Below are 72,089 nucleotides of genomic sequence, written 5' to 3'. Positions count from 1 at the left end.
ATGGTAGTAATAAGTTGTGATGTTTTACCATGAAAGAACATTGTCAGCAAGTTCCATGTTGACTCTCTCATATGTGACCTAGAAGAGAGTCGAATATTGAGATGACAACTTTTGCAAACTATATAAAATAACTTACATTTTATCACAGCAACTGCTAGCAGCCAGTCTTCTTCTAAAATTTGCATGGTATGGAGTGACAGAGTGCTAAAATGGCATTCAATAGTGACAAATGAAACATAGTGTGAAGAATATGTGAATGAACATAATGGGAATTTACATGTGAAGAAACTGTCCTACCCATGTTTTCTACATTAGGTGTAATTACTCAGGCCATAGAGCCATTAATTCCATATGCAGAAGCATCCAAAAAAAAAAAAAAGTAAATAAAATACTGCAACACATGAAGAATGCAATATTTATGAATGTCTTTCAACAGAACGTGTGGTTTTAATCCAAAACTTTTCTTGCATGTTGTGACTGCAATGTTTTTTCCTACAGTTACATGATTTGGAAAAGAGCTGAAAACAAACAAAAATGATTCTGCAATTGTGTAGATTCACATTATTTCATTATGAAAAATAAGTCCAGTTCTGGTTCTCTCATATGACAAAAAAAAGACTGTTTGGAAAAGGAAAAAAGATGGAGTCTCTGTGACAGGAGACTTAGTAGCTCTTTTGTCAGCAAGACATAACTGAGGATGGGGATTTGTAAAATTTCCAATGGACAGGAAAAGGAGTGACTAGGGAATGAATAGTGCTTCTTAGGGCAAAAGGCATGTGAAACTCTTAGACATCAGATTAAACCAGACAATGGAAGCATTTTCCTACAGAACTCATCATCAAGCTGTGGCATAGATCACCATGGGAGCCATGGAAACAAAATATTTTAATGAAATCAGGCAGGGCTTATACCAGGTCCACTGAGGCCCACTGAATGTCACTGATGGAAAGCTGCCTCCAGCTGAGGAAATCCTTGAACCACTGACATCAGAGACTGTTAATAAGCCCAGGCAGCATCCATTTTCTACATGCTTCTAGTACTCTTTTCCAAAGTATTAATTACTTGAGACAGCACAATAGAGAAATTGCAGAATTATGGTCCCCGATGTTGCTTTTCTGTTCTCCTAAGTCTGTTTCTATGCTGGGAAAAAGCAGAGATTAAGTTTAGTCTTGGCCTCCTTGCTGCAGCTCATCAAATGTGGGATGCTGGTAGTGAGTCTTCTGACAAGTTCAGCTCATGATGGATGTAGTGGGTTTATTTCTGGGGGTCTCACTGCTGTCCTTTCACCACTGTGACTTCTGAAACTCTTCTCATTGCTGGAATTTGTCCTCCCCAGCCTCCTCAGTCTGGCACATACATGGTTCTGCTGAGTCAGGACCAGACCAGCCACTCTCTCCAAATGTCCAGGAATCCCAGGACTTTTCTTCCAGGAAGCACAAAACCTTGCAGGCCCTGCTCTCAGAAGGGTGTACAACCCAAGAAACTCCTTCATGAAATAGGAGATTTCCCTGCTATACCAAATGAACTCCTAAAGCAGCAACAGGCACAAGGACACACAAAGGGGTCAATCCAAGTAAGAAGCAAGACACCCTTGGGAGTAAGAAATTCAGAAATTAATATAAATTCAATCCATTCCCTAAGCATGTTATAGACGATAATTTTAAAGTGTATAATCATAACTTAGAAAAGTTATAGAACATCATCTTGAACAGAATTTCTCTTGAATATTCTACTTCACTCACTCCTGCTGTTTGGGTCGTGCTATACTAAGCATCTTTCTGCTCAGATTGTTTGAGGACATTTATAAACATGTCTTGTCAATTCTTCTTAAACTTCCATCTTAATGAAGGAATTGTTTTAAGTTTGAAGATGAAAATACTAAATCAAACACCTGTTTTGAAAATCAAAATAATTTAGTTTGGGAAAGACCACTAAGATCACTGAGTCCAACCATCAACCAAGCAATGTCAAGTCCACTACTAAACTGCATCCCTGAGTACCACATCTGCAAGCTTTTTGAGCAATTCCATGGATGGTGATTCCAGCACTTCCTTTGGCAGCCTGTCCCAGTGCTTGACAACCCTTTGAGGAAAGAAATTTTTCCTAATATCCAATCTAAACCTCCCCTGAAACAACTCGAGGCCATTTACTCTTGTCCTGTTTCTTGTTCCCTGGGAGAACAGGCCAATCCCCACCTGGCTACAACTCCTCTCAGGGAGCTGTTGAGGGAAATAAGGTCCCCTGTGAGCCTCCTTTTCTCCAGGCTGAGCACCCATAGCTCCCTCAGCTGCTCCTTATGAGATGTGCTCCAGCCCCTTTTCAAGCTCTGTTGCCCTTCTCTGGACATTCTTCAGAGCAAAACAAAATAAAACAGAAAACAAACCAAGACTCAGATAGGTAAGATGTGGATAATTTCTAAAGCAAAGAGAAAAATGTTTATGAAATTTGTGAAAACCCCAGAATTTTTTTCTTTTTACTAAGGAATCATAGCAGCTCTCTTCTAGCATCCTTGGCACTGGGGGGAAAGGAAGTGATTAGTACTCCCATTTTTAAAACCCGGTAAATTAAACATCTAGCCACAGTTTAACTTTCTGTTACTAGGATTAAAGCAAAAAATGCTATTAAAACTGGGCATGATTCCCAAGTTTAAGAAAAGAAAAAAGACAAACCTCATACTGAGATTTGTAACTTACAATGTAATTTCAACAAGACTCATAATCTCTCAGTTGCAAAGTTGACTCTAGTTTCCCTTGAAAAAGAAATGTTGACTAGGAATTATGAGAAGTCTGACATTTAAAAGTAGTTTGAACAAATTTTGGTTGTTCAGTTCAAATACAAGTACTCTGAAGGAAGAAAACCTCTCTCAAGAGTGAAGAAAACAAGTGCAAAGAGCAAAATAGTGCATTCTCTTTCCACCAGTTAGGAAAGATATTGATCAACGAACTTAAGCTATGGTACAGCAAAGATACGAGAAAATATTGCTTGAACAGAAGCACTTCAGAAACTTGCCTAGAACAGTCATGTTATTTTCATAGCTTGGTGTGATCAAGCACATGCTGACAGGCCCTTTGTCAGAAAAAGTGTAGATACATATGATTATGTCTTGAGGAAGGGTGTTACTTATCATCTCTTAACAGCTATTCTAGCTCTATATATTTTTGTGAACAAAAAAGTATTGCCATTGTTTATATTGCCTTCTGAAGTGTCAGCTGTTTCCTTCCGTCATTCACTGACTGCTAATATATTTTAAAAATAGCTCCATTTGCTTGTCATAATCCTTGCCAATTGTAATTTAATTGGAACTTAACCCACTACGACTTAATTTTTTAAAATACTCTTATTTCTTTATACTTGTCCTTGGTTATGATAATCCCTGCCTTCAGAGAGACCAAGGCAGAGTTCTGTCTCTAAGTATCATCATAAAAGACGGAAGGCAACCACAGTATTGTCTTTACTTACCATTGGCTTTTCCAAACCAAACAGCTTCTATCTCAGATACTACATTAAAATCTTTCTTGACAAAAGTCTTTTTTTCTGGGTAAATCTTTTATTTCCTACCAGGGCTCAGTAATGAATAAAAGTCTTTCTCAGAATGGGATAGTAGTCCCCAGCAATCTCAAGGAATTTTCCTGAAAATCACTCTTCTAATAGGATAAATATTTAGAGGGAGAATGTCATAAGCCAACTATCTAATACCTTTTTGGGGTTGAGTATTTTTTTTTCTGGATGATGATCGCGGTGGTTTAATCAGAGACTTACAAATAGCTCATGTTGATGCTGTGTTAAATATGGCTTTGGCTCTTGGCCTCTTCATGGATTTCCTCTGTTCCTCACAGACATGGTCACCCCCCACAAGAAAACAGGATTCTACACTGTTGAGCTGGCATTACTTTGGGGAGGTACATAAGATGATGTTTATTGGAAGATCTGTGCTATTAAGTTTGTGATTTTCATTTTTTTGCTCATCTTTTCTTAACATGTCAGCAGTAATGCCCTCAGAGTCTTGTGGGGGTAGACGGTCTTCTCTCCTCTTTGTCCTCATCCAGTACCACATAAAATATTGGGAGGACGGGACGGGACAGGACAGGACAGGACAGGACAGGACAGGATAGGATAGGATAGGATAGGATATCTGACACTGTGTGTCTCAAGCTTGTATGATATTTCTATTTCTGGCTAAAATTGTGGTACAGAAGTTTGCCTATGGTTAAAAAACAGAGAACCATCTCTTCTGGAACAATGATCTGAAGTGTTGCACATGTATAATGCAAGAATCTTCCAGAAGATGCTATGACCGTTCAAGTCTCCCATGAGGACCAGGACCTGAAAATTTGAAGCTTCTTCCAGCTGCTTATGAAATATTTCATCCAACACTATCTCTAGGTAGGGTAGTCTATCCAGGACACCCATCATGGTGTCCCTCCCTCTAGTTCTACCTTCCAAGCACCCCTGCAGTAAAGCTGCATCTATTTGAGCCATTCTCTCTTCACAGGGCACATTTCCTTCAATATATGTGGCATATAATAATGTAGTGGTCAGATAATTAGTCAAACGTGGCTAAAAATTAACAAGTTTAGTCCAGAAAACAAGAAATCAGTTATGAGGCAGTGGGAACAGCTCGCATAGACTTCCTTATGCTACTACTTCTGTTGAATTCAACTGGATAAGAAATTAGTTTTATTGTGAAATTTTCTAAAATATAATACATATTATAAGGATTGGAACAGGGCATTTTCCAGCCATGTCATTCTTTCAATCCTTAGTTAGGAAAGACTGTACTAAATATCCATAGCTTTAGCACATGTATAGGATGTGGTCTTTCAAAATTGGAAAGGTATGGCAAATATGCATAGAATTAAAGATAAAAAGGAAAATAATAAAATTAAGAACCTTTTCATTTGATTGTATATGTTTGTTATTTTGAAAGCAACTTTTTGAAAAAATTAGTGGGTACCTTCCACTTTAGGAAAGGTAATGTGAGCTATTTTGTAATCTCCATTATTTTAGAAGCCAATTAGTTCTCACACCCAAAAATAATGTTCAAACATCTAGCTTTGTAATGGTTCTCTCCAATTTCTCCACAATTAATTTTGGAATATCTATAATCTGAGTAGCAAAACCTGAACTCATTAGGGGCTGTTTTTGTTTGTGCTTCTAACAAATGACACCTTGGAAATTGTATTATTTCTTTTGCAGTGCCTTATCTGGATGACTTGTCTGTTGTGTGGTGTTAGCAAGTGGAGTTGAATAGATTTGTTGAGTGATTCAGTGGCTGAGCTGTAAAATACCATGAGATTTCGTTATGTATGGCACTGTGAATGTTTTCTTTCTCTTTCTGTGCAACAACAAAGTAAAAATGTCCTGAAAACCTTATCTGGAGTTATCTGTAAAAATGTAATTAAGTCCTGTTCACTGAAGTAGATTAATTCTCCATTAGATTTGATCCTTAAAAGAAAGAAAATACAGGCCTTCTTCAGAAACTGTTAACCCAACACACAGGATGTAGAATATGATATGCAGAATTAGACGCAGGAGTTTCCAACTTCTCATTTCAATTACTTTTAAGAACTGCTTGAAGCAGCATTGTGCCATGGACTTCCCAATCTCACACATGAGCTGTCTTCTTCAGATACAAGAGTTGTAATACCCACAATATCATTTCTCATAAAAGCAACCAGGTCTGGAAAGTGGTTAAAGACAATATCAAGACTTTTTAAACTTCTTGTTTATTTCTAGTGACTGGTATGATGTACTCGTATGTCTGTCCCAATGTAAGAATGAGAGAATGGAAGTTTTCTCTGTGTGCTTTCTGCCCCAGACAGCTGCATTCAGGTCAGCAGTTTCTCAGGCAAACAATTTATTTCTTCAAAGTTAAAAGCAATAGGAAGGTTGAAAAATTTTACTTTCTGTTAAATGCATTCACTTCTATATTCTAAGTAAAGAAAAATATAATGGAAAATATTTTTTCATCCTATCGAGTTTATCTTAAGCATGTTTGTGCTGTTATACACAAAAAATAGTGTACTTACCTACTTTTTCATATACTGTAATTAGTGTTTCAGTGTCTAAACATAATCGGCATACATTTAATGTGGTTTTGCCAAGTTCTATCAGATTTAATAAAGCATTTACTAAAACCAAAACAAATACTCGCTCTATCAGAAAGGTATAACCTCTTAGGGAGTCATTTCAAGAGACCAGTGGGGATTTTAAATCATTGCAAAGAGGCACAGCCCCTGGATTATTGCCCACTATTGATTTTCTGTGTAGGCAGTGACAAAGTTACAAAAAGAAGTCCAAGGGCAATCAAGAGAGTTTTCAGAGCTTTGGCATGACTGGGTAAAGGACCAAGAGTGCAAGCACTATTCCCCTGTATCTTTCCAGTTAGAGGAAATGATGAGGAAAGAAGCACAAAGACCCAGTAGATCACTATCTGGATCCATGACTGGTGCCACAAACACAGTCTCAGGGGTTTTGACCATGGGTTGGGCGACATGGCATGCTGACAGTAGATGAGGTACACCTGTCTGAAAGTGGAAAAAGGACTGTTGCAGTGAGACAGGTTCACTGCCAACAGCTTTAAATGAGATTTGAAGAGGGAAAGGGAGGAAAAACAGCCTTAATAGAGATGAACCTGTAGGTGACAAACCTGTATCTAGATAGGTAACACGTGACAGGATGAGAGGAAATTATCTCAAGTTACATTAGGAGAGGTTTAAATCGGAGATGAGGAAAAACTTCTTCCTGGAAAGGGTCGTCAGGCATTGGAACAGTCTGCCCAGGGAGGTGGGACAATCACCATCCCTGGAGGCATTTAAAAGACAGGTAGATGTGGCACTTAGAGAAATGGTGTAATGGTGTACTAGACATTGTTATGGTTGGATTCAATGTTCTTAAGGATCTTTTTCAACCAAAATGATTCTGTAATTCTATGAAGTTGCAAATAATATACAGTAATTTCTACCACAGGGCTTGTTTATAGTGCAAAACCAGTAAAACCTCCTTGGGCATCTTTCTCTGAGATTCAAGAGAGAAAAAGGAAGTTCTGAAACAGATGAAAACTAGGCTTATATTCTGACCCCTATCATGAGATAAGAGCACTGGCACAAGCATTTCTTCCCTTCATTCCACACCACCTTTTCATAGCCCCTGGAACAAGACATTGCACATACATTCCTTGGAACTAACTAGAACTGCACAATAGGAGTAATTCATTTGTGACACCTGTGTTTCTTCTCCAAAGAGAAACAATTCTTACCATTCAGGTAATTGTTATTATATAAATGACAAGCATTGAATTTCACTATGCAAAAAATCTGATATTAATATTTCTTGGCAATGAACATCTAAATATTTTCATCTAAAGAGGAATTAGATGGACCTGTGAGGAACCTGGTCCAGCGAAATGTACTCCTGCTCACAGCAGCAGGGTAGCTAAATTGCCTGTAAGATCCCTTCTAACCAGGCCATTCTGTGATTCTATGATGATTCTATATACTGTTCAGCTCCAGTACAAAGATAAAACTGTAAACTGAGAAATTAGAAAATACTCACAGATAATGATGGTTTGTCTTTCAAAGAAATTTTAACCTTTTAAAAAATGTATTTATCTGAAAAGGTTGCTACATCTAAACTCTATTATATCTCCTAGTGGTTTGGGTTTTTCCTCAAAAGTATATATATAATTGCATACTCATATTTTTACTCTGCAGCCTATTCTTCCCAACAAAATATGTTATTTTCTGGACAATATTTGTTAACATTTCTAGTTTCTCTTACTCTTCAGTACTTTTATTAAATTTATGTGCTGTACTTCTATTTATGAATTTCAGCTTCTTCACCCTATACAACATGATGCTAAACTTTGCATTAATCTTTCCAAAGACCATTGTCACAAATATTTCTGCCAGTTTTTCAGTAGCTCTCTATTTTGAACAATATGTGTGCATATAGAATATAACAGAATATATATATTTAAAAAAAAAAAGGTAAATGGTGTTTTGAACTGAAAAATCAAATACCTGCTCTCAGTCAATCTCTGATCAAGCTATTTTTATGTGAATGCTTGTGTGGCATACACTGAAAACTGGCATCCTGTATGTGAAGAACTTGCTTAATGTGGAGTCTCAGGCAGCAGGGTCTCTGTTTCACAGATCATGGCTCTGCTGCTTTTCTATCTTCTTGCCACAATTAGAAAATCAGAGTGTGGTCATCTTAAAACAATACTGAAAGCAACAGCTTTTATTTCTTTCACACTCAATGAATCAAGACCCAAAAAAACAGGAAACACATTAGCAATTTCTCAATTCATAAGCCACTGAAATGTCTGGTTTTACATAAACATCAGTGCCAGAGGGCTTTTAAATACTTTATGCAACATGCGTAAAAACATGGTTAAGACATTAGTTTCCAACATACAAACAGTCATAATGCCAAAATGCCGAAGTGCATTACCTCAAGCTGCTCAGAATATTCATCGAGGGATATTAAAGGGAGATACATTTGTGTGAGTAAGAAGGAATTTCCCAGTCACAGCTTGGTCATCTAGGCTGTGAGAACAGTGTCTCCCAGTTTAGTTTAACCTACTGGACCCCACTTCCATTTGCAGCAAGGGCTGGCACTCAGTTTCCTCTAAGTCCCCACTGCCGTTGAGTCGACACAGAACAGCTGCAGCTGAAGAAATATTTGGCTTTTAATCTCCTGAAGATCATAACCTTACTATCCAAGAACAATTACCAATAAGGCATACAACATCTCCTGTGCCAGAGGGAAGAACACATTAAAAATCCCCATTATTTTAATTTCCTCTCCCTATGACCTCCCCACTCTTCTGCTAAATTTTTTTGTGTCTTGGTGTGTCATCAGAGGATGTAGGTTTACTTACTGGTATGTTTTTGTTACGTGGCCACGTGTCAGGCTGTGTCCGGCCAGTCAGCACCATGCTGGCATGTGGCTCCTTCCGTGTGCTTCATGTGAGTCCGCAGGGATAAGATTTCTGCCTCTCTGTAATGGAGGATGTCCTCCCTAGTACTGCTTAAGCACAGATCTAAATCCAAAGTCTAATTTTCCTCTCCACCCCATTTACTTCACTTTAACTATCAGACATGTCCACCTTACAGATGTCAAGGCTGTGCAAAGTCCTGAGTTCTTCATTCCCTGAGCTCAACTGTCTGCTATATTAAATTTGTCTTGAGTTCACACTCTGTGTTGATGCCTCTACCTTGCAGTGTGTTTCCTCATCACACAAAACTTCTGGAACATTTTTTTGCTCCAGTCAAGCTATGACTGTAACCAACCAACACCAGAAGAACGTGTGGAGTGGTACTTCGTGCTGGGAATGGGTGCAAAAGTCAGAGCATTCCCTATCTTCTGCCCTTCACTTTGACTGGCTGCTGATAGTGGATATACCAGGTGTGAGCAAGAAAGAGGAAAGTTAAAGACGGAGAACTGGGCAGCATTTGGGTTATCTGGAAGCAGACTTCTGGAGAGAGCAAGCAGGAGTGGCAGCAGGGCTGACAAAGCAGGGCTGAAGCACAAGATATAGCTCAGGGCCTGCAGGCAGGGACTATACAGGGATGTGGTGTGTGCCCAGGGCTTGGAAAGGACATGAAACTCAGAACAGTCATAGCATGATATGCGAATAAGGTGAAATGGATATGCACATTTTTCCTGAAATCCAATTTTGTTAGCCTTATTCATTCTACAGGTTAGCTTATCCAGTGGGATACCCCAGTGGCTTTTGGGATAGTTTTATCTTGAAGCACACATCACATCAGCTACTGAAAAAATTACCAGGAGGATGGAGGGCAGCTCTAGTAGGATGCAAAAAGCTCCACCCCCAGGCTTCAGTCCCACCAGGAATGATGCCAAAGGAGCTTTTGGAGGGGAGGCAACAGGTCCTTGTTTTGCTGATCTGGGCTTTAGAGTGGCATGGACAGGCTGCTTCCCTTTCCATGTGCAGGACAGGCAGCCTGCCTATTTCTGTTGTTGGGCTGGCAAGCAAGGAAGCCATGAATGCAGTAACAGAGAGTGAACCGCAGCGCTTTCAGCACAGATACTCCCACAACTCTCTCAGGCTTACAACTAGGATTGATCAAAGCAGTGATGTGTGCGGTGCTGCCATGTGCTGTAGCTTCCCTGACCTGTCGCCCTTCCCTGGTCTTGAGACCATGGATCATTTGTAATGATGTAAATCCAAGACCATGAGATGGGTCCGTTAGGGGCCTCTTATGGGACTGGTGTTATTTAATATCTTTACTAATAACACAGATTAAAGTATTGAGTGCATACAGCAAATCTGCAGATGACACCAAGCTGAGATAGCAACTGACAGGACAGGATGTCACCCAGAAGAAACCCAAGAAGTGGTCTCTGGACCACTTGAGAAACACGAGAAATGGTCACCGGTCCTGAGGTTTAATAAGGCCAAATGCTGGTGCTGCACCTGGGTCAGGACAATCCCTGGTGCCAGCCCAGGCAGGGGATGAACAGATTGAGAACAGCCCTGCTCAGAACAATTTGGGGATGCTGGGAGTAAGAGCTGGACATGAGCCAGCCATAGGCACTCCATCATTCAGATGCAGCCCAGACAGAGAAGTGTGTCCTGGACTGCATCCAGCGCCTCTTGGGCAGCACGGGAGGGAGGGGATTCTGCCCCTCTGCTCTGCTCTGATGAGACCTCACCTGCAGAGCCACCTCCAGCCCTGGGGTCCCAGCACAGGAAGGACATGGCGCTGCTGGAGAGAGTCCAGAGAGGGACAGCAAGGTGATCAGGGGGATGGAACACCTCTGCTATGAGGAAAAGCTAGGAATTGTTCAGCCTGGAGAAGAGAAAGCTTTGAGGTGACTGAATTGCGGCCTTCCACTTCCTGAAGGGACTCCATAAGAAGGATGGAGAGGGACTTTTTGCAAGAGTGACAGGACAAGGGCAAATGGATTCAAACTGAAAGAAAGTAGATCTGGATTAGATATTAGGAAGAAATTCTTTACTGTGAGGGTGATGAGGCCCTTGGCACAGGTTGCCCAGAGAAACTGTGGATACCCCATGCCTGGAAGTATTCAAGATCAGATTGGATGGGCTTGCAACATCCTGGTCTGGTGGATGGTGTTCCTGTCCATAGCAGGGAGTTTGAAACTAGATGATCTTTAAGGTCTCTTCCAAGCCAAGCCATTATTTGATACTATAATTGTTTAGTATGCTATTAAAAAAAATATCTGGGTAGAGAGATTCTTGTAGGGAGTGAGTATTGCTGGGATATGGAACAGCTGAGCAGCAGCATTGAGAATTGCAGTTCTGAGTGAATATACTTTAAATAAGAAGTACAGTGGGAGCTGGACATCCTCTTTGTTCCAGTTACCAGGAATTTCCATTTGTTTTCCCTGGGACTGTACTACATCTATGTCTTACTCTACTTGGCAGACTTTCTTGGCAAAATATAATTCAGCATTATTTACATGCAGAAGATTGCTGGCATGCTACACTTTTTGAGAGCAGAGAGAGAGAAAAAACACAGCTAGCTGAAATATTCCTTTAAAAAATTATAAAGCATATTGTAGCTGGATGAGGTGAAATGGATCTGGTGATTTTGAAGCAGCTTAATTCTGATTGTTTCTGCAGCTTAATCCCATTTTTATCTAAACCTTCCAATATTCTAGACTCATTTCAATTTTTTACTGAAGCAGCCCAAATGCATGAGTTTGTCAACACTGTGCTTCAATTGGAAATGCCAAGATAAGAAATTGGTAACAAGTTTTTTGTGATATCAACGTTAGGTTGTTCTCCTCAGTGAATGTGATATCTCAGTACTGGTAACATTTCATTTACCTTTCATTCATTCACATAAAAAATGTACTTACTTTACTAGCACCCATGAGGAAAAAAAAAGTACAAATCAATCTTTTGCTTTTTACTACCCTTTCATTACACTGATAATGTCAAAATCATAGCAGCATTAGTCTAATTATATTCCTATCAAACAGTGTGCAACTAAAATATTCAGAAGCATTTTATAAAGTCATCATTGCTTCAAGTCAAAGTAAGCAACAAAATGCGTAGAAGAGCAAACAGAGGAGAAGGGACAGGCTATTTGTTGATGTTTGAAAATTAACCAGTTATATATATATATATATGTGTATGTATATATGTATATCATTCTTCCACTTCTCCAGAATTTGTGGAATCCATGGTTGATCAAGGTAAGGATGTCCTTTCAGTTTCACTCCTTTCAATAATATGGAGATTGACTTTCTCAAGAATTCAGAATTTTTAAATCACCTTGTTGAGTAAGTGCCTCAGGGTATCTCCCTTGACAAAACACATCAATAGTTCAACTGGGTATCTACTGAAATAATTCTTGGATGAGACAAATCCCTCATGCTTGGTGAAATATTTAAAATGTAGGAAACAGTTTTTTCCTCATCTTTTCTAGCTGGAAAAGTTTTGACCTCCATTGCTAAATGTGGCAGATTCAAAGCAAGAATCTGAAGGAAAAATTGTGTTGAGCTTCCTCACCCTGCTTTAGTGGTTTAAAAAGTCAGGCATATCCACTTGCAATGGCAGTCATTGGATACCCAATTCTAATACAAATTCCATTATACTTCAGCAGTGTGTTGAGAGTTGTTTAAATTTTGAAGTGATGGCTTCCTTTTACACAGGTTTTACACAGTGGACATGATCAAAGTACTTCCATATGCTCCTTTCAATTTATTCTTTAAAACTACATTTCAAATCATAGAACAGCAAGTTTCAGTGTTAAGTATATTAAATTTGAGAGAGATTAATGCTGGAGCTATATTGGGGTATTACTGAAAAAAAAAGAAAAATAGCAACAGCACTATTGTAATGCCTATTCATTGACTCAGGAAATGCAAATTACAATTCAAAGAAAGTTAAACATGTTAATAAGTTAGGATCACACAAGACTAACATATCTGAACAGCCTTAACTCAGAAGAGACAAGAATACCTGGAATCATGACATGGTTACAATTCTGATACTTTAGGATTTATGACTTCTCATGGGATTTCAAAAGATGAGGAGTGGGAAAAAGCAAGGGAAGAGTTTGAAGGCAGGTAAACTCTTCTGAACCTTAGAAAGATAAAAGTTTAAAAATAAGTATTTAATAATGGACTTGGAAAATTATTGGGGCTGGTTAAGAATAGAAGGGTAAAAGACTCACAGGCTGATATTGGAGATGTTGTGACAGAAGATGCTTGGACAGATGACAAGCAAACAGGGAGCAGCAATGGGTAGGACAGTAGAGACAAGTCTCTTGAACTCACAGACTGCAATCCATTAAGGGCCCTAATATTAACCACAAGACTGATGAGTCTTTGAAGGCTTCTTCTGGCAATAAATCACTGTGACACTTGTTGGTAATGTGCATTTTATGCCTTCTAGCAGCTGATCTGCATGTAGAATAACAGCTCCCCACTATCATCATTGGTCAGCCTGGTTGGAAAGGTAAGAGCATGGCCCCCAAAAAGCATGGCCAGAGCAAGGTGGCTGTCAGTCTAACACTTGGTGCTGAAAATTTCTCTTCTGAATGGGTTTTCAGTTTCCTAAAGAGACAGGAAATTAATGCTAGAAACAAATAGTGCTGAGAAAAAATGTGGTTATGAAGCTTTTACAAAGAGAGTGTGTGTCAGCAGTTGATGTTGTGGGACTCAGACAACTTGGATGTTCAGACTTAGGGGGTTTGATGTGCCCATGTAGAAGCCACCACAGTGGGGAGGATTGTGAGAAAGGTATTCTGTGTTCACCTCAGGACAAACATGCCCAAGTCCAGCAGATGCGCTGATGGTCTAGATAGCCACTACCCATACAAATGCCATCATGTACCATGACCATATTAGATAAAAATGGTTAGGTTTTAATCCAGTAATGTGCACATACTCCTGTGTTTTGCCAACATGTCTTTTGATGTCTGGTGGAAGCTGAGGGGTACCAAAAGCAACAGCTGCTAGACCCTCTTAGTGCTGTTTTGTTCATTGCCAGCCACTGGCTGCAATCAGGTGCTCCTGATGGGGATATGCACACCTTTTCCAACTGGCATATGGAGGTCATCACCAGCATTCACCTGCTGCTTGTTTTCAAGAAGGTAAGCTCCTAAGGAACAGCCAGCCAGTCTTGCATGTCCGTGATCAGGAGGAGCATGTTCCAAGCATAATATAGGAATGTGGGAAAAAGCTGTGGGCATGCCTTTGAATTTCCATAGTGTTGGAAATTATTATGCTTCAAACAAAAAAGGTTTGAGTCATTTTCTGAAAAAAAATTCTTTTAACAAAAACATATGAATAAATGTGAGGCCATTGAGCTTTTGTCCCTATGATCTGTGCATGAAAGTTATATCTAACATAATTTTCATGTTGGCTGAAGTTTCTCGATGGTGGCATTCACAGCCCTAAGATGCAAAAGGCAAAGCATTTTTTGATGTCTGCTTGGGTGCTGAATTTTTTGAATTTCCTAATCCTATATATCCAAAGTATAAATATGTTAAGTATCCTGGATATAATGGCATTTCTGTAGTTGTGAGAGAAAGAATATATTACTCATAAGAAAGAATATATTAAGAAAGAATATATTACTCGTATTTACAAAAAAGAAAAGAAGCAAAAGGTTTGCCTTCTAGCTACATGTACCAAGGTGTAAGAGTAAAATTTGGCTCAGCAAATACAAAATAATAAATTATAATACTATAAATATAATAATATTGATTAGAAATGTCTACCAAAGTCAATGACTTCATGTTGTCTTTCTTCTCCTGATGAATGCTGGCAGCAGTCCCACCCACAGATATCCTCTCAACCTGCAGCAAAATAGCAACAGCTATTTCTCAATCCCATCTTCCTGTTGCTCAAGCACCACCACAATTGTGAGGTCTTCAATTCAACCAGGAAACAGGGATTAAGAAGGAAAGTAGGTGTATTGCTAAGTACAAAGATCCTTCAGAAAAATGCCTCTTGTCACTTATTTTTCTTAATGGAAACCACTTCCAAATCCCTTGAATTTGCCCAATTGCTCTGGTCAAAAGTGAGGTGCAGCTTCCTTGGTTGAAGCAAGTAAAAGTTTTGGATTGCTATAGCTATAAAAATGAACAGATTTTTCTAAAGTCCTCTTTTGCCCTCTGTCTCTCTGGTACGTATGTCAGCAATTGAACTTTTCTCTCTGAAGAATTTTAAGTAGAAAACAAATTTGAACTCATATTCACAATAATTTGACATTTCGGAGGCTACTGCTGCATGCAAATGAAGAGATCAGCAAAATGTTTGGGAGTAATTATTTATTTACAGAAATTTTCCATACAAAAAAAAAGAAAAAGTGGTTAAAGAAGAACCACTCTTTTTCCTAATAGACTTTCATTTGAACTTCCTTACAAGCATGTTTTCAATGCCAAATTGTCTTTTACAGCCACATGTATTTCTGCTCCCTTTAAAATCACTTTTTTTTCATTTGCTAATCTGAGTATATTGCCAATGTCTTTTGCAACTTTGTTCTATCTTTGGAGACACAGCTTCAGAAATAAAGGCATGTGCATGCTACCAGTGGTGGAAAAGAATTTCAACCCATTGTTATTTGCATAAAAACATAATTGTTCCCTTTATCTACACACAAGTTTACTATGTCCTGTTTGGTAGGGGCAAATAAACAGTTATTTATTTAGCTATTCACAGGGGTTTGGGTGCTGCTTTGTAAAGACAAATTAAAAGTAAAAAATAACACATTCCTGGACCTTAGATTGGATTCATGGCCCAAATAGACCTTTCATTGGTTATGACGCTGGTTCTCTGGTGTACAATAAGACTCACGTAATGTGACCTTTATGCTATGGTGCACCTCCAATTATGCAAAGAAACACAATGCTATTTAACAGCTGTGTATTTTTATCAACTTGATAACTTCCATGGAGCCAATTAGCAGCTTCAAACAAAAGTCTTTGGAGAAAGATTAAAGCACATTAAGAAAACCCCTTCTAGAATATGAGAACAAGCCATCCTTTAGGGAACTGGAATTTGTTTGGCAACGCTGTGAGAGCAGTGCAGGTAAGCATCCTCTCGAGTGTTCTCGAGGGCTACCCGAGCTCGGTTACAGTTTTACAGACGCTTTGCAAACACATCACCATTAGTGCAATAGCTTTTAAGGCATCGATTTTGAAACAATTATGAATAGAATATTCATCAGTTATCAGAATATTCATCAGTTAATCGGTTATGAGGAGAATTAGATTTATACACACGCACACAGGCAAAGCCAGATTCATACACACGTTCACGAAGTCAGAGGTCTGCGACCATGCCTTGAAACGGAGACCGCGAGCTCCCGGCGGAGACCCGGGCGGAGACTGCGGCCGCCTCTGGCTGCCCCGCCCGGAGCCCTGCGAGGGGCAAGAGGCAGCTCCCGGCTGGGCTGAGAGATGCAGGACGAGAAGAAACAGAGAAAAGGGAGAGATCCAGGAGGAGAGCAGGGCGGGAACCCACTCCAGCGGACAGACAGCCACCCACTGATGACTAAGTTGCTCTGGCTGGTCCCCAGCTCAGCCGGCCTGAGAGGCGCGTTGTCCCGCGGCAGACTTTCTGGGTTTCCCTCATGACTCATGCCGCAGGGAGCATTCCCCGAAAATGAGCACGCCCCGGCCGGGGCTTCCGCAGAGACCCCCGGGGCGCTTTCCGCGAAACACTTCAGCAGGACCGGGGAACAGCTGGTGCTGAACGTGACAGAGGCGTCGGTGCCGGCCGGAGAAAGGCTCCGGGGAGTGAGGGAGAGAGGGAGGGAGCGGGGCCATGCCTCCTTTCGGCCCGGCACCTCGGTCACCAGAGGCCGGACAGCCTGTCCCCCGATGTCCCCGGCATCCCGGTGCCCAGTGCAGCAGACTTCCCTGTCAGCTAGGCTGTCCCAGCGGCCGGGCAGGTGCTCCTCGCCTGCACTCCTTAAGCAAGCCTAATCAAGCGAAGGAGGTCCCCCGGGGAAAGGGGTTTGTAAGATACAACTTTCACCTTCGAGAGAAAAACAGTCCGAAACTCTAGACGGGGATGGAGAAACGACCACTATGCTCCACTCGCCCCCGAGCTAACGTGTTAAAATGATGCGTTGGAGATGTCCTTGCAATCTCAGTGTGGAGGGTATGCACGCCCACCCCTGGGCAGACCCTCTGCAGGTGCCTCGAAGAATTTTTTTCTCGCCTCCAGGAGAAAATCAGGTTTTACTGCAACAGCTCCCGCTGAAGTTGTACCCCACCGTGGTTATAGGGAGGGCTACTCACACTTGTTTCAAAGCTTTTGTATTTTCTTTTGTTTTGCTTGGGGTTTGGGTGATGCCTTTGATTATTATTCGTTATCTTAGATTTATTTTCGAATCAGTGACACAACTTCAAGACTGAGTAATAATTATTTACAGTTCTGGAAAGAGGTGCAAGAGACGTCCAAATGAGCCCCGGTTATGGAATTGGAAACCTTTATTTCCGTAGGCGTACAGGTACATATATGAAGTCAGCAACGATCTGAAGCCTGGGAGGAGAAAAACAACGTGTAAAGACACCATGGATAATCACAACGGTAACCAACCAGTTTCTCTAGTGCTTCTGAAGCACGGACATCCCTCTTTTCAGCTGTCTTCCATGCCTTGTCGGGTCACGTAGCGGTGCAGGATAATTAACCTTTGGCTTTTTCTTACACAGTCCTTTGTAGCTTGATCATCTTTCTTCAGATCGCCTTCTTTCCGCGGGGATCCACCTACAATTTCAGCCTCTGCAACCACGGCAAGATACAAGAGGATCTACTAAACGTTTTGGATGCAGACATTATCTTTACACAAGAGGTTGGTGCTTGCTCTGGTGGCATCGGAGGGAAACTGTCGGGACGGCACTGCCTCCACGTTTTCACCCGTGACCACCGGCAGCTACTTTTTGAAAATCTCGGTTAGCAAGCCGGGAATTGGCTAGTTTAGTAAACCGGTACCTGTGAAACCGGACTTTGAAGTTATGTACAACTCTCCTCCGGCGACCTTCCCAAAATGTGCTTCGCTGAAGCTGGGACTGGCAGGGACGGAGAGCAGGAGCCCGGGCGGCCGCTGCCAGAGCTCTACCCTACCCTTCCCAGCGCCTTGCAGACCCGTAGGACTGAAAGTCGCTTGCATAATGCTTCACCGACGCTGAAGATTGTGTCACGGTTGCAAAGGTGATAAGTGGTTTAGAAGCTACGCGGAGGGTTCACATGCGCAGCCGGCCCTTAGCGCAAGGACCAGGGGGTGTTTTTCGGCGAAAGCAGCCCTGGCGCTGGCTCGGGCATCACAGCCCGGAGAAGCCCAGAGCAGCCCAGCAGCGGCTGCCCCGCACGGCCCCCGCCCGGCTCCCGCAGCCGCCCGCACCGCGCGAGGCCCCGACGGGGCGGCGCGGGGCGCCAAGGCGGGAGGGATATCAGTAACGGGATGCCCGTGGCAGGCTGGCAGCTGGCAAAGGCGATCACGGGCGGCGTGGCTTTAGCGAGCATTCCCTGTTGTTTCCTTCCAGGACCTACAACTCGATTTTCACACCTGCGAGGACGCGCCTTCCGAGCCGGCGGGCAAGCAGCAGTCCGAGGTTCGCACCGGTGCGCGCACTTGCCGGCGGCTAGGTGGCATTCCCTTTCCCAGGGAAAAAAAAAAAAAGGGGGGGGGGGGGGGGGGAAGAAGGGGGCAAGAAAGGGAGAAAGGGGTATGACGGAATGGGAGAAAGGTATGGGGGAAAAGGAGGAGGAGGGCAGAAGGGGAAAAGAGAGGAGTGGGAGGAAAGTGAGGGAGAGGGGAAGGCAGGAAAAGAAGGGAAAACGCGGAGAAGGGGGCAAGGATGAGGAGTGAGAAGTGGTGGATGGGCAGCGTCTTTTTAATGATGCATGGGGAGACATTGAAGGGAAAAGGAGTTAAGGGTCGTGACCAGCTGTCCGCTCGCAGGACTCCAGGCGGGCGGAGCGAGCGGGCCGGCTGCTGGAATGCCTCCTGCACCGGGCGCGGGGATGCGGGGAGGAGCGGCCGGAGGTGTGGCGAGTCACCTGGACAGTCCTGAAGCACTACTGCCCCGGCTTCTGCGCGTCACAGGAGGGCACTGGGACAGCGCAGCGGGACAGCCCAGCAGACAGCGCCGCCAGCACGACAAGCCCGACCCTGTGCGATAAGAGCAAAGCCCGGGAGCTGATGGCGGTGTGGAGAAGCTACAACAACTTGGGATAGGTGGCCTGGGGGTGGCGCGGCTTTTCATTTTGCCTTCTCCACCAGACTTCACTTGCATTGTCCACCGAGCAGTCATAGCAACGGAATGAACCTGCGGGGGGGGGGGGGGGGGTTGTCTATTTTTTCAATATGCATAATTTATTAAAAAAACCCCCAAAAACCTCAACAAACACACACACAAAACCAAAACTACCACCACCACAAAAAACCTCAGAATGGACACCTCGGGAAGTTCAGTGGCTCCCGACGTGGGCAACCCGCGGGATGTGCCATTGGAGGTGGGCTCACCTCGGGCTCCGCTGCCGCCTCTGGGGCGCGGCCACCCTCAACCGGACCTGCTGCTTTGCGAGTGGAAAGGGGATAAAGAAATGAAGAATAAGAGGGAATAAAGAAATGAAAAATAAAAGACAATAAAAAAGCCCGCGCAGTCGCGGCTGCGCGGATTGCTGGCGGCAGAGTTCACGCCCACGCCCGGCGGACCGCTTTCGGCGGCGCACGACCGGGCCGGGCCGGGCCGGGCCGGGCCGGGCCGGGGCGGGGCGGGGCGGCGGAAGCGGGCGGGCGTTTCCTGCGGGAGGGCGGATGCGGACACGGACACGTGCGGAGCCATGGCGGGGGAAGGCGCGCGGCTCTTCGCCCCCTTCCGGGTGCTCGGCCGCTTCAGCGGGCACGTCCCGCACGTCCTGCGTTATCACGGCCGCCACCGCGAGTTCTACCTGGCTGCCGCCGTCGGGCGCAGCGTCCATACCTACAATGTGAGTACGCGGCGTCCCGGTCCCCGCTCCTTTTTCCTGGCCTCCTTCCCTCTGCGACCGGCCGTGGGGAGACCGGGGTCGTGCAGGGAGATCCGCCTTTTCCTTCCCTCCTCCCCCTGTCGCCCCCCTGTCACGATGCGGGAGCGTGTGCGGGGCCGCGGCGCCCCGGGGCCGCGCCTCTGTAGCCGGCGGTGACCGGCGGGGAGGGAGAGAGCGGGGGAGGAAGGGAAGGAGGGAGCTGCCGGCTAAATAGGCAGGAAACGGGCTTGCTCTGCCATGTGGGTAGCGCTAGCCGATGCGACACAGCCCGTCCGTCGGGAGCGCCCAGGTGCTCAAGCTTTTCCTTCGTTACAAGATGAATTAAAGCTCACTCGCTCTGGTTTATCGTTTGAGTGTTACGTTTTAGGGGTTAGGGGCAGTCCGATCCTATAAAAACCCCTGTATGAAAGCGGATGAGCACAGTTGAGTTCAGCAAGAACAAAGCCTGTGATACGGACTCGTTTTCTGCAGTGTAGAACCATAAACCCCTGAAGGTTGGAAGGGACCTCTGGAGATCACCCAGACCAACCCCCTCCCCACCAGAGCATGGTCACCTAGAGCAGGTTACAGAGGAACGTGTTTAGGTAGGTTTGGAATGCCTCAAAAGAGGGAGACTCCGTGACTTCCCTGGGCTCAGCCATAGCATTTTCAGTTTATAAGCAGCAGTACACAGAATTGAACTGAGTACAGTGAACACCAGAGTGCAGTCATCAGGGATCTTCTCTGGCGCATTTTAGTGTTCACTCCTGTCAGCCTTCTTCACAGCCTTTGAAGTAGAGTAGCGATCTCTATTTAGAGTAGCGATGTTTAGATGTTTGCAACGGAAGCAAATTCTCTGTGAACAGAGATAGAATTAGAATACAGTGTGCTTGTAATGAAAATAAAGTAGAAGCAGAGATGATGTGGAAACTAAGATACCCAGGCTCCTCAGGGTGTCTTAAACTGTCCTTAGTTTCCTGTGCATTAGGGTAAAATACATTAGGAAGCACAACTTACTGTTGGTGAGTAGTTATCTTTTGGCGAATGCATTGTCCATTCCTTTAGACCTGCTGTCTGTTTTTCAGTAGGTGGTGTTCTAAACTAGGATGAATAATTTTTCTGGTTTGGTATCAAATTCATTGTCTGATCTAGGTTAATTCCTAGAATTTTAAATTTCTGTTTTTACCAAATTCATTGCAACCAATCATTGAAAATGCTTTTAACATTTTCATTGCAGGTGAAGAAGCTTGGTATTGTTGCTGTGAGTAAGTATTCACAGATTGTTCATTCCTCTTATTTTGTTCGGGTTTTTAAAACATGTCTGACGTCTGCACTTCATTTTCAACTGAAAAACAAGAAAATAAATTTTACTTACTAGTATTTACACACAAACATGTTGGAAAGAGTCTCAGAAATCTAAATATCAGTTTGGAAATAAGACTGCTGTTGAAACTGAAATTTAGTTTTCTTAGAGATGTACCTTCTGAACCTTCTGTTCTTACCATCTTATTCTTCCAAAAACACCTCTAAGCCATGAAGATTGCACAATGAATGAAGCTCAATTATTCATTTATTTAATTAATTTCAGATCCCCTTTTTGTTGTTGTTTTTGTGATTATTAGAGGACTGTTATAGGAGAAAAATAATTACATGAAGAAAATAGATGTGGATGCCTTCAGGGAGTGTTAGGAATTAGTTGTGCAGGTGGATACAGAGGATATGAATTGATAGCTTGACATTCACTTGTCCTTTGGTGACAAGGCCTCTGGGTGTCAGCAGCAGGGCCCATCTTCTTCAACACCATTACAGCAGCATAGGTGATGAGGCAGTGTGCACTCCTAGGGTAAGTTGCACAGGATGCTCTTTTAGGAGGAGTAACTGAGACCCAGAATGGCAGAGTTTCAGTCCAGTGAGCTGTTGAAAAACATGAAGCCTGGGCCAGCAGGAGCCTTACCAAGTTCAGCAAGGACAAGTGCAGAATCCTGCTGCACCTGGGACAGAGCAAGCTGGGAGCTGACTGGCTGCATGACATCCTGCTGGAAAGAAGCTGGGGCTGTGCTGGTGCCAGGCTGGATGTGGACCAACAACACGGTAACTGTGAGTAAGGCAGGCTGTGTATTGAGGAATGCATTAGGAATCCTCATTAGGAATGCATCCAGAGATCAGGCAAAGCTGTTCTCCTGCACCTCAAACAGGTGAGGCCATGCCTGGACTGCAGAAGTTAGTGTGGTTCTGTCCCTTCCACAGCTCCCCTTTCTCCTGCAGGAGGCTGAGGAACAGGAATGTTAGGGCCTACAGCAGGCAACATGAAAAGAGACAGTGTAGCAACTCTTATCTGCTTAGTGCTAAGAAGGGCAAGATAGACAGTGAGGCAGAGGCAGTCTGTGGCCTGACCAGCATTTGGATAGCGGGGCTAGGTTTGTGCTGATGGTGGCAGTAGCAGAAAGAGCAGCAAGGGACAACCAACACCCACAGACTGAAGCTTGAGAGGGTCACAGTGGAGGGTAGGAAAAATGGCCCTAAGAGGTGTACACTGTGGTACAATGTAGACCTGAAGCAGAACTTCTTCCCCAGAAGTGTTCAAGACTCAGCTGGGCACAGCTGCAGCTAACCCAGTCTAGTACTGGTAATAAATTTTGTGAGGAGCTGGTGAAATGTCGAACCAGTTGATTTCCAAAGGTCCCTTTTCACTTGACACTTAGACAATTCAGAGGGATGTACTCTGTCTTGAAAAGCAGGGGCTTTACTTCTGTGTGCCACAAAATTTTTACAGAGATGTCATATATAAAATATTTTTTATTAACATAAAAAAAATCTGTAAACTTGAGAATAAATATCACACAACCAGGACTAGATTTATATTATCGGCTAGGGATTTTTAAAGCTGTAAACACATTAAATGTGTTTTCATCTTGCAAAATCATAAAAACATTGCATTTTTTTTCTGCAGTTGGCCACATCTTCTTACGTATGCAATCATCTGAGCCTGAGAAATTGAGATGTTGACATATAAAATTTTGATTAAAAAAATGTATGCTGTGCCTCTCTTTACAGTGCTGTTGGTTTGTTGATTTATGTGGTTGGTGCTCTGAACTTTTAAATTTAGGTCTGCCTGAAACTGTCTTAGCCTAAGCAGCCTTCTATACAGCTCCTGTGGAGTACAGTATCTGTAGCCTGCTTGTAAGCCTGACTCACTTCAAAAGTGCTATGGGAAGATGTGTTCAAACAAAATGAACCCTCAGAGAATGAAATCTTTTATATTCTTATTTTAGTTCCTCCTTTTGAAGCTGTGCTGCAGTACAGCAGGGGGTGAAGTTTTCTTTGTGCTTGCTAATAATTCACAGTTCAAAGCACCTTTGTGGGAAGGGCTGCTGTGTGACCAGGCTAGTTTATATCATAGGTGCACTCCCACAGTAATTTTTGGCCTGGTGTTTCTCTGCAGAAGTGCCAAGTGCTGTAATTAACATTTGTGTATTTCCATGGATTTAGACAATTATCCATACAGTGATTTTTCTTTTCATTTTTCTACCATTTGTACCACACCAGCATCACACCAGCAGTTTCTCAGTGTGGTCTGGAACTTTGTCCCCTTTACATTTTGGGCTACTGAAGTGAATATCCCAATATTAGATATTCTTTCTGAACCAGTCATGAGGTAGGGAATGCGATGTATTCTTAGAGCATTACATTTTCAGTGTGATCAGGAGATAGGTGCAGGAGTGGGTCACAACTTGCAGGCCTGTAGAATAACTTAACCTAATAAGCATTGCTAATGCTGAGACTTTGATTCGTCATCTGTGTTTTCTGCCCTCAAAAAGCTAATGTGTACTTTTACTTACAGAGATAGTTCACTAATTTATTATTGTTTTTCAAAAGAACAACCTTGTGGTCTGCCGAGCTTGTTACTTATGATGTTGTTACTGATGTAATGTTTTGTAGTAATCATTGCATTCTTCTGAAATGTGTGCATGTCTCTAAAATTCCACATAATGTTCAACCAGATGGCTTTCTTTGTGGGTCACTATGCCAAAGAAATATGCTTTCTCTCTTGCAGGGAACCTGAAACTTGTTTAACTTCTCTTTTGTTTGATCAACAGGTAATACTTTGCCACAAGACATCACATGTCTGGCAGCAGATCGCATGTTGATGTTTGCTTCATACGACAATATTCTCCATGCTTTTGCCAGGAACAAAGAGGTTTCTATTAACTTACTTATTACTCAGTGATACAAAACAATTGTGTAGTGTTTGTGGTATCAAGGCAGTTAATTTTCTATGAATGACAATTTCTCTAGCTGTTTGGTACCTTCAGTTTTAGGGAAACAAACTCTAGATAAGGAGTAAAAAGCTTAAACTGGGAGAATGTAAGAGCACATTCCATAATGCTGAACTGTGTTTTGCATATTAAATACAATAATTAAGTAGCTAGTTAAATATTTTTTTAATCATCAATTCACATAATCAAAATTAATTGAAAATAAATAATTAAATATACTTAGGTAGCATATTTTTTGCAAACAGTTTTAAATATCAGATAAAATTATCTATCTTGCACTTCAGGTTGTGTGGCCTTTCCATGAATTTTGTTGTTGCTGACATCTGTTAACTGTCCTTATGTATGATGTTAACTTGATATTATACCTTAACACCTTATTGGAAGCATTTCTATTTTGAAATTATAGGTGGTTCATACCTATGAAGGCCACAAGGCAAAGATACACCTTCTACAGCCTTTTGGTGATCATGTCATCTCTGTGGATGTTGATAATGTTCTTATTGTTTGGAATATACAGTCAGAAGGTGAGAGATTTTATTTTTTTTGCTGCATTATAGGATAGCGCTATTAGACATTGAGTAATTTAAGAAGAAGGGGTTTTTAAAAAATGCACATATTTAGAAGTAGTTTATTCTTAAAAAGGAAAATTCTTAAATGATCATGCTGCTTATTTGATGATCTGAAGTCCTACTCCTGCAGTAATGTTTCGTGAATGGATACTGTACATGTGCAGAGGCCCTGTAAGATTCTGTGTAGATGTAAAAGAGAGAATGATTATATGAAAATTACATTTTAGTGTTCCATTTTCTCCTAAAGGATGTGATAGAGCAGCTTTGGCATTATTTCTGAGTTCCTGTAATTCCTTGGCATTTACAAGTCTGGGTACGGCTAAATTCTAACGAATGATCTTTCTGTTTGTGTAAGCATCTTCTCATGCCGTTGTCAAGCGCTTTGTGAAATTGTGTTTCAGTGCCCCAAATATCTTTCTTTAGAAAGCATTCATTGGTGTGACCAGTGTTATTCTCTGCCTGGTGGTTGTCAAAAGCGTCTGTAACCCCAGGCTTTAGAGATTTGGAGTTGCTATAACAAACAAAAGTCATGCTAATCAGATGAGGTGTTTTGCTCAGGCAGGAGCAGGAATCTCGCAGAAAGATATAAATCAGATATGGTTTGGTATTGCAAGTATTGTTGTAGTGAATAGACTTACACGGAAAAAATACACCTTCAAGCCAACAGATGTTAAAATGTAAAGAAGTTTTGCTTTTCACTTCTTCTGTTACACATTAGCTGATACTTTAATGTGAGAAACATCAATTACAGGAATTGAAGAATTAAATATCTATCCTGCTTTTACATTTGTGAAGGGAGGACAAACCTGCAGGTTTGCAGGAGTAGGCACACTAACACTGTTTCTTACTGTTTCTGCAGAAGAATATCTTCAAATAGATTTTGATAAAGCCACTTTTGCAGTTTCTGCTCTTCTGCATCCCAGCACCTATCTGAATAAAATTCTCCTTGGAAGTGAACAAGGAACCTTGCAGCTATGGAATATAAGAACCAAGTAAGATTCTTGATACTTCGGCTATACTTCATGGTCCAAGTAGTTTGATAAGCAACTAATGATACTGTTAAGTATGGAATCTTTTACTGAGTATTGGCATGGGGTTTCTGTTGGTATATATCCAGAAACAAAGAATGCTGCTGGTCCCTGAATGCATTTATGCCTTTCAGGTTGTGTGTTGTTTGCTCTCCTTGCAAAATCTCAGGGGTTGTTCAGGATTTCTTTTTTTTTTAAATTTCTTGGAATCATACAGCTTTCCCCTGAAAGCTATTGAAATAATAATAAAGCATGTTCAGGCCGCCCATCTTCCAAGCGTAACTTTTTTGGTTGTTGTGGGTCCAAGGAAATGCTGGCAGGTAGAGTGGAGGTAATTACTAGCATCTGAGCCTTAGACTCAGATAAGAGATGTCTAGACATGCAATTGTTTCTGAGCATGTCCCAGTAGATCATCATCTATAATTTTAGTATTTCATTCCTGCCATGAGAAGCTGCTTTCCTAAGTCATGAAAGCTGCAGGTACAGTGAGCTTCTCTGCATGTTAATGTTCATATTGTAAATATATGTTAAGTCAGCTTGCATAAATCAGTGTTTTGTTGTCCTAACTCAGTTTGCCATGATATCACTGATACTTGTTTTGGTTTGTATGTTCATGACATGTAGTTGTGTCACTGTTGTGGTATTAATGCACAACAGCAGCTTTTTCAATAAAATTTAGCCATAGGGTTTTTTTTTAACTTTACTTCTTAGTATCACAGGCCTTTTTTCCTTTTATCTGACTTACAAGAACAGAAAGCTGTCTTATAAGTAAAAGACGTAAAAAAATAAAGATGTACTTTTCTGTATAAATACATATAAAACAGCCATTGTGTCATGGAAAATCCCCAGGCATTAATTAATTTATGGGTTTTTCATGTTTGTTTTACAGCAAGCTCTTGTACTCCTTTCCAGGATGGGGCTTAGCAGTCACAACTCTCGAACAAGTTAGTATTTTTATAATCTTTTATTTTCACATGTAACTGAACAAGAGCAGCTGGCAAAATACTGTTGTTTAAAATGACAGCAGTAAAAATTGCATGTATTCTCTCAGGTAATTGCAATAACACTCTTTTGACTGAAGGTTTATTATCTGCTCTTCCTCCATTCCTAGTTCCGTTGCATTTAGCATCTTATCTGTTTCGTGTTCATTACATCTATAGTCTTTCACTGAATGATGTAATGAATTCACATAATTTTCAAGGTGCATGTGTATCATGAAGCTTCATTGCACTGGTAGTTTTTTGCCAATTTTTTTTTTTTGCTTCAGAGTTTTATTAAACACAGATTTTGTTGATTCAGTAGAAAATTTGCAATGGTATTTGCTATAATATATTTTAGTTATAAATGTAAGTTGAAACTTATTCGTAGCTTTAATGACAGCTGTGAAAATGGTCAGCAGTTGCCCAGGATAAAACTTGTAAATATGTAGGAAGTGTGGCAGGGTGTATAATAATCTTCTGGAGCTGCTGGACACTTAAAGTGATCCATTTTTCAAAGGAGTCCCAGCTTCTGGAAACAGATTTTTTTCATTTCTTGCAGGCTCCAGCAGTGGATGTTGTTGCTGTCGGCCTTGTATCTGGTCATATCATTGTACATAATATTAAGTTTGATGAAATTCTGATGAAATTTCAGCAGGACTGGGGTCCCATCACAGCAATATCTTTTCGAACTGGTAGGTCCTAGTGGTTTTTAGTGAAAATATGTATAGAAGCATTAACACTAAGTGGAACAGAGGAATATAGTTTGTTACAAAACATTTCAGAATCAAATTTGATTCTGATAGTTTTAGTTTTCAGAGGCTGAAGGTAATCTAGAAGAGGTAGCAAAAAGTAAGGGAAGTCATGCATTTTCATCATGCTAGCTGTTTTATAGCATTTTCTTGTGTTTTTAGTGCACAGGAAGTGACATACAGCATAGTAGAAAAAAGTTTGTTTGCAGTGTGCCAAGAGCTAACACAGTACACAATAGTCCTAGATATTGTAATCAGTGCATCTTGCTTTAGTGTCCAAACCTACTTCTCAGCAGTGTCTTTTCCCCCAGTGTTAGAATGTTAATAGCTGGGTGAATACTGAATGGATTCTTTCAGGGGAAGTCTTAACTTTCATTCACAGCTTTTTCTTGTCTAACAAACATGTCCTAATTATTAAAGCTAGTTACTTAAATGTTGATCCTGATTTTAACAGAATATCGATTGAGTGCAGACCCTGTTGAGGAAGAATGCTACTGAAGAAAATTGTGGAAAGACTTGTGAGAATAGAAAGAGAGTCAATATCTGTTGTGTTTTCAAGCAAAACCTCTAGCTCTGATTGCTGGACTTAAGAGATTTTATTGTTATCAGATACAAAAAAGTCCTATTTTTATTATCCGTTTTGTTTCTTTTCTGATTGACATACTACAATATTTCTGTTAAAACCTATATTATTTCTAGTATCAACTTGAGATTTCTTTTTCGTTCTGATTAAAGACTTTTCTAGCATCAGTTTCAAGATGTAAAAAGTCAGTGGGGATGAGGTGAATGTCAATAAGCAAACTTTTTTTTTTTTTGGGCAGATGGACATCCAGTAATGGCAGCTGGTAGCCCAGTTGGGCACATTGCTTTGTGGGATCTAGAAGAGAAGAAACTGATGTGTCAGATGCAAGATGCCCATTCCACCGCAGTAGCTGGCATGACATTTGTCCCTGGAGAGGCACTTCTTATTACTAATGGTGCTGATAATGCTCTACGGGTGGGTTACAATCACTGCTGCTCTCTGAAACCAATACAACAAAACTAAAGTTGCTGGTCTCAGTTGGACTGTAGTGGACTGTAGTTTAAAGATTTGCTGCTATGTTCTCATTGCTTCATTTACTGCTTTGTTGTACCTTTGAAGAACAAAGCTTTGGATCCACTTTCCCAGAACCACACTTTATATCCCAGTGTTCTCTTAAATCTGGATCCAGTTTGATAATGTTTTGGATCATAAGCAGTTGCTGTTGGTAAAAGTTCCTTGTGCTGCATGTCCTCTGATGCCACTAGGCTTTGGTGAAGGGGCAGAATGAAGAGCTGGAAATAAATCAGGTGGTGTGACAGAAACTTCAGAAGTTTTAGGGTTAAGGATGAAAGCCAGTGTGTGAAGTTAGCTGCATCAGCTCCCAGATAAACACGATCTGCTGATAAGAGGTGCAGTTATTGCCGAGACAGTGTTTGACAGGCTGGATTTTTCTGCTTATTTTGGGGTGCAGGTTTGGATTTTTGATGGACCTGGTGGTACAGGTCGCGTATTGAGAAGCCGAATGGGACATAGTGCACCACCAACAAAAATCAGATATCATGGGCAAAATGGACAGCAAATTCTTAGTGCAGGTATGAATCTCCATTCTTTTGCAGTCTGATTTGTTGCTGTGATAAAGAAAAGGTGCAGAGCTAAGCATCTTTGTTTTAATAATACACTAGATTATATTTCAAGTGTTGTATATTAATGAAATACAGTAAGTAGTTAACATAAACAGTTTAATTATTACCATAACAAAGTGTTTCACCAGAGTTTTCCTATTCCAGTAAGAAACTAGTGTTTCCCTAGAGTAATATATTAGCAAGTAGGCTGATGAGTACTTGAAAGCAGGACAGTAAAGGAGCTACTCTTATCATCCATATTTATATATTTGATGAATAAAAATGGTTTTGGTATTTTCTGAGCAAGTATTAGCTGGTCAAAATGAAACCTATAACAACTTGAGAAATTTGGTTGTGGCAGGGGAAAAATAAGCAGCAAAATGCAATTAGTAACTAATTTTTAGTAATTACTTTTTCCACTAGTTTGATCAAGCTTTGTGGCTTGCACTGTCTTTGTAATTTATTACAGCTTATCTATATCTGTAATATATATTTTCAGGGTTGCTTTTTGCAATAATATATTAATCTAAAAGTGTCAAAATGCATAAATGACTACTCTTCCTTAGAAAGTAGCATTTTTAAAAAGACTGCTTAGGAAAGGGAAGTGCTAGATCAGACCGTGTTTTACCCCAGACCACTTAGATGATGGGATGATAGAGACTCACCACCTAGTCTCTCATTACTCTTAAGTAGTTAATTGTCTGTATGGGCTACTTTTGAAAGCATTACACTACCTGTACTAAAATTTCTTGCTGGTCATCCAACCAGTGACTTGCCTTCATGTAATGAGTTATTGTCTGTATTTTAGCTCACAGCAGACAAAAAACAGTATCGATCAAGTGTTGATTAATGAATCTTCACATTTGCTTTTGCAGCAGAGAGGGCACAGAGGCAACCTTTACAATGAAAAGGGTCTTGACCCTTGAGATTTCATGTATCTGCAGTGTAGAGACTAACTCTCTACACTCCCTTCTGGAACAGCAGTAAAACTTTGTGCAGCAGAAACAAATTAGGGTTGCATTCATGGGCTACTGGTTTCCTTAGAAGAGGCATCTCAAATTAACTTCATGAAATTTCATTAATATCACGGACATTACAGAGTCAGAGGAGGTGAACATGGAAAAGATGTCTGTCATCTCAGGGGGTCATTCTGATCATTTGTAGGGCAGAGTTCTAGGAATGAGATGTAGGCCATAGAAAATTAGGCTCCATTAGTGCTGCTCCTTAGAGTGTAGCTGTATTTATTCTTGGACCAGAATTTTTAGTAAATACTGTATTGTAGCATTTGAAGTTGCTTATTGCTTTTTTTTTACTTTTCTTGCTCAAATAGCTTATGAGTAAAGTTGATTTTTGCCCTTCATTGCTCTGTGCTAATACTTTCTTAGGTCAAGATGGAACATTGCAATCTTTTTCAACAGTGCATGAAAAGTTCAATAAAAGTTTAGGTCATGGTAAGTATTTCAGTCAAAGAACAAACACGGGGGAAAAGGAGTCCTGAAAAGTATTTATGTAAACATTAGACAGGCCTTATTTTCACTTCAACTCTTCTATGAAAGCTTGTCAGATATTCTACAAACTCAGTCCTTCCTGCAGTAAATGTACCTCTCAGATTTGTTGATACTTTAAAAAAAGTGATTTCTGATCCTTGCAGTGTATGTTGCTTCAGTGTGGGAAACACTGTGCATGATTTTTGTATTAAAATGTGTAAAATAGTAGCTGACATTTCAGCACATGTAATTGCAACTTTTTACCCTATTTCCATTCTGTTAAACTGATCAAATTATTTGCTAATTCATATTTCTGGGCTTGAGTTCCTTTCATTTAATGTAGAGTTTGACTTAGGCATATCTTGTATATCATGGCATGGTTAAGGAACACCTTCATTTGTGAGAGCAAGGATCAGAAAGCTTTAAGTACCTGTCTATTTCAACCTGTTTGAAAATATGTATAAAAATTAATTTGGGCATATATTTTTAGTTCAAGATTCTTGAATTATTATGGTTATTGAAAGGGCTGGGTGCTGTTCATTGCTTTATATAGTCTTGTCTATAGGACCGTGTTTTTAGCTGTGATGGGGGAACTTCTGCATCAGGATTTCAGCACAAGGTCTTGGAACAAGTAGATTGAGTAGTGAATTCACAGCTGTGGATGTAAAAGGCTGGTGATTTGCTCAGCATTGCATGAATTTTGACAGAAACTCTATTAGTGTTCTTAGCTCTACAAACCTCGGGAATGGTGATGTATTTATTTAAGCCGGATGTTTCTAAACTGGAAAGGAACTTTGCATTTTATTAACAGTCCTTTTTAAGCTATTGTTCTTGGTTCTGACAATGAGACTGAGACCCTTAATGTCTATTTTTAAGGTTCAGTTAATAAAAAGAAATCAAAAAAGAAAGGTCTTAAGCTGGATACAATGGCACTTCCACCGATTACAGCCTTTGCTTCAGGTAAGCGGTCTTTGACACAGGTTACAGACTAAATGTGAATATATTATCTTTATGTATTAATTCCACTTTTTAACCCTCAAAACACATGTTTTGGAAGCCCATGATATGTCTAGATTATTTTGTGGCCTTTCATGAGCTACTGAATCACAGTTTAAAATTGCACTTGACTGAGTAAACTGTTCCAATATTTCAAAAAGAGCATTTTATATTAAAACATCCTGACTCTTGGCTTGCAGATCTCCTGCACAGGGGCCAAAATCTACAGATGTACATATTGCTCCAGGCTGGAGAACCAGCAGCTATGTGGAGGATGAAGGTCTTTGTCAGCTGAGGAAGTCTTAGTTACAGTTACAGTTGATTTTGACAGTACACTAAGAGTCACTTTTTAAAGCTGAATTTCAAGTAATCTGTTCGTTTGTAATTCAGTATGCAAATAATGAATCTAGCTTCTTTAAACAGAATTACAGTTATCTTTGCTTTAGCAAAATGTGCTTCTTTAAATCAATGACTTTCACTTCAGACTTGAAATCTGTTTTGTCAAAAATGTAGCTATTTTCTCTTCTGAGGATGATTTATTGTTTAGTATGTTGAAAGAGCTGGATTTACAATTTTGTGGAGCCATTTGACTTCTGTGATACAGACTGTCTGTACACTCTTGTTGCAAGTATGTGTGTATATTTTAAGACTTATATTTAAAAGGAATTAATTTTAAAATTAATATTAGTGCTGCCTGTGTTTGAAGACATCAAGCCTCCACTTATTTAAGTACATTTTGGAGTTGTTCCTTTTCTTCTCTTTGTTTGTTTAAGTGAACCTGTTTGTATCTTGTTTAAATCTTTGAAGTTCTAGAAATAGCCAGTTTCAAGCTCTGAATTTTTTTAAATTTCCAGGAAAACAATCAAATTTGCTCATTATTTAGATCTTTATGTATCATTTGTCTACAAAGTTTGGATATTGAGCTTTTAATAAACAGTTTTCATGGAAATGCAAAAGAAGTATTTTGCTATGTGAAGTGGATTTAGCTTTTAAACCTGACTTTATCTGGTGGCTGCTTCAACAGTAAAGAAAAAGTTAAAGACGGTCAGCTGGAAATGTGTACAGATCGAGCAGTATAAACCATTTAAACCAGTTTAAAACTTTTACACTGGAATAAGCATTTCAAACTGCAGAGGCTAATTATGTAAAGACACAAAGCACAAAATACAAAACAATGCTTGAGGTTTTGTTGTTAACATTATAGTTACACTACATATGCACAGTTGTTTGCCCAGCGGTTTTTCTGAGTGGTAGACTTTTGAGTGTGCAGCAGTAACACTAAGTATGAACTGTGCTGTCTAAAGGTGCCTTAAAATATCAGGAAATCTTAAGTTTCACTTTAGAATTACTGTTTCTAAAAGGACTCTGTTACCTTGTAGAAGTGGCACATCAGAGCGACTGGGATGGTATTGTTGCCTGCCATCAAGGGTATATAACCTGTACAACCTGGAACTATCAGAAAACCTCCATGGGAGCTCACAAACTGAGGCCAGAAGAATTTAGCAAACACAAACCTATTGATATATATGCAACAGTAAGTTTATTTAGGATAAGATTTCTTCAGATTCACACTGTATGCTATTTTGATTCCTGTTGGTAAAGAAATAATGCATAAAATGAGAAAGCACAGTCTAGCTGTGTTTTAGTTGGCTTGCAGAGTGCTTTCTGCCAGCTCAGTGTGTGCACTGAACTGGTTTGTAATGTTTATGGTCTTAGGAAGATTTTTTCTGTTTTCCCTAAACATTCAGGTTAAGTGCACTAACTTTCTGGCTTAGAGAGGTAATTAGTGTTTGCCTTTATAAAGTCCATCACAGAGATGTAGAGTTGTCTGCATGCCTGTGATGATTAACTTATTCTGAAAATGCAGATTGCTGAAGACTCTGGGCTTTTTTGGCAGTACAGGAAAGTGTATTTCCAAATTGCAAGAAGGATATTACCTCAAAAATCCTTTACAACTTGAGCTGGACATGATGACATTGTTTCAAACACACAGTGATGGAGATAAAAATGTTTGATGAAGTCTACCAGCTTTTTAAAGGACAAATTGCTGTGGCACACCTCATATGCTAGAGGTTCATACAACTCCTCTGTCTTTTGATACAGTTTTTTGACATGCTTAGTCATTAGGTGGTAGATAAATTAAATTGTAAGTACACAATTTTCTTTTGATTACTACTTTCTTTGGACCCTGTCTTTCCAAAGATATCTAGACAATTGTTTCTTCCCATTTAAACTCTGTGTGACCTCACCCTAGTTTGGGAGGGTATTGGTAAAATGGGCATTGAAAGAGGTATGCAGTTGCTATGCTTACACTCTGTCTTCAGGACTGAATGTGTGGATATCTTTATTATTTAATTTACAGTGCTGATATTATGTGTGGCTTCTGATGGATGTCACTAAGCCAGGATTTCATTATCTTTCAAAGCCCTGCATTGCCATATTTATTGCATGTTGACTATTTGCTCATTTTAAGAGCTTCTCCTTCTGCTTTCTCGAGATGTAATTTGTTCTGTGCAGGTTTCCTCAAAGAACGTGTTAGTATTTTGTATTCTCAGTGTGCTGTTTACCTTCTGACAACTTCATGAATTGATAAGACACCTAAAGAATGGTTGTCATAGGTGCTTTGTTTTGTTGATTTACTTTTTTTTTTATTCCCTTGTAAGGCAGTTGACATTACCTCCTGTGGTAACTTTGCTGTAATTGGGATGTCAACGGGACAGGTTGATGTGTATAACATGCAATCTGGCATTCACAGAGGGCATTATGGCAAAGAAACAGGTAAGAACTCCTAAACTTCCAAAACACTGGCACGTAACAGAACAGCAGTCAAATGGTGTTCTGTCGTCATGAAAACTTAACAAAGACTGAGTAGAATTTGGGATGCATTTCAGATTTTTCTAATTATTTCAGTTTTTCTAATTATTATGCATTTCAGTTTTTCTAATTTCTCTAGTCAGAAACCTAATTTGAAGGACAGGATTCTTGATAATTTTAACAGTTCTGATATTGGCATATCCTTGGTTTTATTTAACACAAAATTGTCAGTTACCACAATGGTTGGCACTGAAATGAGATGCTCTGACCTCCATTCTTTTTGAGATAGTCACATATCCAGTACTTCTTGTTTTATAAGGTTCTGTCTCTTAATACTTTGCCATCTCTTTTGTGCCCCCTGCTTAGAAATGAAAGAATGTTTCACATGAATGGAAGATTGAAGTCCTAAGCAAGTTCAGTTTTTTGCATATGATGTTACTTTTAATTACCCAGCTGCAAACTTAGGATGTAATGTGACAGCGCTCTGACATTTCCTTTTAAAGTTGCATACATACATATTTCACAGAATCGGTACATAATCACTAGATTGGAAGAGACCTTCAAGATCAAATTCAACCCAAATGTCATGTCGTGTACTCTCATGCATGGTTTTTTTTGGCACTCATGATCTGAATTTTTTGTTGTAAAAACAAGGAAAGAGTCCTGATGAGCCCTTAAGACTTACTGGATTTCTAAAAGCCATCTAGCTCAGCAAACATGAAATGGTCTCTCTATAAAATCATTGTTGGATAGTGGGATTAATTTTCTAATTTTGCTTACTGGCTAGTAGCTCTAGGTATAGATTAAGAAATAAAATTCATCCAAAACCAGAGGAGCTATGTCTTGTCTTCACACTGCAGTGTGAAGTAGCTTTGGAAAACTCTCAGGCTTTGTGCCTAAACTGAAACTGTAAATTTTGTCTTGAGCAGTAGGTCTTCTTGGTGGCATTCCTTAAGTGATTCAGAAGTCCCTCAAATCTCACAGTCAAAGTAAGTTCACCAAACTGAAAGCAGAAATACGAGCTAAGACTCAGCTTCAATTGCACTTCTTACTTGTATTCTAGGTGTTCCCTTGAAATCAATTTGTTTTCTGTAGAGATAAAAAAAAAAAATTAGAATGTTGGAGCATCTTGTCAAGTGGCTTTCAGATTGTCATAGGCTTGCTGATCATTCGTTGTAGTCAGGTAAAGACAAACAAATTGATGCTTGGCATTCAGCTGCTTTCTGTGCTAAGTTTAAATTCTGAAATAATACTCTCTTTTCTCTTGAATTGCAGCACATGAAGGGGCCATTAGAGGGGTAGCAGTGGATGGATTGAACCAGCTGGTAATCACAGCTGGTAGTGAAGGATTAATTAAATTTTGGAAATTCAAAACGAAAGATCTGGTTTATTCCACTGAACTTTCTTCTTCTCCAAGTGGAATTCTGCTTCACAGAGACAGGTAAGAAACTGAAGTTACTTCATGTGTATATTGTTTGGTGAACATACTTGTCTACAATGGCAACCAGTATTCTTAATTAGAATATTAGAATTTATATTTCTAATGCTTTAAAATACAACTGACTCATAGACAGAGAATGATAAGACATTTTATTAGACTGAAGGAATGTAATACTTGTTGTTTTTAGGGTAAAAGATATGTGGAGCAATATAAGGCTGTTTTTATTTTTTGTCTCTTGTATATTCCCTATCATGTGTGTTTTTGTTTCTTGGCAGTGGTATTCTGGGAATTGCCTTTGATGACTTCACTATTAGTGTTTTGGACATAGAAACCAGAAAGATTGTCAGAACATTCTCAGGACACCATGGACAGATTAATGACATGGTAATTGTTAACTCATTTTCTGTAACAGGTGACACACACAGATACCTAACAGATTTTGCAGATGGTGGATTTCTCTGTGTGTATTAAATAATTGGGTATTATGTTCATCTGTGAGCAGTAAAGCTGTAGTTCATGTCCACAGCACTTTTAGCCATGTTAGTTTGAAAATGTAAAGTGGTCAAATTGCCATCTGTTTTGTAATGTGCTTTGTGATTGACCTATAACTTTGCAACAAGCTGATTTGGGAGTCAAACAAAACAAAGCACTGGGAATAGTGAAAACTGCATTGAGGAGCAGAATTGTGCAGGAGTGTCAGCTGTGTATATTGAAAAGATGAGCAAGGTGAAAACGGATCAGAGATTATGCAGCACATTGATAATTCCTTATTTATATCTTATGTAATAGTTCATTGTATTGTTCATTGAAATAGTTTTTAGCTTCAAATTTATTTATAAATGCTGCTAGAATAGTATTTACATGATTTATTCAAATTTATGTTTAGAAATAGGTTTCCACCATGAACAAAAAAGTGAGGACTAAAGTGCTTTGACTAACAGTGAGATATGTCGTGTGTTGTAGTATGAATCTATTCTTAAAAAGCTTCTGGTGTTGTTCTTTCCTCATTTTCAGTAGTGTATTGTCAGTTTTTGTTCATGGCCATACCATTTCACCTGGGTTTTAGGGAGTAGTCTAATCTTGTCAGGGCCTCCTGTGGGGACTGGCTTATTGGTTGTTTCATTAAATTTTATTTTAGACTTTCAGTCCTCATGGTCGTTGGCTGATAACTTCATCAATGGACTGTTCCATTAAGACTTGGGACCTTCCCTCTGGATGGTGAGTCAGTTTAAAAACAGAGCAGAAGAAATAATCCCCTTTCTGATAAATGGTAGAAAGCCTTCTGGCTTGATTATCTGTCACCACATGTGATATTTGAAGTTGCACATGATGTAACAACTCTGCCCACTATTTTAATTGTGTCCAGTGATAGCAATGCATGTCTTTTTCTGGGTTTTCAGAGTAACACTGTCCTGAAGATTTGTTGATGGCACCTGGAGTTTCCATGTTGTGTGAATGAGTGTGAGTTTGTACTTTGTCTGGAAGCAGCACTATAATCTAAAGGGCAAGAGATTGCCTAAGGTGAATTACACTGTGATATGCTGAAGCATTCATGGGATCACAGAGCGGTTGGAGTTGGAAGCAAAGATCTAGTCCAACTGGCATGATGTGGAAAGGAACCTTTTTCATTAGGTCAGGTTACTCAGGGCCCCATCTTGGCCTTGAACGCCTCCAGGGCTGGGTCATGCACTATTTGTTTACGCAACCTGTTCCAGTGCCTCACCACTCTCATCATAAAAAAATTCTGCCCTATATCCAATCTAAACCTATGGCCTTTCAGTTCATAGCTGCTGCCCCTTGTCCTGTCACCACAGGCCCTGTTAAAAAGTGTCAGTGTTTCTTATAGGCTCACTTTAAGTACTGAAAGGCCACAAGGTTGTCCCCCTGATGGAGACAGGGTGAGGAACACCAGAGCTCTCTCATTTTCCTCATAAGAAATATGTTCCAGACCTTGAGTCATTTTCCTGGAGCTGCTCTAACCTCATGTGTATCTTGTGCTGGATGCAGTACTCCAGTTGATTTTGTCAAGAGAAGCCTGTTTTAACTTAACATTCACTTTAACCACGCAATATGGCTTTACATCAGTTATATTTTTCATTTGTTTGTACTTGGCAACTGCCAAAAAATGCTTTCTCGTGATCCACTCTGAGTAGTCTCCCAGAATAAAGTTTGGCTGAGGAGTAGGCAAGTACACACAAGAAGTTCAGGAGCCCAGGAAATAAAAAAAGGTGAGAAGTACCTTTGCGTTCTGCCAGTGCATTCTTTCAGCAGCACATCAGATAGATTTTTGGGTTTATTTTGTAATTTAAGGTAGTGCTGTGCAATGTGCAGCTCTGGTGGTTGTGCCAGGAGCTGGACATTTGGGTTGATTATTTCTGTTGACATGGTTTGGTAAATAATATTGTGTACTGTAGTAGTTCTCATTTTACTGCCAGAAGTGCATTGCATCACAGCGAATAACTGGCCTGTTCTTGCATGATGAGAGCCACTAGTCTAAAATAGGACAGGATGGGCAATAAGTGTCTTCTTTCCAGTGTAAATGGGAAGGAAATAAGCACTCTGGTCTTTGTCTTTCCAACACTCTTTCCCTTGCAAAGTAATGTGCCTACAAAAATTTGAAGTTTTATTTAATATCAGTTTCTTCTATTTTTCATTTCTTCAATAACATAATTCTTTGCATTAAGAATCTATTTATAATATTTTTAAAAGCAGTCTAGGAGTAGTTTTATTTTACATGTAAAACATTAAATATTTTGTGTCTTGTCTCTGAAATTTGGGTCAAGCTGAAGTCTAGGCAGGTAAATTACAAACCCTGGTTTTAAATGTAATTAGGTTAAATTGTAAAGGCGAGGTTTTGCCATAACTATAGGCAGAAGAGTGTATTGAAAAGGAGGAATAACTTTTAATAAAACACCTGAGGCTTGCTTTACCTCTGTGGCTCATAAATAGAAAAAACATCTCATGGACTGTGGGTTCTAAAGCCTCAGCTTTGATATGATTCTTATAAAATGATGGAGAACATGTTTCTAGGATCCAACATTATGAGAATTACCAGCTGACTTTAATAAATGGTCTGACATGTATTAAATGGACATCTGTTTTTATTTAGGAGCGGTGCTTAACTGTCCTTTTGTAGTGTAATGCAGGTCTCCGTAGTGCGTGATTTTAACATAGGGCTTTCTTAAAACTGGGAAAAAAATTCAAATTTGTGTAAAGAAAGTTACAAGCAGGAGTCCTGGCATTACACAGATACTTTTTTCTCCTGTGCAGCCTGCACAGAGAAATTGAGGAATAAGAGGTATGAGCTGGTTGTTCATAGTTTGGATGGAGCACTTGAGAAAAAACAGTGTAACAGACCTGTTAAATGTGAGCTCAACATTAGACTTTCCATTGTCTCAGTTTTGCAGTTAGGCAGGAAGCATAAAGGTAGATGCCTTCAGCCCCAAGGCAGGATTCATTTAGCTTTATGTTTAAAAATTTTAAGTGTGTCTTATTTCCTGTAGCAGATTGATCCCTCCTTCTTCCAAACTTGTAGTTTTAATAATGATTTAAGTTCAGTAGGTAGAAAAAATTAATTTCTTATTAAATTTGTTTTGGAGTTTTTGGTGGTTGATTTATTGAATAGAATTTCTCAGTTACAGGTAAGGGTTGTCATAAAAAGATAGATTTGAAACTAGGGAGAAGTATCTAGGATAAATTTTTCTCACATTGTACACTGTGCACAAAATGTATCTGATACAAGTTTGTGATTTATGGGTTTAGTGTTCATAATTTTTATATTAAAAGTGATTAATGATTTTTGTCTTACCTGAGATTTGCAACATGTCTAAAAATATGCATAGGGAGTAAAACACTCCATTCAGGGGGAAAAGGCTTTTATTTTTGACATGCTCTATCAAACCATCACAGGAGTGCTCAGTATCTAAGAAAATACATCCCACAAGATTTTACATTTTAAACTGCTTTTACATCAACATTTTTTCTTTGGATAGTGAACAGAACAGGGCTGTAGAGCTGTAAACAGGAGCAAAATATTCACTCTCTTCATTTGTTCTTTTTGTTTCTCTTGGTGAACTAGTTGTCAAACTCAACTTTTACTTGAAATTTGGAGTAACTAAAATTTGTATTTCAGCAAGTGGCAAGCAATGCTGTCAACCTGGGCTTAAGTGGAAGTCTGCTAAAGATTGCATCATTCAGAACTTTATTCATTGTTAGAATAGTTGCATAATAATATATTATTATAATGTTATAATAGTTGTATTTTAACTTTTTTTTTTGCATGGTATATTTTGAATTTTCTGTAATCATGAAAATATGATCAAGGCATGGTTTGTTCAGGGTGAGGATGTGGTAATGCCCAAACTGGTACAGATAATCAAACTTCACATTCTACAGTACATACTTTATTTTAGAAACGTTATTTTTTAGTATTAACCAGGTGTATATAAGGTATGCTCAGAGAGTGAATTGTCAGTCTGAGCAACTTTGGCTGACTGGAATTATAGAATTTATGGCCAGTAAAAGGTTTGTGTTAGGCATAAGGAGTTGCATGGTTCATCACATTTTCTTCAGGGTGTGGATGTCTAAGGAGGTGCCAGCTTTATCTGATTTTAGATAATTTTGTAGAGACAAAGTGTTTGTTGCACAGTGCTGTTCACTTTCTGTGTACATATAATATACTTTTATATTTCTACTACTCTGGTTTGTGTCCATACTTCTGCTGGTCTGTTTGCATTCAGCTGTAATTCAGATGTGTGCAGATAAACAAGAGTATCTTGCTAATAATTTCTCTGTTGTGCTTTTTCTCCATAGTCTCATAGATTGTTTTTTGGTAGACTCTGCAGCTGTGAGCCTTACTATGTCCCCTACTGGAGATTTTCTGGCTTCAGCACATGTGGATGACCTTGGAATTTATTTGTGGTGAGTAAGAAACCTGTTCCTTCACAGAATTTAGGATGGGTCAGAGTTCTTTCAATCACTTTTATTGCAAATAGAGAATTGCCCTGTGAAGTTTCATCTCTAGTGTTCTGTGTTCTCTGGTTCTGACTAGGACAGGTGTTCTGTATTGCTCTGATTCGTAAGTCATGAAATTTCCACAGTTAAATTATTCAGATAGTTTAAATGATCTCTTTTTTCCAAAGTGTTTCTTACTCTTAAGACTTCCTGTTATGCCATGTGAGGTTTTTCCTAAATTCCATTTCCCCCATTGCTTTGAAATGTCTTTGTTCAAATAGTGTTTCTTTATGAAGTGCTTTTCTTGTCCTGCTGTACAGTGTTGTCTGAGACTTCTTTGCAGTATATGAAAGTTGTGATTATTTCTCTTTATTAGTGATGAAAACAGAACTAAAATGTGGTTTAGTTAATTTTTGTCCTGATACATCTTTAAAGCCAGTGACTGTTCAGGTCTGGTACTGAAGTAACACGCTGTTAAAATGGCTTGGGTCTTTTTCCCATTCAGCAGACAGATTATTTCAGGTTATATATGTTGGCTGTAGTTTTGCCTGAGGAGTGTTCACTTGTTAGCCCTTCCTGTGATTAAGTAAAAGCTCTTCCTTGTGAATAACAGCAGATGTTCTTACCTGGCCCTGGTTTACATTGACGAAAGAAGCAATTTGCCAGAATTATTTCTGTGCATGTTTCAAACCTGAAGAAAATTTGCTAAGAGTATTATCCTAAAATTCCGTGAAAGCCAGATGAATCATTTATGCTTGAATAATGTGTTGTGCATAATGTCTTGAGCCTGTGTAGGCTCCGGGGAGACCTTAGAGCCCCCTCCAGAAGGGGCTTCAGAAGGGGCGCCAGGAGACCTGGGGAGGGGCTTTGAACAAAGGCCTGGAGTGACAGGAAAAGGGGGAATGGCTTCAAAATGAAGAAGATAGGTTTACATTACACATTGGAAAGAAATGCTTGATTGTGAGGCTGGTGGAACACTGGCACAGGTTTTTTGGACATCAGGACCAGGGCAGTTATTGCCCCTCTCCTGGGTACTGGTGGGGGTCACACTTCAAATTCTGTTTAGTTCTGGATCCCTCACTTGTAGAACACTGAGGTCCTGCAACCTGCAGTTATGTTCTTGGCAATAATACTTGAATATAACATTTGTTTTTTAGATGTTCAGGTGAATCTATTGCCACACTTCATTTCCTGCTTATCTGGTAGATGATGAGACCTAATCTTGAAGAGAGCCTTATGAATTGCCATGCTGCAGCAATATTAGACTGCAGTGTAAATTTTATCTGATGTACTTGTTCTCATTTATCTGGAGGTGGCTTTTAAAATGCCTGTCTTATTTTGTCAGGTCAAACCGTTCTCTGTATTCACTTGTGTCATTACGGCCCCTTCCTACAGATTATGAACCATCTTTGGTAACACTCCCCAGCACCTGCCCCTTGCAAGGTAATCCTCAGATGGAAGTGTATTTTATTTTTCCCTTGAAGTTTGTTCTGCTGCTTGTATGCCATAGATTCATTGTGATTGTTGGCAAGAGAATTGGGTTCAGCTGACCTGGCATGTGCCTGTTCCAAGGGAAAGAAAGGCCTAAGTGGATTTTTTTTCTAAATTAATATAAGTGATTGTACTTCAGAAGTCCTCTAGATGGAGATCTTGTCTATCCAAATTTGGAGTGCCTGCATTTGCATCTCCATCTGGAGGAGAAACACACCTAGCTGTTGGCCACTAAAACATGCCTCATTATGATGGCTGATTTAGCAAGCACATACTTACTTTACACACTTAAATTAGGGTGAGGGAATTAATCCCAGAACTTTGAATGTTTTTGGCCTCATTCTGGTTGAAAGCTTTAATCCACTTTGTGCCTTTGGCAAGTGTAAATTTCCTGTTTAGATGCTAAGGGCTCCTTAATAGGTTACATTCCTTTGTTGTTTCAGGCTTGTCTATTAGATTCATTGTTTTAGACAAGTAATATTTTACAAAAAGAAAGGAAAATAGATATGTTTGGTCAAGACCACACAGGAAATCAAGGGTAAATTAAGTGACTGACTTTATAATTTTTCTTGTGGGATGTTGTTCTTTAATGTTGAGATTTTCTCCATTGTTATGTGCCACTTCAGTTATACCTATGAAGAGGTTGTGATGAGGTAGTGAATATGGTGTAAGGATTTAAATGCAAGATTTCATAGTTTTATAACTTAGAACTAAAATTACTGTGTATATATTTATACAGTTAGAATAATGGATTACTGTCAATATTTCATTTTCTTTAATAACTATGTAAAGTGTTTTTATGTAACTTCAGTCAAAGTAGACAAATCTTACCAGTTTTTAAAAATTTGGTTATTAAATTCTGCACCTTGGCTATAATACTTTGAAATTATTTAATATTTAATAAGTCTAATACAGATTGTTTCTGTAATTTTTCAGATCTGTGTTATGTTCGCACTTATGTCTATAACTATTACACATTTATTATTCAAAAGTAGTAAAATAATTAGAAGTGTTGCACTTGATTTTTTTAAAAAATGAATGTGGAGTATGAATGTTCATAAAAGTTATCTGTTTGTGCAAGATGTGGATGTGTCAGGAGATGAAGAGCCATGTGATGAAATGATAGAATATGTCTCACCTGAGCAATTAGGAGAGCAGCTGGTGACCCTTTCCTTGTTACCGGAATCAAGGTGGAAAAATCTCCTCAGCCTTGATATTATCAAGGTATTGAAACTGTGCAAAAATTATCATACATCCATATATTTGCCCTATTTCTATGAAATGCATTACTTTTTCATGAAACTTGATCCTGCTTTTCAGATATTTTTCAAGATTTTGCAGTAGAAGTCTATGTTGTGCTTTTCACAGTTCCTTGGATTTGGGAGAGTGGCTGTTTTTCTTCTGAATAGTAGCTTCATAATCAATAGTAAAAGGCTTCACTTGTATATTTACTTTTCAGTTAGTCTTTAGAGTTTTCACAGTATTTTAAAAATGAAACTCTTGACAAACAAAATATTCCCACATGCTCTTACTGTGATGATAATGATTTTAATTCAAATATCTAATTAACAGAAAAAAAATAAACCAAAAGAGCCACCAAAAGTTCCAAAGTCAGCACCTTTCTTCATCCCAACATTTCCTGGTCTTATACCCCGATACATTCCACCAGAGGAGGAAAATGATACACAGGTAAAAACAAGAATAAATGTAATTATGTTTATGTAGTGTACTTTGAAATAAATCTCAAATGCTTTTTAATATTGGGTTAAATCACTAGATTTTAAAGTACCAGTTTTAACTCACTACATTATTACTTTATTCCTCAAAGTCATTTTTTCTCAGTAGAAAAATAATGTTACTGAGTTGTAAAAATGTGTTTGCATATTCATGGACATACTGCTGTGCTTTTGTGGTCTAGTCGAAGGTGGTAAACCTTGGGGTACTGGTGCAGAAATCTGATTTCTACGTTCATCTTGAAGAAGCCCTGAACACCAATGAATGTAAGCTAACAAAACATTTCACTAAAAATGTTGATGCTGCTTTTATTTTGATATACGTGTGATTTCTAATGTCAGAACTGTAACAGATGTGGTGAAAAAACTATGCATAGTATATATATATAGTATAAGAGGCAAAGAAAATTGCTTAAAACACGGATAACCAGACTAAGATCTATTGGTACTGCAGCTTGTCTGCAGCGTGGAACCCAATTCTGGCTAAAACCCTTATGGAGAAAGAAGGTTGTATTCCTAAGATCGTTAACCTTTTTTAACAACTGTGATGATATCATCCAGAAAAGGTGCTATGTATTATTACTAGGGAAAGGAAGGAAAGAAGGAACAGATTGATTTTTGTCAGGAATAGTCTGGTGATTCACTGGAACAGGAAGAACATAATCTGCCTAGCAAGTTCTTTCAGGGGCTACTTCACCAGATATTCAGCAAGCTTAAAGTGTTAATTCATTGCCCTATAATTTAAAGCTTAAGAAGAAATAAAATTCTACAAAAATGAGGTGTTTGATTTCTCTGAACATTCACTTTGTTTTGAAATTCAGTCACTTAAACAGCTTGTGGAATGTACCAGCTGTTTTTCATGTTTATCTTGTGATGCTACAGAATCATTGAAATTCAGATTTTTTTTTTTTTTTTTAATGATTGCTAATATAGCTGGCTTGGAAATGTAAATGGACAGTAGCCTGTACTCAGAGCAGTTCTGTTGGGAATTCTTCTACCCCTGCTTAGACTCTCTTGAGATGACCAGCTTACTCATGTGCACTTAAAATGTTTTGTGTACAAAACTTCATTATCTGTCACCAACGGGGGGTGTGTTCTTACACCTTATTTCTAGTATTTCAGTTAAGTGCCTCAGAGCCTTTCAGAAGAGGTGAATCCAGGGAGCAAGTGCACTCTGATGCACTGTGGTAGTGGGCATATGGATGTGCCTCAGGCCACCTCTACTGTGCCACAGCCACAATCCAGGAAGCCTGCTGATTCCAGCTGGGCAAGCTGGTGTTGGGGAGCGTGGCTCTTTGCTTGATAGATTACAGCCACCTCTTCTAAAGGTGACTGGACCATGCAAATGAAAATAATCCTGCTGGAAAACATTCTGATTTACTGTTGGGATGGAAACAGGGTTTCAAATCTCACTTGAGGACTGTGGAAATAGGTTGAGCTGCAACCTTTTCCATGTTGTATGTGTATCAACTTAAATGTTCCATGCTTTGTTTGTTTGGTGTAATAAAAAAAGATATTTAATGCATCCATTTAGTACTGTTAAAACCAGTTATATTTAAAACTAGCTAATGATTTTCTGTAGGAATCAAATACCAATATATACCACCTGAGGAATATTAACTAATGCCTAACACCATTAGTTACCATGAAGTTGGTCTTCTTAGCAAAAGAAATATTAATCAGATACATTAAAAAAATGTTTTAACTATCAGTTGCATTTGCAACCAAACACATTTTTGCTGCTTCATTTTTAAAGCAAATGGATGCAATCCTCATAGGTCATCAGGCAGGATGGTAGAAATCTTGAAACAATTATGAAGAGGAAGAAAGTTTGCAAGTTGCATGTATTTCTACTATGGAAAAGATTTTCCCCTAGCACCCTCCAGCATAAGGCATTCACTTAAAAAAAGTAGTTTTGTTAGATGTACTAGAAGATCTCTAATTTTGCTTAATGTCACCTAGAGTAAAAATGCCTGCTAAAAGTAGTGCTCTCTGTCTTTCAGAGTATATTTACAGTTAACAGCTCAAAATCTGAAGTATGTACCTTGTTTCTGCCAAGAGATGTGAAATGACAATGTTATGTGGTTAATTAGAAATTTTGTTTTAACTTAAAAAAAGAGGGGGGAAAAGTGAAAGAAGTACAAAGATGTTACTTGTATTTTTCAATTACAAATGAAGTGCATCTGTACTTCCAGTGTGTGGTGGGACAGTAAATTAAAGACAGGGAGACATTTTGTTGAAAACTGAAAAGTAAGGAAACAGTAAAAACTTGAAATTCATAGTCACTGCTTAAGAATTTTAGAATAAGCTTGTCTTACAAAGGATCTGTTAGATTCTGTTTTGCAGATGTTACTGATAATGTGTCCCTCAATGTTCTAACACAGATAAAGCTCCACTTGACTTACTGAAAAGCTTGGGGCCATCTAATATTGAAGTGGAACTACAGGGTTTGGGCCCTGAAGGTGGTGGCTCAATGGAGGTGATGCTGAGCTTTCTAAGAATGATTGAGATGATGCTGAACAAGAAGTACAACTTTGAACTCACTCAGGCATACCTGGCGCTATTTTTAAAGGTAACAATTTTCTTATAAAATTTATGTTAGTCCTATTTAAAATAATGGTTATGTAGTAAAAAGGTATAAATTGTCTGCTCAAATTATCTGAAGGGATTTTGGTTGAGATTGGTTTTAAAATGTCTAACTGAATGTATTGGTTGATTTGTCAACTGTCACAATTTGGTGACAGTCAAGAAAAAGTTGCAAAGTTCTAGTGTTCCTTACTTAGAATTTGTTTTAGTTTTTTTAACATGCCTAACTTCTTAGCAGTTGTTAATTGTTAAACTAAGGTATGCTGTGTCTTAAATGAGTAAAGAATTTAATACACAATAGTTGGGAAGTAAAGTAGACATTTGCTGTATTTATCACTAGACATTGCAAGCCTGACCTACTTTACTTTCCCCGTCTGTGAGCTGCCTTTCTTGTGTTACCTGTTGAGTGTGGCAGAGCTAATGAAATGATCCTAGGGTGTATGTAAGTTAGTTAGAAACTCTACTGAAGCACAGTAACAGTTACTCTTAGACACAAAGTGTTTGTGCAGAAGACTGAAACCCTTCTGAGGTACAGGTGCTTAAGATGCTCTAATTTATCACATCATGTGAAAGCAATAACAGTTTACTTGGAAAACATTGTTATAAACATTCAGACACCTGTAATACTAGGGCCAGTGCCTCACCACTTTCACAGTGAAGAATTCTGTCTAATATCCAGACTGAACCGACTGTCCTTCAGACTAAAACTCAGGGCTCCTAGATTTAAATTGTAGCCTGGAAAATAAATATTCCATCCACTAAATTATAATAATTGCTGCAAGATCAGAAGGTTTCTCTTCCTTCTGCTTTAACAAGATTGCTGTTTGTCACATAAGGAGACCTCTTCCATCTCTATCACTATAGTGTGTGCTGGCGTCATTCTTCTTGATATGTGCAACATGGATAATTAAAATAATAATCCTGACTGGCCTTAGCACTTCTTTCTGGCCTGAAGAGGAATTTGTGATGCAGGTCAGAAAGGGGAGAAAGTTACCCTTTAGGGAAGTATGTGATGAGAGTAGATTCAGCAGCCTTGCCAGAAGGTGATCTAGTACAAATATAGTGTATTTCAGACATTTTGCTGCCTTATCCCATCTAGTAATGGCAATGAAAAATTAAAAATTAAAATTTTGGCAAGCAAAAGGGAGGCAGTATTAAAGGAAATTAATTGAAGGAAAATTGTTCTTTCCTTATTTGGGACATTTCCTGAAAGCACAGTATTGGAATTGGATGGGGAAAACAGTATTTTAATTTTTTTAATCTGTATTTGTTTCACTAACTGCTTGTTTTAATTTTCAGTTACATCTTAAGATTCTCTCATCAGAGCCAAAACTCCTAGAAGAATTATCCAAATTGTCAATGCAACTTGAGGAGACTTGGATTCACTTGCGGGCTCTCTTCAATCAGAGTCTGTGTGTTTTAACATACATGAAAAGTGCTTTGCTGTAAAACACTTCAGGGTGTTGTCTTCATAAGATGTCCCTCAAAGTGATAGTACAGTTTATTACCAAAAATATTGGATTCCAAAAATCACACTGAATCTTAGAATTGTAGAATCATTAAGGTTGGAAAAGACCTCCAAGACCATCAAGTCCAACCTTCTGCTGGATGCCACCCTGTCTGCTAAGCCATATCACGAAATACCAGACTACTCTTTTTTTTTTTTTTTTAATACTTCCAAGGGAGGGTGATTCCCCCATCCTGTTCTAGTGCTTCTTCTGGTGCTGTATATTATACATCTACATATGGCAGAGTATTTTAAAACATGCAGAACTGCCTATTTTTGTTCACTTCAGTTGGAGAAAAAATTACTCTGTGCAGCTAAAGTATTTGTTGTGTTGGTCTGTGCTGTCAATGAAGAGACATTTGGATTCAAGGCCCTGAGCAGCCTCGCATTGTGGAAGGTGCCCCTGCCCCGTGGCAGGGGTTGAAAGTAGATGATCTTTAAAGTTCCTTCCAGCTCAAGCCATTCAGTGATTCTCTGTTTCTATGGCTGCATAAAACGTAGTTCACAATGAAGAAATTATTAGTGTGAAAAAAAAGAAGTGGGAATGTAACTTCGGTGCAGGAGACCAAAAACTATGTTGTTTTTAATAAAGTCATTGTTGATGCAAAAATGAAACAAGAAGTCTGAATTGTTAATACTTTTTTAACATTTGTGTAGAGAAAAGTAATCTAAAAATTGTGTTTCTTTGCAATTAGAGCACTTGTCTTACGATTGTAATAATCAATTGTCTTCTCACTTTTGTAGATACCTATTTCTGAAGGCAAAGATTTCCAGCTGTACTAAAAATTACTGAACTTCAAAAAAAACCCCTAAAACCCCAAGTGATGCCTGGAAAGGCTGACTTGGAACAGAGACTAGACAGAGTTAAATGAACAAAATAGGTGTTTATTGAAAGGATACACCTTGGGCAGTACAGGAGCGTGGCCAGGGCTACACTCAGCATGGATCCTAGATGGCTCCCAGTCACGAGTCTTTACACTTTTATAAGTTTTGGTTCATCTACATATTGGGGTCAATTGTCCAACCATGAAGTCTCAGCCCCCTGGCTTTCCCCCTTTCCCTTGTCATTGTTTATGGGTTCTGGGTAACGGGTGTCCTTGATTCTCTAGCAAGAAGGGATTGTTTTGTCTAACTACCCTGACACCTGACATGAAATTTCAGAGTTACACACCAAGCAGCAGAGAGTCTGAAAAATAAAAACGCTAAAACCCAAGGCATCACAAGCACCAAACTAAACAAACAAAAACAGATTTTTGGGAGGCCTGGTTTCATATGAAAATTGTTTCTTTTCTTAAGGATGAAAGATTACAGGAAAAAAATAAAAGCTTTATTTTGAGGACTTTTAAAATAAATCAGATGGGTTTTCTTACAAACTGATATTTAGGTTTCAAACCATAAGGTTTGGGCCTTGTTTGGGACCTCATGAGTGAAATTATCTTGAATTTTTCCATTTGAGAGTGCTTCCCCCCAGCAGAAGGACCTCCTGAACAAGGCCTTTGCTGTATTTCACATGCTCAAGCTACATACACAGACCAACAGAATAACTAATACAAATATATGCAATATCAGTGAGTAAACTTGAAAGGTGATACATTGCATTTGACAGAAGACTGAAGCAATAGTGTGGGTCAGTCATACTGTATAGCTGTTCTTTTTTAATGCTGTCATATTGTAGAACCCCTTTTAGTTGTGTACTAGAATAAATTATCTGCAAACATACAATCATACAACAATGGAAGGATCTGGATTGAAAGGGACCTTAAAGATGATCCACTTCCAACGCCTTGCCATGGGCAGAAACACCTTTCACTAGACCAGGTTGCTCAGGCCCCTTCCAACCTGACTGGACACTTCCAGGGATGAGGCATCCAAGGCTACTCTTGGTAGTCCATCATGGTGTCTCACCATTGTCACAGGGAAGAGTTTCCTGTTAATATCCAATCTGAACCTACTGTCCTTGAGTCTAAAGCCATCATGTACACACATGTACAAAGTTTGCTACTGAGATTTAAGAAAATCCTTTGTACCACAGAATTACTAGTTTCTGGTGATGATTCTTTGACAACCCATTTTTCCCAATTTATTGGATTAGTCTGAAGTTGTCCAAAATCCCTTAAATATTAGTGTAATATATAATGAATCTTTCAACTTGCAGATGTTACTGTAACTCCTGTAGAAGATCCTACAGAATAATTTTCTGAATAAAGACAAAATGTTCAAAGGTTAATAAGGCAGTATTTGCAGACCTGCCTCAGTGGAAGAAGGAGTGGGTAAAGAGCTTTCATCTTGGATCAGAGGAAGGGTCCATCAAGTCCACTATTTTCCAGATGGAGGAAGGAAGAAATGTAATACAGCAGCCTGATCATGTATAAAGTGATCCTTTCTCAAGCATAACACAGCACCTTTCAGCAGACAACAATTAAATACTCTGTGACCCAGCTGTAGGCTGACAGTTGTGTTTAATGTTCTGTGACAGACCTTTTGTTCTCTCTGAGTTCATCTAATCTCTTTTAGAACCCATTTATCCTTCACAACATCATGCAGTAATGGAGCCTACAATTTAATTAACAGGAATAATGTATTTCTGTTTATATACTCCAGACCTGCTACTTTCTAATGTATCCCCCTCCTTGAATGTGAGAAATATCAATTGTAATCCAGTCTTCATGCTTCACAGACTTTGCCTCAGACCAGTGGTGAAAGGGTTTCTACTCATGAAAGACATACTTTATTTTGTTAAGTGCACATGTCTACTTTTTCACTGATATCCAGGAACCCTTTCTGGCTAAGATGTTTAAATCTGTGTGTACCAGATTTGTCTGCAAAATCTGTAAGGTTTGCAGAGTAGGGGGTTTTATTGACCTGTTTTCATAGTCTGCTTGATGTAATAATAAGAAAAAACTGCCAAACAGGCTATATTCTTCTTAAAACGGAAACATCAGGGTAATTTTTGTGAACAATGTTTGTGTAACACAGTTGGCATGATGTCTGATGAAGTCTGACCTTATTAAATGTGTTTAATGCAGTTCCATATATCATACACATAGGTATTTGAAATCCACCTGGAACACTTCAATAACTTCCTTCAGCATAAAGTATTTAGATGTGAGTGATATCTCACCTTCTTTATTCTTATGTCTTTTTCTCAACATTTCTACTCATCACTGCTATTTCAGAGGTGTTTTATTAATATTAGAGCTGTGGAGTCTTCCACCAGTAGTTCTGATTGCTTCATGTTCTTGGTCTTTTGTCCTTTTTATCACACATCAAAATGATGAACAACTTGCCCCAAATAAAAAACTTTTTCAGAAATAAAATTTAATTTCCTCTGGCTAGTCAATGAAAGTAGATATTTCACCTGCTATTTTCTGTATTATTCCTTCACCTGAGATATCAAGGACAATGTTTTGTCATATTGGTCAAAAATTGTTGATTGCAAGTGGTAACACATGTGAAAACTGGATTTGATAATTTTGGCTTTGTGTTGCCCATACGAATTCACTTTAGTGTGGTGCTTTTGTAATGGCATATGCAATAGGATGTGGGAAAAATTCTAGATGGATAAAGGGATATAGTTGTTAACTCTAAGCTTTCTTCCAAGCAGGGCAGCTACTGGGGATTTTACCAATCTTACACAATGCCAAGCCCATCTGAAGCTTGCTCTGAATAGCAGCTTGCTGTTAAAATTGTCCATGTTATTGTGTGTCACAGCACTCCTTCCAGCTTCCTCTCAAGCCTGTGCCTGCCTCTGTACCTTGCTAACTTTTCACCATGATTTTCTTAGCTCCTCTGGTTCCTGAGTGCAGCTGCTGCTCTTAGCAACTCCTGCACACAGCAGTCTTGTCAAGTTAGGTCTCTGTACTTCCACTTTTTTCTTTTGACTGTTATTTTTTCCAAACAGATTTGGTACTCATGGTTGTTTTGACTAAGCCTGGTAGTTGGACCTTGCTACCTGAATTTGCTACTGAGTGGATTCAGACCCTGCACAGTGAACTTAGCTCTTCTCTGAACTGTAAGAAGCCTTCAATCTTAGTAGTCTTTGCTTTCTTTTTCATTCAAGTAAAAATGGAGGTGTTATGAGGAGATGCATGCAAACATGAAGAGACAGTAAAAGGGTGCCAATGTTTACACTGGCTACATTTTTCAGTAGCCAAGATAGACCTCTGACTTGAAGCACCCCAACATTTTGTAGATTTCAAATGTAACTCTTCTTCAAGAAAAGATCTTATATCTGTTCAAGTTGTCATACAGCAAGTGTTATAGTCCTAGAACTAGAAGATGCTAATTTGTATTCTCTGAATTAGAAAAGGCAGGGTACTTGTTGACATATTTGAACTCTGTTAATGAGCTGTGTTTAAGGAGTTTAGCATTGTTTAAGGATCACTGTTACATAAGTAGTTTCACTCATTGTCTGTTGGCATCAGCTGATGTTTCCTGAGTCTCCTACGTTAATCTTCTCAGCACATCACCATTTCTATTTTAAGAACTATTTGCTTTATGAAAAATTCTCTTTTAATTAAAATAACTTACCTGTTTAGAGATGAAGAATCCAATCAGTGTCTTATTTGGTGCCAGTGCAAGAACTGGCTTCCTTTACTTTTTGATGTGTTTGCAGTATGTGTTAGAGGAGGCAAAAATGTCATTAAGTGTCCTTAACCCCTGTGCTTTTCTTTTTGTGAAGCAGTGGTGAATTGAGGAAAACAAATGAAAGATAAAATAACTAAGATTTTTCTACCCGGGCTGTTATGTGTTTTGCTCTATGATTCTGTGTTTCCCAGAAGGATTAAATCGGCTCTCTGATGCTTGCTGCACATCGCAAAATTTTCTGTTTAGTAGCAGTCTCTGAAAAATTACTTCCCTCCACTCATGCATTCACTGCTGGTTTGTGAAACAATTTATGTGGTTAAGCGGAATTACATACTGCTTCCCTACTATCCAGTGTGTTAAAAGATATACTGGTTCTATGACTGTTCGATTATGAATGTTTTAAGGGTCCTCACCCTGAAGGATCAGACCACCTTGGTGTTTTGCAGTTACCTGAAATCACCCATAGAATAAGTTAGAATAAGGTAAAATAAAATACCTGTAGAATCACTCAGTTGCTATTTTTGTAGAGACTATGAAAATAAAAACAAACTCACCTAACTTAACTTAAATCCAGAGGATTTCTTCTTCCTCTTTTGTTAGCCTGTAGCCAAACTGATAGTTCCCTTACATCTACACAGCTGAAGATCTACCACCTACTGTCTCTCAAGTTGCCCAGTTTTGGTTTCAGAATGAGACATGAATTTAGCAACTCATCCCATCCATTAGCACTCGAAACACTTTCTGAGGGTTGTTCAGATTTACATGCCTCAAAAAGATTTTGTAAGTATAGTTCACTAAAAACCATAGCCATGACATTTTTGTCTTACAACCAGTGATGTTCCTGCTGCTCTGGAAATGTTCTATCTGTTTGGCATGGCTGGAACTGAATAGTCATCAGACTGTTATAATGCAACATGTCCCTTCATGTCCTGTGGAGCAAAGGTTGAAGCCCAGGTAAATGTGTTTTCAAAGTGTGTCAGATTACATATTTTGTTGAACTTTAGGTTTGATGACACAGGGTTGTGCAGGTGGTTGTTCTTCACGTTTGTGAGTAACCTTTGTGTTTGCACATTGCTTTGGGTTGATGAAAGGGTGAGGGATGCTTGCCTAGTTCTCTTTGAAGAATTTAATTTCAACAGAATCAAGACAAATGTAAGCTATTTCAGCAGTGCTTACATCAGTGCTTAATTGAGAGGGTTTATTCATGGTGCTAGAGTAAACAGCACCATCTGTACAGAAATCCCTGCAAGTCCCTTTGTGTTGGTGGGTGAGGATGACAACTCATTGGTGCTTATGGAAAGGGCAGAGATACTTGATTTCTCTTTTTTTTTTTTTCCTCCTTGAGTTTCCACAGGCAAAGCCTGCTTCCGCTTTCAGTGTGCACCAACCTCCTCTCTGAGGGTGTTGCCAATAATGGGGGAGAAATGTGTTTGAAACTTCAGAGTGCAGAGCTCTGAACTTTCATTATAATCATGGGGCTGCACAGGACTTGTGTGACAATGTGACAGCATTGCCAACCACTGCCTGTCACAGCACTGGCATCGAGGATGTCCCTGACAACTGGGCTGAGGCTGTTGTGCCCATTTTTGAGAGGTGAAGTGGAGGTTGCAGGGAACTGTTGCTTCATCAAACTTCCCTCATTTTCCAAAAGAATCATGGAGCACATACTGCATGTTTTTGGAATCCATCTCTAGTGCACAAAGGGAAAGATGATGATGAACAACCAGCAGAAAGTCATGAACACAGTTCATGCTTGCCTTAGCTGTTTGCCTTCTAGGATGAAATGGGTGGTTGGGTGCACAAAGGAAGATCCATTAATTTAATGATCAAGTTTAGTGCAATTACAGCAGTCTGTGATTACATTATCATAGTCTATTATGAAATACTGTAAATTGCTACTCTGAAAGTCAACAGGCATGCTTTCAATTAATATTTTGCAAATTATGATTCTTGTTCATGGCAGTCTATGTACCATGTACCTTTTATACTGCGAGATGACTCAAGCATCATATTGGGTCTGCAGCACAGAGGTGTGAATTACTTTTGCAGTTATCCATTATAACCAGCATTACAGAAATTAATTTAGTCATGTTCTAATTATGCCTAATGCATGATTATTTTGTTTAATATCCCATAGCAAAGAAGCTCAATAAATTAGATGCAGAATATTGAATAATGCTAATGGCATTAAAGAGATTTGCACTAAGGCATAGAAAAATTAGACTGCCAAATGAATTGAAAGTATTTCAAGTGAATGGTTGATAAAAATGATTCTAAAATTGGTGTGTGCCACAACACACTTGGCTGTTTTATAAGTTTCTGTCTTTTATCCACAGATGTTTCAATTTTGTGTATCACCACTGTATTATGTCTCCTGCTGTAGCTATAGATTTTTCTTCTTTTTAGAATAGCTTTTTCAGCCTGATTATTGCATAACCATTTGGTAACACAATTTGAGCAAAGACTCTTCCTGGGGTACAAGGCACATACTCTGAGAATGGTGAGAGCTCTAAGAAACACTGTTAAAAGAGTCTGCAAAACCACATAGCCAGCTGAGAAAGAGATGCAACGTGCACTTTTCTTAGTGTGAAGGTGGTGCCTAGAAATGTATTTCTGGAACAAGACTCTGCTGCTTAGGCTTGGAGACAGCAAATTTTATAAGAAACAGACTGTGATGTATCTTCAGGAGGTGGGTGCTTACTGCAATTAAATCTCATTTCTCAGTCAGGAAAATGCATGAAGTGATTTAAAGAGCCTGTGCAATCAGAAGTAGGAAAGGTTATCTGTCCTCAGAAAGAGAAGGGGTCCCAGTGACAGAGGCCTGCAGCAAGATAGGCACTCCTCCACATGTAGCAGTATCCCAGTACAGTGGTACTTGACCCAGGAGACAGTGTCCTCTCTAGAGATGCTGTCCCTGTTGCAGCATCTCTCTCAATAATTAATGAATAATTGCCTGAATATCGCAGGAGCTACAACAACAAAAACTGCTTGGAGGAGAAGAACACAGACCATCATTTTACACAAGAGGAGTGGTAGATAATGAAGTAGTACCAGTGTTCCTGCAGGGAAGCAAGGGTCTGATTGCTGAAAGTAATAAGTAAAGACAAACATTCAAATTTCTCCTCTTCCCTGCTTAGCTGTGAGAGCATTGTGGCTGAGCTGTAGAAACACTCTTAGCCTGCAGTGAATTGACTGCAAGATCTTACCTTTATGCCTTAGATTATACCTAAGATCCTTCTGCTTAGACAGGGTCACAGGGTCCAAAAGGAGCCTCAACTGGCTAATGTTAAACACTGAGGATATCATATGCAAGGTGCAATCCTGGCTTTCTTTGCAGGACCAAACAGAATGATTTCCTCATAAACAGAAGACCTAAATCTGGAATTCTGCCTTTCTGAGAACTGACTTGGTTTTCTTTATAAATTGGGATTCAAGTCTGCCTATTGTTATTTCCAGTGTTGAGATCTTAAAGGGAAAAAGAAACAAATTATGTAGTGGAAAAATACAAAGATATTACCAAAGTACTAACTTGATAAAACTATGTGAAAAATGTGCTGATTTTTTCTCAACAGAATCCAATTAGTGAGATATACTGAATGTTTCAAGGGGCTGTCAAGACCTGAACAGATTTGTCTTTTTAAACAGAAGGTTAAAGTACAAATTATTTTTTCATCAAACTATCCATTTCCATGAGCTTGGGCAATTTTTGAACCTAATTTATAACTATTTAATAATCTACATTGCAAAGAAAGAAAGTACTGAAATTGTCAAGGTGAAAGGGGAAGAAAATCAGTGAAATATTAGGAGTGAAATAATAACATAATTTTTAATCCTAAGGGATAATGATACTAAAAACATTATGTGCTGATGAAGTCTTACCATGTTAGATTCTCTGCTTAATGCATAAGAGAATGTTTTTTAATGGAGCCCAGTACCTGGTGTTTAAAGAATAACTCTTGATTATATCATATATATGTTGAAATAACTGAGGGGGTGCTGTTCTTCATTGAATGCCTTTTCCTTTCATGCACTAAGGAAAGGCTTTGACAATATGGTAAACTTTTTTGAAGAAGAACCAGAGCACAGCTTAGATACTCATTCCTCAGCGTATTTATCATCTTGATATATTGAAGAAGGAAATCCTGGAGCCGCAGATCATTACAGACATTACAATTAATCTCGATATAACCCACTGTTATAACACCAGCTCCACTTGGGTCTCCGCACTAAGAGAGACAGATGGAGCTCTGGGATTAGCAGGAGCTGGCCCTGTGGGTTGTTGCTCAACTCTGACATGGACCACGAGCTCCTTGATAGGCCTGGACAACCTAAACAGAGATATCATCTACTGACTGAAGTCATTATATCAGATGAAGATGGTCCAGTAATAAGATGAATCTAAACCCATTTCAATTGATTTATCAAGAGATGTGGGCTCATGCCCAGGAATGGAATGTCAGTGTTAAGATGAAAGCTGATGCTAGAGAAGGAACAAAACTCAACATATGATAGTAGAATATTCTTACTCTTTCAGTGTGTTCCATCAGTAAAAGAATGGTTACATCCTCTCTGAAGTTCAGCTTTATAGACTACTCCACTACTTTGTTCATTGTTCTGATTTAAATACTTTTAAAATACTGGTTTCAGTTCTAAAAGAGATGCTGTGGTCTAGGTAACAAAGTGTTTTAGCTGTCTGCTTTTAATAACTGTCAGTCCTAGGAGAACTGTCAATTAAAATGACAGATTCCTCCTGATTAGAGAGATATCTACAGTGAGTCTCTAGTCAGTGACAAGAAACAGGCTTCTATGCTACAAGACAGCCTCCTGTAGTAACAGGAAAAATATTTTTTATAATAGGCCATAAATTAATTTTCTACTGCCTTTCCACAATAAAACAGTATATTGTTTTGGAAAGAGATTGGGGTAAAAGCTTTAAATGAGACTTTTGTAAAATTTAAAAAGGCAAGACTGCTAAATAAGTTATTGAATTTTACTTAATCATGATTGAGAACTACATTCAGAAAAGTGAAGTAACTGTTTTTATATGCATTGGAGAACATTAAACAAAATAACACACTAAATAGAAAAGGACAACTGCTAGTTTCAAATGATGCTCCAGCCTTTGTTGTTGTATTGTAATTAGTCTACAATGCCACTGACTTCACCTCCCACAAATACTAACTTCAAAAGATATTGGAAACACACATCTGGAAAAGCAACAGACAAATGATAGCCATTAAAATTATTTTAATCAAATAAAATAAAAAGTTTAATGATTAAGAGAATTATGTAGTTTTCCTCCTTTTCCAATCAGTCAAAAGACAGAAGACTTCCTCTTAACTATGACTATTACACCCCACAGGCAGAAAAATTGTTTACTAGCATTAATTGATTAAGTTTCCAACCATATTTGTCAATCCTCTCTCAGTTGATGTGAAATTGTTCTTGCAGTATTCACTCTACTACTTCCATATATCATCTACAGAAATTGAAGACCTGAACCAAGTATTTTGGGCACATCTGGTCAATTCAGCATTTTCCTGTCTGTGTTCCATAATTCTAAACAAGGTTATTTCTTTGCATTTATGTTTAGTTATGCTTTTCTCCTTTGACTAAATGGAAAGGTGTTTTACTAGAATGACAGCATTGTTACTCAGATTATACTAAGATAAAGGAAAAATCTTATTTGTTCCATTAATCTTTTAAATTTCCACTCTAGGATTCAAACTGTAACAACTATCCTTTGTTACAGACTGCTTCCATTCCCATTTTAGACTGACTTGAAAGGCAGGTGCTTCTTTTTCCATTGTTATTTTGTTAGCAATGACTTTCTGAGGAGCTAATTCTCAGTCTAAGCCACATGCACTCATTTTATAATGTTGGTAATAATTTACACTTCCTCAGAGAGAGGTTCAAAGACTAGAAGTGCTTGACTTGGATAAATTTAACTTGACAGCAAACCATGAATAGGTAAGTGTTGTCAGAACTGTGTAACTTGTAGGAAAATGGACCATCTAGCATAGTTCCACGTAGAAATATCTGTATATTGTCATTTAGGAGTGTTACACAGAGATTGAGTTCCCAGCTGTTGTTTCCAGGCCTAAAAAGCTTGGTGCTAGCTCACTATCTCTTGCTTTTCTCATTACACAGTCTTGATACCCCTGTTGTTTCTGAATGTCCTCTAACAAGTCAGCAGAACGACCAGAAATAGGACAGAGGAATTCCAACTCTTAGCTCCAATTCTTGTCCTACCACTCAGTCCTGTCTTGAGGAAACTGGAACTGTAAGAGTAATGAAAGGAATTATTTTTGCATTCATGGTAAGATGGACTAGAGATAAAGCAAAAATGATACTTTGTTTCCATGGTGTGATCAACTTTATTTTTGTGAAGATTGCTGCTCAAGCATTTTACCCAGGAATTGCTAATGACTCAACCTATCTTCTCCATCTCTAGCAAAAGCTTTCAGTGCTCATCTGCATTAGCTCCTAAAAGCACTTCTAGATTTACAGGGAAAATAGACTGATGTATTACCATTACATTATCTGTTCAATCAAATGCTTTAACATTACTCTAACTCAATCCAAAACAATTTCTTCCTAGAAAAATAAAGTACGACTAAATGGTCAAGTCTGGCTTCTAATAAAACTAGATCATGTAATAGTGTTCATATTCATAAATGAAGAGGTAGCAATCACTGGGTTTTATTCTATCCAGAAATCTAATGAGAAATTGTTCCGTGAATTCAATATACTTCACTCATGTGAGTCATTGTGTTGTCATGTGAGTACTGAAAAATCTACTTATAATCTTATTAAAAACTTTACTTTATCTTGCTCCTTTCTCCCTGCAAAGGTGAGAACCTGGATGATCAAAATGACAGTAAAGAATGTGTTGCTAACCCTTGGCCATCTCATTCTTTCTGCACTTGAACACTTCCAGAGATGGTGACTCCACTGGGCAACTTATTTCAATGCCTGACCACTCTGACAGTGAAAAACTTTTTCTGATATTGAGTGCACAACTTATGGCCACTTCCTTCCATCATTTCCTCAAAAAAAAAAATATCTCCTCCTATGTGTGTACTGCTGAAGGCTGGTGGGTTTGACTCACAGTAAGGCATTTGCACCATTAATTACTTAATTGCTAAACTGTTTATGCGTATATCTTGTAGCCCAAAAGTTTGGAGCTCTGTGTGGTGACTTGCTTTGGTGTAAGAGTTGTAAAGGATTCTGACATGGGGTTTGGATGCCATCCAGTACATGTATGATTGAAGTTAAATGCAGGTAAACCCAGAAACTCAGGGGAATGTTAGGGCTCTCTAATACTGCCTTGCACTACTGGATCCACAGATAATTAATGTCCTGAAAACCGAGTACAACAAAAGGCCAGGCAGATGACAATGGCCTATTTTGTCATCTTTTTGTTGCTCCGTCCTGTATATCTGCAACCCTTAGCTTTATGAACATTAGGGGTATGATTTATGGTCCCTAAAGCAAATAATCAGATCCCCACAGCACAGGAAGGGAAGTCACTCTCTACAACTCTAAAAACACCTGAAAGGAGATTGTGGGAGTTGGTCTCTTCTGCCAGAAGTCCCCACATAGCAGGAGGTTTTCTTGGAGGAAGTTTTTCTGTGTTGTGATGAACTGAAACGTTATTTAGAAAAATAACCTATAGGAAAAATCCCTTTATTAAGATCATAGTTTTATCTGGCCTGCTGCTTTAAGTTTTCCTTTATGCTGAGAGAAAAAAATGTGAAAATTCTTTGTAACAACAAATGAACAGTGAAACACAGCAAGAACATCTTCTACTTTCTCTGAAACACTTTCTCAGAGCTTTACCAAGTTGAAGTTAATGAACTATCAGAGGCAAAGTTGGTTTCTAGGTGGTTTGGGATATCAAACAATGGATTTGTCTTTCATGAATCTGCCTGGCTTCTTTCGAATCCATCTACATTTTTGACATCTGCAGTATCCCAAGGCAAGAAGTTTCAGAACTTAGAGCTGCCTCCCCTTGCTTATTTGAGGCAGGCTTTCTTACTAACTCTATTTCCCTTAGTTTTGTCACTGAAAAATAGCAGTACACAATTAATCCTTATCCAACCTGGGTTCCCTCCTCCCTTGCCCCCTCCTTTTGATTTTCTAGTTCTTCAGTATGGGTAAAATTGAAACAGAAGCAGTTGAAAAGATGACCTCGTATAGGGAAGGAAAAATTTCTACCTATTCAAAGTAGATATAGGTATGTGTAAACACTGAACAGTGTAGGTACTCTTTTTTTGTTAAATTAAAAATACTTACAATTACTTGTACTATGTTTTGAATGCTTTCATGAAGAACCATGAGGACTGATTACTTCTTGAGTTGTAGGCAGCTTGGGATAACTGCAAACATCAGAGAGTAAGTTGCTGGCTGCATCATCCTCTTAGCAAGCTAACTATTAATCTGGGTAGAAAACATGGGCAAACCTCCTGGAATCCTATCCCAGTTTTTAAGAATATCTTTAAAAACCTCAAACAAAGCAAAACAAAGCCCATAAACAAGCAAACAAAAAAAAATTTACAAAGTAGCAAAGTGAAGGTAACTAACTCAAATTGTTGTTTTCAGGTACTTCATGAACTAACAATTACCATTTCTGGATTAAAAAACAAAAGCTTATTCAGAGTGTATCAGCCTTTTGTTAATAATGTGATAATTGATAAAAGATTTGTGTCACTCATAAAAGTAGTGGGGTTTGTATAAACCAGAATACTCAGTTCTGAAATGAAGCATGGACATTAGAGAGAGAAAAATATATATGATTAAATAATTTTGTTTAAATTCCTCTATTATGAATATTGTGTTTTTTTAGTAAATTGATCTGTCAATTTACAAAAATTTGTCAAAAGTATCTGATACCAGTTTGTAAAATGGGGGCTTCTCACAGCCTGAAAGATATTGCAAAATCAGATTTCCTGCCTTTGTATAATCAATTGCAACCTGAAAGATTTTGCAATACTAAATTTCCTGCCTTGGTGTAATCAATTGCAACCTATTTGATAAGACCAGACCCACCATGTCTACTGTTCCTTATCTACCAAGACCAGATGACAAACTGTCCAGAGACTACAAGGAGAACCCTACTATAAAAAGGAGCTGCAAACCAAGGTTCGATGGAGCGTGGAGTGGGCGGTGACCCCTCACGTTCCCCAGCGCTGCTTGCTGCGTCTATATCAAATAAAGCAATCTAAATTTTGCTAAATATCGAGACTTTGTTTCTCATTTATAACAATAACATGCCTTTGCTAGTCAAATTCCAAAATCTCAATTCCATTTCATTTCAAGGGAACCGCTTCAAAATAACATTGTTTTCCTTTGGAAATTTTATGTTAAACAGAGCTTTGGATAAGATCTGGGCACAGGAGGACAGGTCTTCAGGTTGTGCTGACCCTCTGAAATGCAGACTGTACTTTTGCAGGTTCTTTGCAATACAAGGAGCCATTAGCAGTAAATGAACAGCCTCATTTGTGATGTCATAACCAAAGAACTCTTTCTGCCTCTCATTGTACAGGGTAAACTGGCAGCTGCTGAAGTGTATTTGGCCTTGGATTGTCACTGTGGAGCATCTCTGTTGCAAAAGCATGACCTTATACAACAACACTTAAACAGAAAAATTGCTGAGAATATGAGTAGTTTATTGTCTTCGCTGTTTTGCACACACATTGAAGTGTTTATACAATTTAATGGGATCTCTTACATTGTTTGCAGACTTGGTAACTTCCCTGAAGCACAGTACAAACTTTAAAAAGCATATTCAATGTTAATGTTCAAGTACTCCAAAGCAAATGCAAGGTACTGATAAATTATATGTGACATTTAAAATGCTACATTCTGTGCTGACCCAGAGCTAATGGAAATTACAAAGTATTGTTTGCCTGTATTTGTTCCCATTAAGAGTACTTGTCAGTGGCTCTTCGGGTTGCTCATCTTATCTATTTATCTGTTCAGAGGCTTGAGATGCCTGAAATCTCTCTAATTCCCATGGACAGTTCCATTTCTGTAAGGACAAATACACAAGGAGGACCACAATGAGAGGAAAGATGTGTGCTAATGTCTTTACACATAATTGGATGGGTGAACGTATGTCTTTGGAATGGGTTTTAATGTCCCTACTAACTTTGGGTGGCAGGTTTGTTACCAGCCCCAGACAGCTTGGCTCCTGGTTACTTGATACTGGGAGATCTGCACCTGAAGTTCAGAACTTTGTGTTAAAATGACAGTAGGTTCAAAAAAGGATGTTCTGTCTCCTTTTTTCACATAAACCTCTGGTGTTTGTGGATTTTCCTAACAACAAGAAGGAATGAAGTTGAAAAAGGTAAAAGCTTGCAGTAAAGACTGGGGTTGCGGAAAAGCAGAGTTTTCTTGTGTTCCATGCAAAACTAGAACAGAAAGATGTCAGTTATTTTCTCAGATCTGTCACCATCTCTCAGTGCCTGAAATAAACCGGTAATGTATTCCTGAGTTCCTTCATCAATGAATCAGTGCTCAGTGTGTCACTTTTGCCAGGAATCCAAGGGATTTTTTTAATGAGAAAAACAAAGTGGTAGACTAGAAAGAAATATGCTTCTCTATATGCAAGTAATACTTAGGCACATAATGGTTGTGGACAGCTCTGCGAGTGTCATGCTCTGCATATACATGTCTTGTTAGAACAGTAGCATTTAGTTCTTATAGAACCTTTCCAGTAGTTGGACTCCCATAACTGTCAGAATGATTGAGTAGTTTAGATGCCTTCCAAGGCTCATTCTTTTCCCAGTAACCTAGATTGTTCAAGATAAAGTGTGTCAGAGAGAAAAATATTCCCCAGCAATGTCTTTTACAGGAAATGGTGGAAACATCACTGGACCTGACTCAAACCAGACAAGAATATGGTTTGTTACAAATTTATATTGTCAGCTCTTGATAATAAGTGTTATCAAATATAAACAAAAAGTCTTGATATTTAGCAAAATTTAAGTTGCTTTATTTGATATAGACGGAGCAAGCAGCGCTGGGGAACGTGAGGGGTCACCGCCCACTCCACGCTCCATCGAACCTTGGTTTGCAGCTCCTTTTTATAGTAGGGTTTTCCTTGTAGTCTCTGGACAGTTTATTAAGCAATCATCTGGTCTTGGTAGATAAGGAACAGTAGAAGTGGGAGGTCTGGTCTTAACAGATGGGTTGCAATTGATTATACAAAGGCAGGAAATCTGATTTTGCAATATCTTTCAGGCCTTGGGAAACCGTTGTTTTACAAACTGGTATTAAATACAATTTACTTAAAAAAACCACAATATTCGTAACAGGGGAATTTAAAAATAATTATTTAATCATATATATTTTTCTCTATTTAGTGTCCATGCTTCATTTCAGACCTTAGTATTCTGGTTTATACAAATCCCAATACTTTTATGATTAGCACAAATCTTTTATCAATTATCACAGTGTCAAGTTCAGTCATATTAAGATTCCTGAACAATTTTCATGTTTGGCCTCCTGAATTATAGACAGGGAAATAATCTTCTGATGGCAGGTGGTTAAAAGACTGACATATATCCCATGCATGTCGGAAGACCATAAAAGAATGTTGAAATTCTACAAAGATGTAGTGTTGGTGGTCAGCCCCTTCTATAGAATAGGGCACTTTTCATCCTTGTGCTGGGTGGGTGAGGTTTGTGAAGAGTGTGGTTATGGACTCTGAATGGACTTGAAGGCAGAAACAAGTATTTTTGATGTTTAGTGATGACTTAAAAAACCAAGTTCTTGAATATTTGCTGACAGCACTCAGCCTAGAAGAGTCTCAGGGGCAAAATTAGTGTAATTTGGTGGAATCTGTGTAGGAACAATTACTTAGTCTTGACAATGTTCAGACATTCTTCTTCTGTGGAACCATCATCATTTTTAATAATGATATTTTTATTATACTTTCTAGCTATGTGAAGGAATTGTATTTCCTTGTAAAAGCTAATGACTTCACCATTGCTGAGATACTGTCTAAGAAAGAAAAGGGAAATCTGCTCCACTAAGCTTTAGTGGACCTGGATAACAGGCTTCATCTGTGATACTGGATACTGAATACATTCATTACAGTAAGAGATAGTAAAGGGAGCAGAGGTGGGCACACTTCAGCAAGTGAAAGGTCTTTAGATTTATAGAATACTTTTTAGATTTTTTTTTTTTACTACACATGCTCTATATGCTGTCTGCATTATGTTAGCTGATTCTTGTTTTGTGTTCACAGATTAAAATCTGTAGAGGATATTTTTTAAACTGTGGGAAAGAGTCACCTTTAAGATTTTACTTTGTATCTTCAAATGGAGAGACCACCAGCTGCAAGACAGCAAAGATGCGCGCCATGTTAACTTACACTGTCCTCTGCCTTTATCTTTTTTAAGCTAGGAGACATTTTCAGCAATTCTGCTCTCTCATGGTCTTAAATAATTGTTTTTGTAATTTCATATGGTAAATTATTTGATGCCTGCTGGAAATAAAATTCCATGCTGGCTAAGGGTGTTACAGAAGGAGCATGTGCTATATTGGTAATAGCAATGATGTGAGTACAACAGTTTAAATGAAAATTCACGGAAGATTTGCATATTTTAATGATAAAACATATGTGAAAATTTAATCAGGAGATTCTGGATGGGGGAATGGGGAGCAGGGAAAGCATGTTCATAGCATCTCACTGGTGATAGTCTCCTTGTGATGCCAGAAGGCAACAGATAGTTTTGACCTACCATTTAATGAGAAAATGAGATGCCACCAGAGGATAATTTTGTAACTCACATATATTCCTTAGTATCCTTCTGCTTTTATCTGCTAGTTTGTATTCTGGTTATAAAATTTTGGGATATATTGTAAGAACTTTGAGAGCAAGTGGGAGAGACTGGCATGGAGAACATACTCTGTCAGTGGAAGTCATTTGGAGTCACTGACGCCCAAGAACTTTAAATTTGGTCTGTCATAGTGTCTGTTTGGTTTCACAAATCAGGTCCCTGGTTAACATTTCCCTCCTATCCTATGGATCAACACAGCAGTCTCAGTACCTGGGTCCATACACAGCCTCTCCATCCTCCACCAAAGAAGTTCTCCTCTCTGCCAGTCTTAGTTGTTTTCCATCTCTTGCAATGGTCTGTTTCTCGTGCCTCCTCAGCCAATTTCCAATTTGTACATATTTATTCTGCAGAGTGGTAGCCTCCTAAATTAAAATGTAGTCAGCATGTTCTGGATACACCACACTAAATTAGGCATTGTTGCAGAGGGATCCTTATTTTCAATAGTAACTATAGATAATTCAGCCTTAGAAGCAGCTTTTTATTTGACACCTGGTTATTCTTTTCCTGGAAAAATCAAACTTCTCTGTACTCCCAAGTGTGTGAACTATGCTGATACTTCATAAATGCATTTTAATACCTTAAACTACTATGAAATAATTAATTATTGTCATGGGGAACATCTCTCTAGCAAAGATACCTTAAGCTGCAGATCCTGGAGTATTTTTCTTATCCCTTATCTTTTTCTTATCCTTTCAGTATCCTTGGAGTATTTTTCTTTGAAATTTGTGTCAGCTCTTGCCATTGCAATCCTGTTTAAGGGCTGACAGTGGTTTCTGTTTAAAATCAGCATTCTTAAATAGTTCAGTATGCAAACATGATTGTGGCAGAAAATTGTCATACCTCCAGATTACTTAGGCAGACAACCTTCTTCTTTTCTTGACTCTGGGGCTTTTAAAAATAATATACACATATCTGATCCTTTGGTGTTTCTTTCTACCTAAGAACATGATAGAGACTGCTGTTCGGGGATTATGCTTTCTGTAATCTATGAAATAAAGCTTGTAGATTGTGCAGCTGCAATTTTAAACAATTTGCATTTTTAGAAGGTTGGCAGGGAAGTTTAGATGGGCCAATGGCATGGAACTAAGGCTGTTTCTTCAAAATTTAATTTTTTTTTTGCTAATGGGGGCTGCAACCTAAGCTTGTATTCACTAATCCACTTAGACTTTTACTTTGTTCAGCAAGATGTACACATGGGCTTAATTTCTAGCAAAATCTGTGACATCAACTGAAGTTCATTTTTTATGCTTTGCTCAATAAAGATGCTAGATCTAGAATAAGGACCTGTTTTCCAGGATGAGACTGCACTAAGTGAGCTGGAGCGGTAAAGAGGAGAACCTGCCCTATTCTTGGTGTAGTACCTGCTACAATCAGCCAGGAGGAACTGAAGCTCCCAATTGCCTGCTCCTCCACTAAAAATTTGAAGACACATTTCTGGGAAGAGCAGTTCATGACAAAATTACCTGTGACTGTAAGGGAGGGGATCTGAGAGCCCAGAGTGCACACCCAGAGTCCCGTATATCGGGTCACAGTCCAAATTCACCAGAAACCAATTCCTGTTATTTGAGCAGATCAGCAAAGCCTCCCGTGCTACCCTGGCCAAGCTGAAAACAGATAAGCTTGTTTACAAGAGCTAGTCACATGTGTTCATGAATCTGTGTATGGCATGTGTGTACGCCTTCCACACGTGTCACTTTGGCATAAGTCCATGGCAACCAATCCCACTGATGTAAGTGGGACCAGACATTCGGCCTCCTGCTTGTTTCCCTCTAATTTGTCACAAGAACACATTGAATATAGGATGTTTTAAAAGTTTAAAGCTATTTAAAGCTCTTTGTCTCTGTTCTGTGTTGCTAGTCTGGCTGTCATACCTTCATTCTGCTTTTCTTGTTTGCAGCCTTTAGCAGAGTCTATTTCTAGATGCATCATTTTAGTAGAAAATGTGTGTTGTTACTGTGGGAGTGATTTCTGGTTCAGTGGGAGCAAAAGAGAAAGGTTTTTCTCTGAAAATCTATCAGTAGTATAACCTGTATCCTTAAAAAATCGTATGTTGCGGTAAGTTGTTTCCTAGAGGAAAAGCTCTTAGTGGTGTTAAATCAAGACCTAGCCTTGGTGTTTGGTTGGTTTGGTTTTGTTTTTTTTTTTTTTTTTTAATTGAGAACAAAGTTTGGGCTGAAATTATTTGGGTTTATCAAGATCCAATAACAATACCAGAATTCTGCATAGGTGTGTCATTGTAGGTGTGTAAACCAGCATGTTGCTCCACAGAAATGCTGTGTTTCTTGACCAAGTCACTGAGGATTCACTAATCCAATCTGAAACAACAGGAAGATTATGTTCTTTAAAATAACCTCATTCTTTTAATGCAACATGCATTTAAAAACTTTATCTGAAAATTGTTACTGACATGGTCCATTTATGTATTAAATAAAGACAATCTTACATGTCACAGTGATCTGTTTTTTATCAGACCTGGCTTCATTGTTTGGTTTAAGCATTTTGCGCACATCACAGGCACTCTCTTATAAAAATTCTAGGTTTAGTAGCTTAGACAGAAGTTGGTAAGTTTGAGAAAAGCATCCTGTGTAGAATTGAGTGAATTTCTTTAAAGGCAAGGTACTGAATTTCAGTATTCTATATGCCTGGTTTTCTCCTCTAACAATAGGATGACTCACGTGGCCTCCAAATAACTTAATTCTATTTTTCTAGACCCCTATTCCATGTCATGCAGTTAGTCAAAATGCATGCAGGGTACTGAAGAAATTATTTTTGATGAAAAAACTGCACACGATACATAAGGATACAGGCAGAATTTATTTGGAATAGTCATGCTAGCAGTTACTGTATCTGAAAATGGTAAATATGGCTTTGCCAAACCTTGAACTCCCATCCTGCTTTTATTTGCAAATTTTTTAACCAGGAAACTGTTTTCCCTCTGGCAGAGCATCAGGTTACAGGTAAGATAGCTGAAGATTAGTACAATGGGAAATACACAACTCAAATGTTTGTTTCTGAAAGCAGTGTCTCTTACTGGTGTCAGAGTGTCAGGGTTTTTTAATATTTAAGGTGCAGGACTCGAGGGCAGTCTCCCCGACCAACCTCTAAGGGTCCCCTGATATCAGCACTAAGGTGGCAAAATGAGGAACGGGTCCACACCACAACTGTGGAACTAAATACTTTAATAACCATAAAAGAAAATGCAGGACGAGGCCCAAAACACGTGCATACACTGTAAGAGTTAAGGGTAGAAGACAAGGCTGAGGGAAAATCCAGGGTATTTATAGGGGATGATGAGAGGTGGGTCCAGGATGATAATCCAGTGGGTAAAGAGAAAAAGTGGTGCAAGGGAGGAGTAATATAGGGCAGGGGCCAATAAGGTAGAACGGGTGGAACAATGCAGTGAACATAAGCCAATGGGGGTACAAGGATACAAGAACTTTCCAGAATTGGGAGGAGAAAAGGGATGATATAGCTGGGAACAGAGGCAACCAATGGGTAATGAGGGTTATAAAGCTTTACCATAAACAGTTTTTAAAACCTTTGACAACCTCCTTAGGAACTATTATAAACTTAAACAAATGCCCTCTAAATTCTGGGGCCGAGGGACAACTCCTCAAAAACACTGGTCTGGTTTGGGATGTCAGCCAGTTCGATTCCTACATCAGAGGAACTCAGGCCATTCTCTAGTAGCTTCAAGTTCATCTTGAAAACATTGTCCAGTTTTAGGGACAGTTTTAGAGTAACAGAGTAAAGATATAGGTGACCTGTATAATTTCTGAAGTGTCAGTCTCCTGCTTAATAGCTGTAAGTCTATTGAGAAAAATAACATTTGGGGATGTGGTATTTATGGTGATGCTACAGCATCCGCTTCACTCAGCTTTTGTCATGACTATTCTGTGATTCTATGACAAGGTGCCAAATTGGCTGTGTTGCACATAACTCTAGATGCCATCACTTCTGGAAAATCTTCACACCTTCAGAACATTTACCCTCTTGCTTTTCATTATTTTCACTCATTTGAATGTTGCAGTGGCTGATGCAGGCTTGGTCTCTCTTGTCATGACCTGCTAAATGTTCTTCCTGCTGACACCCCAGCGGGGAAGAATTACCCAAGCAATGGCTGCGAGTGCTACCCAAAAACATGGTATGTTTTGCCACGTTAAGTTGAATTACTATGGAAAATGTGAAAAGCCATAGTCAAGATAAATGTACCAAACAGATGGTTCTTCACTTTCCTGTATTTTAGGCTTTACATTGTTAGCAACTAAGGAGTTTGGGGTTTTGGGTTTTTTTTCTGTTTGTTTGGGTGGCCATTTTTTTGTTGTTGTTGTTGTTTGTTGTTATTGTTGCCTGTGCTGCTGCTGCTTCTCTGTCGTAGAACTGGGGATTACCTTCTGCAAAGGAGAAAAAAGAAAAGCTCAATAGGAACCCAGTGTACTCAGAGCTAGACTCAGTAAATAATTTTGTATGATAAACCCCTGGAAGAAATAAAATGTTTTCTATAGATACTTTTGAAGTTAAGCATTCTGCTTAAAAACTGATTTTTGTTGTTTTAAAAATTCTATTGAAAAAATTAACTCAAACTGCATCTAATGAAGTATTTTGTTTACTTTAAATAAGTTGCTTGCCATCTACTGCAAGACCTAAAAATACTGATTGTAAATTGCCTTAAACAAGTTGTGGGATTTGACCAACCACCAGAGAGTCTCCTGCAGAGCCAAAGATGAAACACACAAACAAATCTTCACTCTGGTGAGGAGCAAAGAGACTCTTTCTTGTTTTCTCTCATTTCAGATTGAAGGTACTTCTTTCCAAATGCAGTTGGGGAAACATAACAAGCTCTGCTATTCCTCACTTCACTTTTATAGCTCACATTTCCTTCCCCATGAGTTAAGATGCTTATCTATGTAACTGCTGATATTTTGCACCAGTATCTGCTAAAATACAAGAAATATGAAAGTTGCAAGTAAAATTGAAGCAGTCTTGTGTGATTATTTTCTGGAAATTTTGTATAGAAAAAGGCAAGATTAGCTGGTTAACAGACAGACATAGCATTATCAGTGTACTTTATCTGGTGTTTTTGCAATATCATTTTCCAAATCAGGGTGAAACTGCTGACCCTGAGGGGGGACTGGTGACAAACTTTCTACAAGGTATCTGATCAGATATTTCTTTCACTTCCAGTTGCTAATTGCATTGCAAAAGTATAAACCAACATTTGTTTCTGATCTATTACTAAAATCATACAACTAATTCCTCAACCTTTAACTGGACAAAAAAAAGTGTCAATAGCCTCCATCTAAAAGACAGAAAGTGTGAAGAACATACAGCAATAATAGCTTGGAGAGTGCTTAATGCTGTATTTTGTTTGTTTCCATATAATGATTAATGATTTTACTATTGCCTTCCTACACAAGAGTTCCATGGAATCAGGAGGTATTGTCTTCAAGTGCAAAAACCTTTCTGTACATCAAAAGAAATTAATGTACAATGAAAAAAATGTACAGATCAGCATTCAAATTATACATGTTTTTTTACCTATACCCACCTTGTCATTTACTCTCGTGAGAGCTGAAGGATTATTTATATTCTTTTAATGAACTTAGCTTTACTGTGAAGACTGGTCCAATGCAGAGTAGGATTTGTTTTAATGTATTTTGAATATAAGCAAAAAATGGACAGATCATTTGAACATTATTCTGATTTATGACAATGGCATTTGATTTATTGAAGAATTTTTCACTGAAATCAATATTCAGTATTTCACTGATTGCATTTCAGTTCAGATTTAAGAAAAAATAGATACATAATACTACTTAAGGAAATCAGGATGTCTTTAAACATGTGCAAGATTTTACTGGCAACAAGAGGAACTTATGAGTCTTTGCAAAGTGAATTATGCGAGTCAGATGTTATAGTTGATCAAGTGTACCTAAAGGCTTTTAGGTACACTTCATAAATCAGGGTGTAAACAATAGTAAGAATATTTACAGTACCAAACCACTGTGTGAGAAATAAACACAAGGAATTGTTTACGTAAGTCATTAAACTGTTCTACATTTTGCTTTGCTTCAGATTTACTGAGATGAGTTTACATGGCAGGGCTTTGGTGGAGAGGAAGGTGATGGAATTGATTCAAAGCCTGTTTAAAGACAGACTTGCTGCTGGCTGAGTGAGAAGTAACACCTCTGAGATAGCGTTGCTAAGAACAGAGAAGAAAACCCTGCCCACCGAAGACAGGAGTCCAAGGAAAGGAGCGAGGCTATGTGAAATAAACTGCCCTACAGGCACCAAGGTCAGTGGAGGAGGGGCCGGAGGTGCTCCAGGCACAGAAGCAGATTCCCCTGCAGCCCACGGTGCAGCCCATGGGGCAGCTGTGTCCCTGCAGTCCATGGAGATCCATGGTGGATCAGAGACTCACCTAC

At 38.9% G+C, this 72,089-nt stretch overlaps 1 protein-coding gene across 1 annotated transcript; it reads left to right on the top strand.

The window, feature by feature from the left end:
• The first annotated feature begins 19,806 nt into the window (after nt 1-19,806).
• On the top strand, nt 19,807-48,724 carry WDR36 (WD repeat domain 36). Its single transcript, XM_062512884.1, has 23 exons — nt 19,807-19,953; nt 21,209-21,236; nt 24,069-24,169; nt 24,655-24,772; nt 25,677-25,809; nt 26,735-26,789; nt 27,385-27,517; nt 28,396-28,571; nt 29,068-29,188; nt 30,604-30,669; nt 31,582-31,665; nt 33,081-33,235; nt 34,365-34,479; nt 35,791-35,956; nt 36,232-36,340; nt 37,095-37,174; nt 40,769-40,876; nt 42,255-42,352; nt 43,482-43,624; nt 43,973-44,089; nt 44,319-44,400; nt 46,518-46,705; nt 48,019-48,724. Exons 1-23 carry the CDS (start codon nt 19,807-19,809, stop codon nt 48,166-48,168), a joined length of 2,673 nt encoding a protein of 890 aa, XP_062368868.1. The 3' UTR covers nt 48,169-48,724.
• Nucleotides 48,725-72,089: the final 23,365 nt, after the last annotated feature.

Source organism: Cinclus cinclus, chromosome Z, assembly GCF_963662255.1.
Source record: "Cinclus cinclus chromosome Z, bCinCin1.1, whole genome shotgun sequence".
Classification (NCBI taxonomy): Eukaryota; Metazoa; Chordata; class Aves; order Passeriformes; family Cinclidae; genus Cinclus; species Cinclus cinclus.
Note: the sequence above shows the minus strand (reverse complement) of the source record. Positions and strands in the feature narration are given on the sequence as shown.

What these genes read in the sequence shown, in the direction of transcription:
- WDR36 (XM_062512884.1), top strand. Translation starts at nt 19,807, where the DNA reads ATGGCGGGGGAAGGCGCGCGGCTCTTCGCCCCCTTCCGGGTGCTCGGC. An exon ending in AGCAATATCTTTTCGAACTG is followed by an intron (nt 27,518 to 28,395) that starts GTAGGTCCTAGT and finishes TTTTTTGGGCAG; the next exon opens with ATGGACATCCAGTAATGGCA. An exon ending in ATGGACAGATTAATGACATG is followed by an intron (nt 36,341 to 37,094) that starts GTAATTGTTAAC and finishes ATTTTATTTTAG; the next exon opens with ACTTTCAGTCCTCATGGTCG.